Raw genomic sequence first — 70077 nt, 5'->3', positions numbered from 1 at the left:
AAAGTCCAATGGTTTTTATTTACACAAGGGAGGGGAAACGAGGATATACTGTATAGGTGGTGTTGGCTGGCAGGAGCGGACATGGCAAGCTGGCTGTCAAAGCAACCTAGCGACAAGTGGGCAAAGCAGGTGGCACACAGGTGGGCAGAGCAGGTGGTAACACACAGGTGGGCAGAGCAGGTGGTAACACACAGGTGGGCAGAGCAGGTGGTAACACACAGGTGGGCAGAGCAGGTGTAACACAGGTGGCAGAGCAGGTGGTAACACACAGGTGGGCAGAGCAGGTGGTAACACACAGGTGGGCATAGCAGGTGGTAACACATATGTGGGCAGGGCAGGTGGTAACACATAGGTGGGCAGGGCAGGTGGTAAGACATAGGTGGGCAGAGCAGGTGGTAACACATAGATGGACAGGGCAGGTGGTAACACGTCCTACTTTGGCGGAGACCACATGTTGGGGCAAACTAAGCAAACTAAGGAGGGGGGGGGGGGGGGGCGGGGGGACTTTTACTAGTAAAAGTCCGGAATTCAAAATGTACCTGAGTAAAAGTACAAAAGTATTGGCATCAAAATGTAGGCTACTTGAAGTACCCAAAAGTAAAAGTATACTCATTATGCAGAATGTTTTAAATGTATAAGAATCTTAAAAAATATCAGATCTAAAAAGCTCACAAGTCTTGCTATTTTCAAATGGCCGAAATGTATATAAATGCCACTGAAGTGCTTAATGTATATTTTTTTAATATTAATCTACAAAGTAACTAGAAAATAAAGTTTTCAAATAATTGTAGTGGAGTAAAATTTGAATATTTGGGGATTTAGGCCCTATTCAATGTCCTCACCTCACATGACTTGCATGCGTTAAGTCAGTGAGGGCTCTGGCAGAGACCTTATTTTGGCAAATAGCATTACCAGGGGCATTAGGGGAATTCTCCAAACATCAATCACCAAATAGTGATTGGCCAGAATGAGATGACGTATGTATGATGAAAATTGTTTGTTTTGCCACTTCCAATTTCACTTGTTTGTCCAGTATATCCTGCATGTGTGAGTTTTCTCTCCTTATTGGATAACATTTATATCCCCACCTTAAAAGTGTAGCCTATTTTCCAGAGAGAGACGGGGAGAGCCCTGTTTCTGAACCAGGGAGGGACATGCCGAGGATGTTAGAGAGGCATGCAGGGGCTCACTTTTGGCCAAACATTGTGAAAATAGCTGATCTACAGCTGCGACGCGTTGAGAGCTTGTATGGATGCAACATGGATTTCTACACAGAGGACCAATTCATTCAAAGCAAAGTGCTGTGTTCAACCTCGGGAGAGATGGAAAAAGGCATGGAAAGGGGGGGGGGGGGGGCATTTGGATTTCCTTCACCATAGTAAATGCTACATTCATGGACTGGAGAGGGCATTTTTTTAAAGGTAAAAGGGCAGGGGCTCATGCCCCCTTTGATGTCTGTGTGCACGTGCCTGTTTCTGAACAAACATGCACATAGCAGTGGTTCCCAAACTTTGAACAGTCATGTACCCCATGCAGCACCAAGGGCATCTGATTAAGGTTACACGTGTGTGTGTGTGTGTGTGTGTGTGTGTGTGTGTGTGTGTGTGTGTGTGTGTGTGTGTGTGTGTGTGTGTGTGTGTGTGTGTGTGTGTGTGTGTGTGTGTGTGTGTGTGTGTCGTGCATTCTTGTGCGTGCGTGCTTGTGCGTGTGTGGAAAACAATACAAGCTTGAAAAGGAAACATCTAAAAATACTAAGGAATGCACATAATCAATAACAAACTTAAATGGAATGCAAATCAAATGGAATGCCTAAACACATTTTACATGGTTTTAAAATGGAACATATACATATTGCTGTTAGATTAATATTATTCACATTCTATAGAATATGTTAATATAAGTAAATAAAATAATGAAAATATCAATTTGTATTGTAATGTGCATATTGGATATAACTGCAAGGCAGACAAACCAAAGCAAAAACACAAACTACCACATGATGCAAACACAGCCAGCTATAGCACCAGCTAACTGGTACATTGTAGCTATAGGGGTGGGAGTCGTGGGACGATATGGGTACCTCACGATACGATATCTGTGGCGACATTAGGTCCTCGATAATGATAATATCACCATATTCCATATATTGAGATATTCAATATATTGGCTGCAAGAGATTTCACCTGACTGCAACTTTGCAACTTGTCCACAACTTGTCTGTCCACAACAATGGGTAGCCTACTACTAGTACTAACTATCCCACATCTAATTGTATAGCAACACAGCAGTTAACTGATACATTGTACCAACACACCAGCTAACTGAAAATGATATGATTTCAACAAATAACTCTTTCACAGATCCAAGTGTTAAATGCTTCACACATTCTGTCATTCCATCCTCTTTTAGGAGTGGAAGTCCCGTTAAAAATATGATACTCAACACAGTCTTGTTCTTCGTGAGTTCTGGGCTCTCTGTTGTTAGGCTGACCAGGAAGCCAGTACCTGGAGAAGTAGGGACATTTAGTTCAACATTTATGGAGTTACAACAGATGTTCAAGAGGAGGAGAAACGCACATTGGCCCTGCCCTTCATGCCACTCTCCGCCCTCCATGTCAATCTACCTGTCCCCATTTATACCTGCCCAGTACCACCCAGAATCCTTCATGTTTTCGCCCGCCTCGCCACGTCGCACACTAGCTGCCTTCCCACAGGCTTCTCGCAACCCCTTCACCCCCATAGCAGCTCCTCTCCCCGTTCCCCCCAAAGGAGCTTTTTCGGCACTAGAACTACTAAATTCACCTTGCCAAAAGTGGATCAAACGATCAAAACAAAACTCTCTCCTCTCCTCTCAGGTTCCTGCTGGGGGATATCGTCCATGCGCACCATGAGACGAACGCCTCACGACGAACGCCATACGACGAGTGCCATACGACCTCCTCCCCAAAGACTCCAGGGTCGGCGACCCCCCCCCCCCCCCCCCGGAACCTACACATCTGCATTAATTTCATCCTTCCTTCATCCCTCCATTTCCTCACTGTCAATAAATCCCTTAAACCTCCCCAATGGTGTGTTTATTCCGACTAGTGAGTTATGCTCTTCAATCCAGCTCTGTGGTTTCCTTTTCCGTGATGCAATATGGCCCGAGAATATACACGGACAGCGGACACACGGCCCAACAACAAATGAAGTTGGAACAACGCAAGTACAGGAGGGAAGACCACACCAAAAACAATCTCCTCCCGTCACGCCATCACCACCAATCAACTCCTCCTAATCTCACCTGCTATGATTCTCTGATAACAACTCCTCCCTTATCTCCACCTTCCAAGGTAACCAAGGACGGTATTTAAACCCAGCCGTGCCCACCAGCACTCATGCACAGTTTTCTCACAGAAACGCTGCATACGTTTTCGCTCAGTATAAAGCAATCTAACGCCTAGCTCAGCCTAAACAACCTACCTTCGTTATGAACGACATCTTTGTTTTGATGGCTCAGCTCCCCCCCTGCCTCATGTCTCCACCCAGCCGCCCCACTGCACAACCAACAGCCATTTTCACTTATACAGTCCCCAACACGTCGAGCCCAACAATTCTCCAACGACCCAGCCAGCCCAACAAACCCCGTAACAGCCCCACCGTTCTCCAGCCCCAACAACTAACCATTTTCCTCCCTTCTTTAGCACACCATTACATGTATTTACCTGTCCATTCCTTCAAAACATACAACTAAATATGATTCTTGTTTGATGGTGTGGTCTTTACTAGTGAACAACACAACCGGCCCAGCACGGAAAACAGCTTCTAGTAAAGTTACAATACCTTTACATGGATGGTTTTTCACTCTAACCATCTTTTGTTCTTGAATTATGACCTCAATTGATATTTTAGAAACAAATTATCTAGATGGTGTTCGGCTGTGCCTGGGGGCCCTGATAAGAATGAGCCGACAGAAGAAGAATGTAGGTGAAATGAAGATAGGTCTCACGTCGGTGTGGTCAGTGGCGTTCCATCTACCCACTTGTACGTCCTTTCATCCTCTCTGTCGGTCAAACCCAGCCACACTCTCTTGTTTACACGTTCCACAAATTCCTGGACAGAAAAGCTAATGGTTACTGTTGTACAAACTATATATAATAGACTTGTGTCTCCACTCTGCACACGAAGCAATGCTTTTATTCTGTTGCTATTTATTTTTTACCAGACACATATGTGTATTTGAGATTGTATTTATGATATATATTTTATATTGTAACTGCTTGTTATATGACTTTGTTTCCCTTGTTTGTTTGTCTCTCTATTCATATGAAAATTGATGTGACATTTCAAATCGTTCCCCTCTTTACACCTGTGTAAAGAGTGTGAACTGCAAACTTGTGAGCACACACACACACACACACACACACACACACACACACACACACACGCACACACACATGCGCACACACCATACCTGTTTCTCTTGGCTGTTTATGACGATGAGATCAGATTGTCTGTTTCTACACCACTGTCTGCTCTCCTCCCAGGGTTTTGTCTCAGTAGAGATGTAATAACAACCTCTGTCAAATTTCTGCCATTCAGGTGCTTCTAACAACAAAACGATAAACTTAGTCACTGTTCCTCCATTTGATCAAAGCCATTACAAATGAATGAAGAACATGATTTAACAATGAATAAAACCAGTGACGTCTCACTGACCACAGTGTTGCCTCTTCATATCGTCTCTCTCTACAGTCACATTGTTATACATGGTCTTCAACTGGTCAAAACTGGTTTGTAACAGTTCTTTCTGCTCAGTCAGCTGGTTGTGTCTGGTCTGTAACTGGTCAGAACTGGTCTGTAACTGGTCCTTCTGTTTAGTCAGTTGGTTCTGTCTGTTCTGTAACTGGTCAAAACTGGTTTGTAGCTGTTTTTTATGTTCAGTCAGTTGGTCATGTCTTGCCTGTAACTGTCCGAAACTGGTCTGTAGTTGGTCTTTCTGTTCAGTAATTTGGTTATTTCTGGTCTGTAGTTGGGCTTTCTGTTCAGTCAGTTGTTTATGGCTGGTCTGCAACTGCTCAAAACTCGTCTGCAACTGATCGAAACCAGTTTGTAACAGTTTTTCCTGTTCAGTCAGTTGGTCATAATGTGTCCGTAACTGGCCTTTCTGTTCAATCAGTTGACCATGTCTGTTCTGTAACTGGTCCAAACTGGTCTGTAACTGGTCTCTGTCTCCAGTCAGGTTGTTGTTCTTGGCGTGTAGCTGGTTGTAACGGGTCATCAGTTGGTCTCTCTCCGCCATGTAGGACTGATCTGTGTGGACATTAAAATATTTAAGAAATTGGAGATCCATTTAAAACAACGTACACCTCCTGTTCAAGTCATATAATACGCAACTAACATCTATCTTCATATCATGTATAATTTACAAAACACGTATAGGGTTGGGAACGGTGGCTCAACAGTTAACACTGTCTGAAGGTCATGGGGTCTAATATGTGGGGAGTTTGAGTTCTCCCAGTGTTCGCCACGAGGCATGTGTAAAGATGTAACGATCACAGCATAATCTGTGGCGTTGTCACTTTGTAAAATCGTTGATGTCATCAAGTGTGTGTCCGTAGTGATGTGTGTCAGAGGCGCGGCGGCCGGTGGGGGGAATTGAAGAAGATGGTGTACCAGCATACAATAAGGTCAGACTAAAGAGGTCCTTTGTCCACCAGTCGACTTTGAGGCTTAATCAGGAGTTTCCTTCTTTCCATTTATTGGTCAGCAATCAGTTACAGGTTACAAGCATTCGTTCCATGGTTACAGCATATTGAGGCCTTCGTCTTCGTGTGTGTGTGTGTGTGTGTGTGTGTGTGTGTGTGTGTGTGTGTGTGTGTGTGTGTGTGTGTGTGTGTGTGTGTGTGTGTGTGTGTGTGTGTGTGTGTGTGTGTGTGTGTGTGTGTGTGTGTGTGTGTCAGTTGACCCTTAAGGCTCTATTGCCTCTGTCAACAAGTTACCACAGGTGGTCTATTTTGAAAGCATTCTTAAGTGATAAAACATCACAATGTCCACTATATAGCAGGATGAACTCACAGCTGTTGCAAACTGACTATCTTAAAGTGTCCCTATAGGCTTATTTAGTGACTTGCTATCCTAGATGACCTCTTCACTCAGGCTTCCCTGCATGTGACCTCCTATAGGCCGAAGTGTTATGTGATGTGAAAACCCCCTAGTTTGACATGTCACATGCTACATAAAGCATGATGAAAATGTGAAAATCTTGCCTGTTAATGGTATGGTCACATGAATTCATGAATGTATGTATTAGACAATATTTTAGGCCAATGAAAAAGACTATATACCAAATTTCCCACATTAAATAAAAGAAGCCTGTCGGCTGCCGGACTATATTGAGTGTCTGTGTAATAATTTAATCATCAACATTAGTCCCTCAACCGGTTCCGTTATTTTTTCAGCCAATCAAATCATTGCTAGGGTGATCAGCCAATCAAACATTTGACTTACAAAGAGAGAGTGGGACAGCAACGTTGAGGAGAGCTAGAACAGCACAGAGCAATCCAACACCGACTCCTAACCGCTTGTACCGTCTTATGTCTGGAGGACACAGACAATGCACACACACACACACACACACACACACACACACACACACAGGAGTGAGATCAGTTAGAATCATTGCATGCATGGACCTTTAGGACTGAGACCAGATTCTACAAAATGTCTTCTAAATCATGGCATGCAGTTTTCTGAAAAACCTATGGTTCTATGTCAAAGGTCCTCAATCTATTTCATGAGCTGGTAGATCTGCTATTTTTCAATAGCTAAAGTATAACATAATTCCCGTCCTGAATGGGTAAAAGAGTATTTTGTTGTTGTTTGGTGATGTTTCGTTGCAGTAACATCTCTCACCAGACTGCAGTGTCTTCCGTAGATCTTTCTCCAGAGTAGTCGTGGTCTCCCTATCATCGTAGATCAGACTGTCTTTCTCCTGTAGCTCGAGGCTGTCATAATATCCATCCACGGCCATTTCTACTGAGTTCTTGATATCTTCTTGCAGGTATTTGATGAGGTCCTCCCCCTCACATATCACACATATCCTCACTGTCTCACAAGTATAGACAGCACTGCATTACATCACATATGATAGTTCACACTAAGTGCACAAAATAGCAAACATCTCAATCATCTCACTCACACACACATACAGTACACACAGAAAGTGAGTTTCTTGTTTTGAACTTGCCTTTTATATATGGCTTGGGTTTTCATGCTGTTGCTGGTCATCCTTGATCGGAAGGTCAACTGCTGTTTTTTGTTTCTAATGTGCTATATAAATAAAGATGACTTGACTTGACTCAAACATGCACGCACACGCATTCAGGCACACGCGCGCGCGCACACACTCACGCACACGTACACGTACGCAGGGACAAAAACAGACACGAGACAAAAAAAACAAAGTCCAAGGGTATTTATTTGCACAAGGAAGGAAAAGGGGGAAAGGTGCTGTCTGGAGTGGACATGCCCAGAGGTCTGCCCAGCAGGCTCCCCCAGTGGGATGCCAACGGGGGGGGGGGAACCCTGCAGAAATGACTAACCAATCAGGAAGTAGGAATGTAGGAATGTGCCCCATTCCTAGAAGTCTACTTCCTGATTGGATAGCGTTTCCAGGAATCTGGCCTAAAAACCCGGAAATGACACTGATAGTCTGATAGACAGCTTCTTCTGTCCGCGCATGGAATCAGGTGTGCCCACCCTGGGCTCGTTCCTGTGGGTCTGGAAGTTTCGGGGACCCCCTGGGGACCCCCACACGGAGTTGCACCACTCACTTCACACAGGTGTGATTTTTACTCTTTGGATGCTCTTTCTTGCACTCATTATTCTATCCCTTTGCTGTGCTTGTGTTTTGTTGTTTGAATGTTATGCTATCTATATGCTGCTGCATTGACTGTAAGGAAGCCAAACAAAAAAATATTTTACTCTAATGTACCTGTACACAAGATGTAACAAAGTACAACCTTGAACCTTATCCACATCTGCAGGAGCTTCCAAGTTTACAGTGTGTCAGGTGTGACATCTGCTGGTTGTGAGGAGTACTGCAGTGCTGGCAGCTCATATGGGCTTTGTCCATTTTGGTCTCCCTGGAGAGGATACAAAGTTAAAACAAAGTTTATATGAAAATATACAAACATGTTCAAGCATGCTTTTACATTTTCATTTATGTTTCATCCCGCTTGTCAGTATTTCAATAAAGAAAGTCTTGCTTATACCTGTGGTGTGCGGGCTCCATCCAATCTACTCATCCCACTTGGCACCCATGAAATTGATTGAAATTTGTATTCACAGTTTGTGGAATTGGTAGCCTACATTTCAAACAGTATGTTGTGAGCTTAAGATCAGCTATTTTCACTACTTCTTAAATATTTGTAATTCATGGAATTTCTTACGATTTTAATTTGTTTTTAATTAATTATATTTGCCAATTCGGCTCATGACAAATCATGACAATATAAACACAATGTTTTGGACCGATCAAATAATTAGTAGGAAGAAAAACAAAACAAAAAGTGTTGTACCCTGCCTTTTTTAAGTGGTGCAACCACTTAAAGTAGCTTTGTGTGTGCCTGGCTGCCTGCCTGGCTGGCTGGCTGTGTCTGAGCACATTCTGACTCGCAGATTGATTGATTGATTGAAATATTTATTAACAGTTTGTAGAATTACAGTACATTTCAAGCACAAACTCAATACAAAGACTGTTAACTGTGAGTGGACGACCCAATTAAGCATTACACTTGTTTACAAATACGGATGGCTGCAATTCGAAACTGGCCTCTGTAAAATCTGAATCCCCCCCACCGCCCCCCCCTTTCCCCTCACTGTATATGTATCTTTTCCCTTTTTGCTTCCTATATGATGAATTCCTGTTCTGTTTTTTAACTACATAGAAGTGTCTATTTGTATGTCTCTAAATGTTTTGATGAATTGAACAATGTGGACCCTGCATAGGTGCCCTTTGAGAGTGGTTTTGAATGAGTCAAGGGATTCACATGTCTTAATGACTGTTGGTAGGGCGTTCCACATTTTGGTGGCATAGGAGCGAAAATAATTTAGACCCTTGTTTGTGCCGAATCTGGGTTGTACATGGTTGGTTGCACTCCCTCTGGTGTTGTGGGTGTGGACTTCGTTGACATTAAGGAAGTATTTAGACAGGTACATGGGTATCTTGGTGGTGTATCGAATCTTGTAGACCAGACCCATTGCAAGATGCTGTACTCTGTCGTCGACCCTAAGCCATCCCAGCCTGTCAAAGTGGGCAGGGGTGAGGTGGGTTCGGGGGGTGAGGCCAAGAAGGAGCCTGACCAGTTTGTTTTGGGAGGTCTGGAGCCTTGTTTTAAGGGCATTTGAGGTGCTGTCATGGTACCAAGAGGTGGATGCATAGTCAAAGAAACCATATATGGTGGCGTGACGTGCCACAACCACAAGGTTATGATGTCACGAGGCGTGACCATATATGGAGTTGTGACACAGGGTGTGACACGACTGACGAGAAAAGCAGGTTTTCATAGTAAACTGTGAAAACCCACCCACCTGTATGTGTTATTGTTTGTTTTGTTTTGTCTTGGGATGGTGTTGATGTTTTTGTTTTGTTCTGTTTTGTTTTTGTGTACTATGTTCCTTGTATGAAAAATGGAAAAAACCCAATAAAACATTATACAAAATAAATAAACTGTGAGTGACCTATACCTACTGTCGCAATACACGAGATGTCACGATTATTATTATTATTATTATTTGGACAAAAAAGCAAATTTTACATCGAGGTGCCCAGCCCAGATATCCGTTTTCATAGACTCGGTTGCTTGTTTCTTTCTCAAAAAACACTGGTTGCGGTCCCAGGTTATGATGATGAGTGTAAAAAAAGGAGGAAAGAGGGAGGAGGGGGAAAAAAAGGAAAAAACGTAGCAACGCAACGGATTCGGAACGGATCCCTCTGCTCTGTCCGGCGGCACAGCGCCGTCTCTTATCACACAATATTACCCCTCCAAAAAAAACAACCCTCCTGTCTGGAATTAAACCCAAACCACACGACCCGACGGACATATGAGATGATTATTAGTCAACTTTAATTGATCTTATTATCCTAGACTCTGAGACCGGAAGAGACCGGAAACTAGAGATAAAAGAGAGAGAGGTTACACCTGACTCTCCATTCAATGAGCGGTTAGCATTAGCACCGTTAGCATCCGAACAACAATAAACAACTAACCGCCTTTCTGCCTGGCCTCGTTGGACACTCATTCGTACAAAACTGCAGGTTAACGGTGAGTCCGGGGCGGTTTTGTTTTTGTTGTCCTGCGTTTTCGCTTGCGTTAGCTGTGTTTGTTAGCCTAGCCCCCCCCAGTCCGTATTAAAGCTAGTTAGCCTGAAAAACTAAGCTAACTAGGCTAGCACACAAGCTAGTAGCCACACACAAGCAAGCACTGGCTGCTATCTATAATTTGTGGCGTGGATTTTTTTTCTTTTTTGTATGAATAAACGCGTTAATCTATTACTTATTGGCATTGTTTACGCGTAGATGAAGTCTTGATAACAGTAATTATGTGCACGCTGTTGAATTGAAGGGGTGCTTTTAGCCTCTAGCCTCTCAGGAAAGGAGGCACCACCATCTCTGTCTGCATGCACACATCATTCCTCTCATCATCTCCATCATGGATGGACTATTGGGTTGGGAGGGTCAATGCGATCGGATCAATACATCGATCTGATCAATACATCGATCAGGCATTAATTAAGCAGAGCGCCATGCCTTAATTGAGCTCAGTTTAGGTGTATTTGCTGCAAAATCATTCAAGTTTTTAGTTCCTGCTGGGATTCTCTGCAAGATGTAGACAGTCCCCTCCCAGTAAAATTCACCAAAACCATACCTAGCTAGCATGTTGCTAAAGCAAAAAATAAATAACAAAGACAGTGCAGCATCTTAAATTTAGTTCAGTTTAGGTATTAGTTTCTGTATTTGCTGCAGAATTATCCTGATCTTAGTTCCTGGGAATCTCTGCAAGATGATGTACTCTCCCCTCCCAGTAAATACACTAAACCTCCTATACCCACCTATAGCTAGCATGATGCCAAAGCAAAAAGAATAAAATAAAAATAAATCAGAAAGGCAGTGCGGCTGCATTCATTGAGTTCAGTTAATTTGCTGCAGAATCACCCTAGTTGTAATTATCTGCAAGATACATTGCTCTCCCTCCCCAGTGGATACACCAAGCCTTGTTACCTAGCTAGCATGATGCTAAAGCAAAAGAAATGCCAGAAAAACAGTGCAGCTGCACATGGCAACAGGATGGAAGGTGGAAAATCTCTATATATATTTGGTTTTTGGAACCTTTTAGTGGTTCAGAACTTCTAATCCGTTCATCGGGCCCCTGTTGCTTTTGTAGTGCACTGCCTTTTAATGGCTATCGTTTGCTTTATAGTAGTAATAATATAGTAATAACCACAGTTATTTTATTGTTGTAAAAATAGTTGTATATACGTGTTCTGTCTCTTGGTTATTTGACAATTTCACCCCTATTTGATAGTGTCAAAGTCAGTTGATGATTTATTATTAAACTGGTATTTGGTGGTTATGACACTGGCTGTGCAGTGTCTGTCTAATGAGCCTGCATATGCCTCAGGTAATACAAGTGTAGTTCTGGAGACGGTGTCTTTCACTGCTTTCCGTTTATTATATTAACAATGCTGATGTGGAAAGTCAAACCTTGACTGACTTCATGACCCAGGGCAGGGATCACTGTATCACATTTATGTAGATTCATGCAAAAATGCTGCAGTTCATGCTCTTTATTTTCTATATATAATAACCTCACACTCTGGGTAAGAGAGTCTGCAAAATAAAATGACCAAGTTGCAATAGAGGTGCAACAGTCAAGTCAATTGAACTAATCGATTTAACAGGTTATAAAATAATATCTGGCAATTTTAATCAAATAAAATGTCCCCATTTTTGGGTCATTATACCGGCAGGTGAAAAGCTTTGAAAAATGTCACAAATGGTTAAAATCTATTTGTCTTATCTAAAAAGCAGATCAAAATTGTAATGTAAATAATCGTATAGTTACAATCCTGCTACTGTCGGATATCGCATTACATCATGGGGAGCGAAGCTGTTTGTTTAACTCAGAATGTGTACAAATGGGGCCTCGTAGGCTTTCAGGACAGGTCCATTTGGTTGTATTTTTGTATACACTAGGTCCTGTCACAACCGTCTAAATAATCACATTCACAATTATTTGCGATATGTATATGTATTTCAATTATTTTGTCATATCTGATCATTTATTTTGTGAAGAAAAAAAAATCATACTTAAAAAAGAGAATGCAGAAATAACTCATGATGCGCATTGTAGACCATAATTGTATACCAGCTATTTCTGTTATTTTCTTTAAGTGTATATATATATATTTAAATGACAGTAATTTATTTTTATATTTAAGGTTTCTTTTGTCTGCCCGGTGTAATTTGTCATTATGAAGCCTAAAAACCAAACACCATTCATATGTTCCAAATGCCCAAAACACAATTAAACTGTTAATCGCAACTATTTGTATGACAATTAACCGTCAAGTAACAGCCCTACTTTGCGTGAAATGTACACTCGGAGACCTGGTGACATGATTCTACAATGTCTTCTAAATCCTAACAGTTTTCTGAAAAACAGGTTTCTGTATCAGTGGTGCTCAAACTTTCATGTCAAGGACCCCAGGATGATATGTATTTGGCCCTGGACCCCTTTTGTTCCAGGGACCCACAGAAGCAAAGATTTGAGTTAGAAAATGTTTGCTGTGAAGGAATATATATTTGAAGATTTGCACACATTTTCACGATTTATTTTCTCCAAAAATAGCAGATCTACAAGCTCATAGTGCGGCACTCAGAGCCACGCTATGAGCTTGTATATCTGATATTTTTCAATAGCTAAAGTTTAAAATGATTGTTAAAGTGGTTAAAAGCTAAGGTGACCCAGGTGCATTCCAGGCCTTAATGGTTTCTTGTTGTTTGTCAGGCGACGAGCTGGCGCAGGTCGTGGGGTGCCCGTGGACCATGAGAGATGGCGGTGGCAGCCTGGCCCAGACCCGCTGGCAGGGCGACCTGGGCCTCACCGCAGTGGGCCAGGAGGACACCGGAGGAGGAGGTGGGATGTCCCATGAGCACACAATCCATCCAGTGGTTCTCAAACTGTTGCGCGCACACACACAAACACACACACACACACACACACACACACACACACACACACACATGCAAACAGAAACACACACACACATGCCCCAGATGGGCCCCATCCCTACTTCCTTCACAGATGCTACCGCTGATGCTAATGAAGGCTCTGTTCCATTCTGGTCAAACAGAGTCAGAGTGCTGCTATTGTGCATGTTGGCTTACTGGAAATACTCTCAAAGTGTCCTTGAGTAGCTGTGTACGGGTGTGTAACTATGATTGGAACCATTCTTGCAGTGGATCCTTGAAATTAAAATGTTTGAAAACCACTGTATCATCGGTAACACTCATGAAGGATGTAGGGAAGTAGGAAGAGTTTTTATGTGTGCATAAGAGCCTGGCATTACATGTAGTTTGACTTTGCATAAAGTGTGTGGCAAATCGAATGGCAAAGTTAGTTTTATCGCTTAACGTCGTTCGCTTAATGCCGTTTAATGAAATCAGAGTGGACTTTTCTGTTTGGATGGGCTGTCAAGGCCAGAAAGTAGTTTTTGCCACTCTGTAGGCGTTCCCACTTCCCGCATAACTTACGGGTATGATGATTATGTCCCACGCATACCCTCTATTAGACAATTTGGACATTGTTTGACCATTTTATTATAGTATAGTTTGTTGATTACTTTTGACGCAGTAATGGACTTATTTATGGTTTTTCCTTTTCACTGTGTTTAAAAGTCATACAATTGGCACTTTAAAAATGTGAGAATGCCCTGTATACTGGTAAACACCTTTTACTGTTGAGTGAGAAAACACATTAATTAAGAAAATCATCTGGGGACCCTCCGGAAAACATCTGGGGGTCCCGACCGTCACCCACAGTTTGAGAACCACTGCACTAATCCATGACTCAATACAATTCAGACTGTTCATTTAACTCTTGAACGTGTAAAAAGCTTGATTTTTCTTTGTAGAGAACTAGATATTACGTGGGTAAAATCTTTACCCACTTGTAGATCTGCTACAGGTATTTATAACATAAATGAGGTTTCCTTCCACCCGACAGAGATGATATCATTGATATGTAGAATGGAGATTGTACCACACCGTCTCCACTACTTCCATGAAGAAAGGCTTGATGCAATCAAATTGTAGAGAGTTTCGGTCAAATGTTGTCATTGCTTGCCTTGTCTGATACAATGTTGTGTTTTTTGGCTGATTGCATGTTCTGCTATGGAGCTGTTAACATTCTGACCCGGTCGAAGGAGCCAACAGTTTACAGTATAGGGAGCATCAAAGGTCTGACACACTTGAGTGAAACTCTTTGTGACAGACAGGTGCGTTGGTGGAGTAGACGCACATAATTTAATCACTTAAACCCTATATTTAAACAGGGGTAGACACTAAGGTTTAAGAGGCACTTGCCTGTCAGGCAAGTACAGGTTACTTGCCCACAGGACAGGCCATGCCCGCTTGCCCAAAAAGAAAACCGTCCAATACAAAATGATAGGTCGAATTTGAATTAACGTTCATTTTAACACTTACTTGCATGTGATTTGATGTGAATACTAGTATTTTAATTTAACCTCTCCCAATAAGTAGTTTGTGAATACAGTGCCTCATTGATGGCATTATTTATGCTGAATACTAAGGTGTTCAGAGTCTTCAGACATGCATCACATTATTAAGCGTTTTTTGTGGGCCTTTACTTGATAGTTTATAGGTTGAATGGAAATGGAGGGGGTAGATACTAGGGAGTGACACGCAGCAAAGGTCGTTGGGATCTGGAGTCGAACCCACGACACACCGTCAGGCTGGATTAATTTATTTTTATTTTTATTTAACCTTTATTCAACCAGTAAAATCACATTGAGACTGCGTCTCTTTTACAAGTGGGAACTGGCCAAGAGGCAGAAATAAAAATTACACTTCAATACCACATCATCAATGTTACATTTTGAACCAGCAAATACAACATCCATAATACACCTTAAAGTACCTATGCAAATTAACAGCTTAGGTGCCTGGACCGCTAGGCCGGCCCGGTCCATAAGCATTATTTATACTTCATCATACAACGGTCGACGTCAGTGTTACAGATCTACAAGCTCACAATGCACTGTTGATCGACACGTGAGGTTGAGAGCAAATTATTTTTTGGCAACCCGAAGGCAAACTCCACCTCCTTGAAAGTTGTATGTAGTTGCCACGGTCAGTCGGGCAACCATTGGTGTGTTATTTAGTTGACCAGAGTCGCCCAGGGGCCTATCCTAGGCCAGTGATGCAAATAGGTTTTCAATGTAATGAGTCCTGGGATGGTCTTTTTAGATGAGTCCCAGGGACATTTTATGAGTCCCACTTCAACGACATTAGGAGTCATATTTTGCTTTTTTTTTTTTTTTTATACAAATTGCAGCATTTAACTGCCATTTCATTTTATATGGTTATAATGTGGTTATATTCATGTAGAAAAAACAGAAGAAGACATGATTATTATAACTAAAGCTAGCAAATTAAACTAGAATAAAAAACAGTACAGTAGTGCATCCTGTGGATGCAGAGGTCATTGTTGTATTGCGTCCCTTAACTATAAACTGTGTTTTGGGATGCAAAATGCACCCTATTTTAATCTCTGCTAGGCCCCCTCCTTTTTCTCTTTCTCCTACTTCTCAATAAGGAAGGGCGCTAGGGTTCATGGTTAATCCAGGACAACCCCCCCCCTGCACACTGTCTGATGCACTGGCTCGGCATTTATAAGCAATGTTTCAGTCAAGGACTTTCTTCTCTTCAGGCTCTGTAGTAGAGGACTTACAATCATGCCAAGAAGAGAATAGCTGCCTGTATGTGACTGTGTATTCTTTAGAAATGGATTGGAAGTCTGAAGTCTTGTGAAAATTTTGGTACAAAAGACTACTTATTGTAACGTGCAGGTATAATATGTAGTGCAGTTCCTCAGGCAACATATTTCTTTGCAACAGAAATGATGTACTGATTTTGTTTACTGACAAATCTTTTGTCTGTCAGGTGGAAACTGTCACAAAAAAGCTTCAAATTCAAAAATAGATCTACAACTCAAGCTCAAAATGTGCCGATTCACAACGCGTTTCGAGCTTGTATATTTGCTGCTTTTGTTTGACGCTGTAATGTGATCAAGCACTGCGTTAATTTATGAAACGTTAAGCCAAAAGTAAAATATATGGAGATGGTGTAGAGGTGGTTTTTGCCCGACAGCAACGATATGCAAGACGGATGCAGACAGATCTCGTTTTAGCTAATCTCAGTAGACCGTAACATTTCTCACATTGGAAAAAAAAGTATTATCCTTTATAATTGTATAACGGAAGTCAAAAGGGCTGTGATCAGGCTGAAACCTTTCCCAGATATTTGAAGTCAAGGACTACAAATCTATGAATTCAATCTAAAATCATGCAACAATATCCATGGATATTGGACAACTGACATCATAGAGCACTGATGGAACAGGCTGGTCACATGAACCGGTCTGAGATCCACATATTGGCGTTGTTCCAAGGCGTGGATCCTGAGATCCACATGATTCAATTATTTGAATACATTTAAGTGCCCGTGTTGGATTTGAACCAGGGTTAGCTGAGGCAAATGCTGTAGCCTAATTGATGTGCTATGTGCTACTCTGTGATTTCCCCCGGAGCGTCAGTGGCTCAGGGCTAGAGTGGCCAGTAGAACGCCAGGATGGGGAAACCGTGAGGTTCCCGGTTCGATCCCAGGCTCCCCAGAGTTTGTGTTGGAAGTGTCCTTGAGCAAGACTCATGGTTTCCTCTGTGCATTTCACCCATTCATACACCGATGGCAATCTATGAAACGTGCTTTGGATAAAATGGCTATATAATTGCACCATTTACCACCGGGGCACCCCAGGCCAGTGGACAGATCGGCCCCCCCCCGGGGCACCCCAGGCCAGTGGACAGATCGCCCCCCCCTGGCGTGTGACAATGTCCTCTCCTCGATGTCCTGTGAGATAAACTCACTGTCATGTTGTGACGGTCTGTGTGTTCTGCTCTGAAGGGCTGAGTGTAAGTACTAAATTACACAGAGTAGACCGACTCCAGTCGTCATTGTGAGTTCAGCCAGGACAAGACGAGGGACATATTATCCCACTTTATCCAAACGAAACTCGACTCTGCTTATGAGATGACACTTTAATTAATTTAAACTCTGATCAACATGGGGTGTGCAATGCATCAAAGATACATTTGTGAGACAGTTCGGCTGTCTGTTGTCAGTCCAACAATACAGCTCACCATCTTCATCACAAGCATTAGGTCAGTTGTTCCTACTGCTAGCTTTTATTCCGGCTCTTTATTCTGCGTCTAACGTTGACTTGTCCTGAAACTGAAAGTGGTGGTGACTACGGGTCAGAATATGGTCCCTTACGGGTCCATTTGGTACCATTTGTACAGTCACAGACGTGAAGTCCACATACCAGCTCTGACCAAGCTCTGTTAATGTGATGAAACCCATTCCCGGTTGGGCAATGTTGGATTTATTTATTTATTTGACAGGGACAATGCTTAATTAATCAACACATCTGTTGTCCCTGAGCAGCCTCTTAAAATGATGATAAAACTATCCATACAAAAAAGAGGTACAGGCTTCAGTTCCGACATACTATTGGTCTGACTGTCATTAGAATTTAAGATTTAAAAAATGAGATGAGCATCTGCTAAATGTTTAAAGCTGTACTTTTGAACTATGTGGCAATGGTGGTAACGGTTGGGCTTTTGGTCAAGTGTTTTTAATGTCTGTAAAGTGGTAAAGGGTTTCAAAGTTGTCTTATTTGTCCGTGACCAGGTTGTGAAACAGTATGTTATGTGCGAAGAAAATCATAGCATGCATGAAGAGTTTAGCTGCATCTGTAGGGATTTGGATCCGGTTCCCGATCCCAACCCTACACATGGACTGGCCGTGAGGACCTTCTGTTTTTCCAGTCGGCCGCACAAAATTATTTTTGATTTGAAATCAAGGTCAAACGGCACAAAGCCAGAGTATAGCATGTTTATGCTGCGTCACAGGGCTCAAACTCACAACCTTGGACAGCAGGATCGAGTCATTACTTGTGCAGCTCAATTTGACCTACTTGCCAACTTTGCCAAGTGAAATGAATAAAGGTCAGTGTGTCATTAAATAAGATGACAAATGAATAAACAAAGTGGAGTGAAAAACAAAGTTTTGGGGACTGGAAGGCAGCTTGTGTGTATGTTTGTTGCGCAACTAATGTGTGTGTGGCATTAATAAAGATTCTCTAGAGAGGGTTTGCTGCAACAAAATTATCCTTGCCATGCCATGTTGTTGTTACGCTGGGAAAAGCTAGCGGAGCGATCCCAGAAGACCGGCGATGTCTGGAGGGGTCATGGAAGCAAGTCGGTTGTGTATTGGCTCCGTATTTTGGCTCTAAATCGTTGAGTGAGTGATAAGAGCCGCAAACCATTAGATGACTCAGTGCAGAGAGACCTGAGAATGAGTGTGATGTGTTGATCAGCTTTGTTAGTTGTTACAAATCTCGCTGTCAGATGTATTTTGAGGTGAGATCTGAGAGGCAACCATAACATCTATAGTCTAACCTGCTGCGGATAAAAACATTGGACATGGTTTTTCTACGTCTTGTTTGAACATGAATCGTGTAATTCTCACTCTATTTCTAAGACGGTAATAGGCTTGTTGTTTTGTTATTGCCTTGATGTGGCTATGCATAAAAGGTTAAGATCTGAATCCATAATTACACCAAGATGTTTGGCTCGACTTATTTTTCCCTAACCACCAATGATTTATCTGGGGTTTTGTCTTAGTCGAGCTGAGGGAAATCTTGGCACACGTGCGTTGTTCAATGAATGCATGGACACGGCAATTCTATAGACCGTAGCTTTGAGACCACACTCGCTCAGCGAAAGAGATGCACAACACTCATCACCTTGTTTGTTTCTGATTCCTGCCGTAATCAACGTCTTGCAGAAATACCCCTAGCCATTCAGAGTAGTTCAGCTTATACCTGCAAGACTAATGTGCAATCAAGTATTCGTCCACTAGATGGCAGCTATGACAGATTAGATTGTATAACAAACTAGAGGGCCACTTTATTTACCGGTATGTTAAGTTGAGATGTAGGTACTTATAACTAACTGTAGGTAGTTATAACTTTATATAGTGAGTTTTATCCATAGGATTTTTATTTTAATGGCTTTCATGTACTCTAGGTTACATATACTGTAAATATTTAGCGTTCACACGGGGCAGATGAAACTATGCAGTCTACCATTCATTGTCAAAGGAAGCCATTACTAGTGGATGATGATCTGCAACGGAAAACATGGTTTGTTAGTCGCTTCTGTAAATGGCAAAATTGTCACCAATTGGAAGCATAGGATTAGGAGACGATAAATTATACATAACTGTCGGCGCTTGTACACAAGCTCCGCTGAGTTCTCGTCAAAAAAAATCATCCCTGACATATTTGGACCAAAAACGTATATTAACGCAATTGGGGCAGCCCATTCATTGGGCCCACTGGACATAACGTGGCCAGTCCAGGCCTGATAATCACCGAGTTTGCAAAGTAGTGCTTCGAACGATGATGTCATGTTGTCCTGTTTTGTGATATATCCATGCCGATGTTTACGGTTACAACTCTGTGCCGGTGATAGTGTCATCCTCTTTCAAGAGGGGTCGAGCAGTGGAGGAAAAGCCTTCTTGCTCTCTGCTGCCCAGGGGTCTTTTGCTGTCCTCGACGTGACGCAAGGAATTGCTTGCGTGGGGTTGAGATCCGATCCCAACCGGACGGATCGAGATGGATCACGTAATTGACGTGACGCAAGGGGAGAAATTTCTCTCACCCTCCGTTGCGTGTGTCTTCTTGCATCGATTACGTTCGACTCTGCAAGGCGCTTTAGTTGCACGCTCGTGTCGAGCGCCAAAATTAGCTTATCTACAAGCCCACAACGCCTTCCACATAATAGTCTTATTTTCATGGCGTCTAACACTTGTGCAGAACTCAAGTTTATTTAGGCTTAAATCTCCAGTCCTATTATAAGTAGCAGTTATGGTGTTTCTATCCAGGCAAATGTTTCACACATCTGTCACATTATGGTGTGAGGCTGTTCTAATCAAATAATTAACAACAGCTGGATCTTCTGGGTCCTCCAAAAGGCAGAAGGAACACACAAGACGACACACTAACCAAACGCTTAACTGAATGATTTAGAAATGATAATTGCTGCAGGATTATTATGGTTACTTACTGTAGAAGCACGAGTTCAGTCAAGGTCGACATGAAATGAAATTGTGGCGTGTGTGGTTAAAAGAAATCTAGAGCTAAATGTCAATTAGGTCCTGGTATTTTTGACGTGCGAACACCATCCTGCAACAGAGCATAAATTAGACAATAGGATAGCTAGAACAATGGGATTTAAACAAAGGGTTAAAACCGTATACATTATGTATATTTGGGTTATGATAGGGGCTGTCATGATTACAAATTTAAGTTGAAGATTAATTGTCACACAAATAATTTGTGATTAATGATTTCATTGTTTTGTTTTTGCATTGACCATTATTTGGAACGTTACAATTTGTTTTTCTGTTTCTGCCTTCCACACGAGAACGGATCGGGCTGTTAACCGCACACGTTTTGTAGCCGGCATTAAAGTTTCGAGCGTCCACATTGCGGTTATGATAATTATGCATGCAGTCCAGACGAGAGCGGTAGTGCTCCAGATATCGGAGGAAGCTGTAGTGTAGGCTATATTAGAATAGACATGTATGTTGATTGGGGCAGCTCGCCAGAACCGGGCTGGCACTTCATGTGGAAGTTCTGGGGACCCCCCAGGGACCCCCACACGGAGTTGCATCACTCGGTTCAGTAGATTTTTGTGAAATATTTTTTAGATTGGATGGAATCATGGAAACATAACTGTTGATAAAAAAGTAAAGGGCTAAAATAATTGTCCGACTAAAACTAGACTAAATTGTCAGACTAAAACTAGACTAAAATGCCAATAGTTTTTGTTGACTAAAACTAAACAAATAAATTCACGGTTTCTTGGACTAAGATAAAGACTAAAATTCTTGACTTTTAGTCGACTAAAACTAGACTAAATAAAAAAAGCATGAGTTTGACTAAATATGATAAAAACTAACAACGGTGATTGAAACTGGACTAAGACTGAGACTAAATTAAAAAATAGCCGACAAAAACAACACTGATGTTGAATGATGTAGCCTATATTGTAAAATGATGCATTTCACAAAACATGACATGAAAGACAATGGAGATGACGTGACAGTGGAGATCGACGGTATAGTTGACGGTGAATCAATGGCTTTGTTGAGTCATAGAAAGTATTATACATGTAACGCTTCCATAGTGAAATTCTGCAGACATATCTCATGGCGCACGTTTATCATTATTACGTTTATTATACATCTGTGTGGGTGCAAAGTGCAAACCGACTATTATTAAACCGACTCATTTATTATCCGTCTCATCTACAAGCCCACAGGCTGCAGATCAGAGATTTATAGACATTTTGTGCAAATATAAAATAGCTGTGATACTTATGTAAGTGGTTATGGTGAAATAAACCATTAGCACTTTCAGCATTAGAACAAATGCACAAACAATATTCAAGGCTTCCCTTTACAGGTCAAACAACACCATTCATTCACATGCAATATACACATTAATAAATAATGAAGAAATGTATACCAGTGAGCTGGCGGCTATAAAAGGCTCGTCATAAACCTGCATCAATTGTTTTGGAGGTGGAAAGCCTGGTGACGTGATGTTAGTTTGGAGGGGGCGAGGGGACTTTGGCGTCATCGTTTAAGCAAATTGACAGATTGGCATTCACGGACTGTACACATGGAGACGACAAAGTTTGCCAGTCCCCTAAAACGCTGTCTCCGTGTGGCAGAAAGGGCAGATCGGTTAAATACTTGTGCGGGTAACGCAGAATACGCCCTCGTCTAGACGGCACTTTAGACTTCATATTCACAAATTGCACAGTGCAGATATGACAAATAATTTAAATATACAAAGAAATCAGTGACGCAATTGATCGTACAATTATTTTCTTTCCAAAAACATTACAATATAAATGGTTGATCTACAGTACACGCTTATAGCACGTGCTGTAAGCTTGTAGATCTGCTATTTTAGGAAATGAAAATGTATGGACATTTTTCAACATGGAAATGATTGATGATTATGCAAAAGTAATTGAGACTATGTCAAATAATTGCGATTAGACGCTTAAGTTGTAATTGTGACGGGCCTAGTTATGATCTATCTTTGTTAACAACTTTCAACCTGTTTTGGGCAAGTAACTATATAGGCGTCAGCATTCTACTTTTATATATAATAAAAGTTCTGCAAATGGCGGATCTACAAGCTTACAATGCATCACCACGCGTCAGATCGACTATTCTGGCCATTTGTCATGTGACAAAGTATACAGGGCAATCTACAACTTATTTTGTGTTTGTGAATTAAATATTGGCGAATACTCCCTATAGAATCCTGTGGTCAGGAAGGACACCTGCTGCTTGACGAGAGGCATTGCATGAAGCTCAAAGCATTGGTTTGATTGAATAGTTGATTGTCGTGACTCGTAATGCCTGATTGCATGCTGAAAATAGCCGATCTACACGCTTGTAGATCTGCTGTTTTCAGAGTGCGAACGCCCTAGCCTAGTGTAACCAAATTATTATTATATTATATTTTTTGTCAATATATGTCGTTGTTTCAGTCATCTGTCATCACAGATTTTTTATTTATTTAATTTTTTCGTCAGTGATCATTAACAAGTTAACAAAATTAACACGTGTGTGTTTATGTGGTGTGTGTGTGTTTGTGTGTGTGTGTGTGTGTGTGTGTGTGTTCTTGCAGGAGGGCTGCCTGAGGACCACCTGATAGACCCGGCGTCGGGCCACAGCGTGCCCAGCCCCATGCACCTCAAACTGGGCCAGAAGGACAAGGTGTGGATGGGAGAGTACATCGAGGAGGAGGACGAGGAGGAGGTGGAAGAGGGGGGCATCGTGGGCCACGAGGGGATGGAGGAGATCGCAGATGATGATGAGGAGGAGGAGGAGGAGGCCATTATGGAAGACCTGGAGGCGGAGGAGGAGGAGGAGGTAGGGCTGTAGTAACTGCAGCGGAAAATCATAATTTCAAGAATGGAAGTACAGGCTCCACTGCAGCAGTCGCCGTCGGCATCAGGAAATATTATATTTTTTATTTTATTTTTAAGACTTTTTGGGGCGTTTTGCCTTGATTGATTGGGGGGGGGGGGACACGCCGCAAAGGTCGTCGAGATCGGGACTCGAACCCACGACACGCTGTCAGGCTGGATTGCCAGCCTAGGTGCCAGGCCGGAATGTTCCCTTTTTAATCAATGAAGGGTTTGCTCCACTGCCGACGTTGCAGGGGTCACCAAGATGTCCATACACGGACAAACGTGTCCGTGGCAAGACTTGTCCTTATTAATTCATAAACATTCAATATTAGATTGTGAATAGCCTGGCTTATAAGTATCGGGATGACCTATTCCATTCTAGTAATTACCCTGCACCAACATCAAAGCATTGTTTGAAAACCCCTGCTCTGGAAAAGTTGATTTCCCCCTCTTGTCATTTCTTCGTATTTCTAGTTTATTTAAATAATGTCATGCAAATGTGTCCAGTGCATAGCCTACTGCAGGCCTGGTTGACCAGATTTATAACACATTTTTATGCTCTAGCTACTGAAATGATCCATTGCCCCGTCTCCTCACTGCTAACGTGCCTATTGGACAGGGACGGGTTGGGGAGGGACTTAACGAAGGGCTAATAGAGGGTATGCGTGTGACATCATCATACCTGGAAGTTATGCAGAGTTTTATGGCCTTGATAGCCCTTACATCCAAACAGAAAAGTCCTATCTGATTGCATTAAACGACATTAAACTCACTTTGCCAAGTCACATTGCCACTCGATTTCCCATTCACTTTATTTATGCTTGTAGCATACCCTCTATTGTCTGACCCCAAGTTAATTATTGGGTGAGTACAAGCAAGCGCTACAACGTTTAATGCAGTCATAAAGTCCCAATGACGCCCCTCCAAAGGAGAGCATGAGCGTTGCCTAGCGACCGGAGACGATTGTGAATTAGTACAAAGCTCCAAAAACACGTAAAAGTCTTCTCTAATTTATTTTTTGGCGCAATGGGATTTACATTAATAAACACGTTAAAGGTCATTGAGTTAAAATGTACGGTTACGCCCCTAGGAGGAGGAAGAGGAGGGTGAGTTTGAAGGCTGGGTGGAGGGTGAGGAGGAAGCAGAGGAGGAGGAAGGCGAGGAGGAGGACGTGGAGCTGCAGTGGGAGGTGCCCGAGTTCCCCGCGGCAGCGCCGCAGTCCAGCCAGGCGGCCATCTTGCTGCCCCCGCCTCAGCATGGTCAGCCTCACCCCCAGCCGTACCACCCCCACCACCACCACGCCAATGTCCAGAAGACCGAAAGCATCGGTAGGTTAAAATGTTGAACAGTTTTTAAAGTTTTTAACCTTTTTAAGTAGTTTATTTTTCGAATGAATTTGTTTTATTTTTCTGTTCTATAAAGCGACTTTGAGTAACTTTAAAAAAGAAAGTGCTATATGAATTGAATGTATTTATCGGTAGGTCGCCTGTCACTTATTACATAATTGCATGATCGAAATTAGTTTAAAAAAATTGGGAGGGGGGGGGGACAAAATCACGGCATTCCATCTTATAAGCCTGCCTAAATTGTTAAATAACTGCCGCGATTTATTTGTGTGCCGATACTAATCGTTAATCAATGTCCCAATTGTGACTCACAGCGCTAAGCGACGGCCACATCGACATCGACGAGGTGGAAGAGGACTGCGAGCCGCAGTCCTCCTCCCCGGCGGGGGCGGCCGGGTCGTCGCCGCTGATGTCCCAGGTGTCTTTCAGCTTCCCCCCCCAGGGGCCCAGGAGGCTGCTCAACGGCTTCCGGATCCTGCGCCAGCGGCGCTTCCGCTCCCAGCTGGGCCTGCGCTTCCGGCTGTCGCAGAACTGGAAGAGCTGGCGCCAGCGTGCCCAGTGGTTGGGCACCCGAGGTACGAGTGCTGCATCATTCTTCTTGCTCGAGGTGGCGGCGGCGGTGGCTCAGGGGGTAGAGTGGCTAGATGAGAACCACAAGGTTGCCAGTTAGATCCCAGGCTCCCTCAGAGTTGGTGTCGAAGTGTCCTTGAGCAAGACACTGAACCCCTAATTGCTCCCGATGTGCAGGTTGGTGCCTTGCATGGTTTCCTCTGGCATCGGTGTTTCTGTGAATGGGTGAATGTGTATAAATGTATATAAATGCACCATTTACCATTTGCTCAAATGTCATTTACATTTTCCTCCACAAGAAATGAGATTCTCACACGATTTCTCATATATTTTCCATGAAAATATTAATAAAAAGAAAAAGTCTCAAGTCATTATCAGCTTGCATTCCATTCTCTTGCATAATGTACCTTAGTGGGGCATTGGTGGCTGAATCTTTTTGTATTGAATATTTGTATAAATTGTGCAGCACTAGCCCGAGGCCACCGGAGGAGGGAGGACCCCCCCTGGACCCCCCGCAGGCCCAAGCAGCACAAGAGGCCCAAGAAGCAACGGCACTGGGACGAGAGTCTCAGCGGCTCCGAGAGAGGTAGGACTACTATGCATTTGTATCGATTTATTTATTATAGATAATCTTTTGGAATCGATTCAAATAATAATAACAAGCTCAATAAGAAGCTCATAGCGCGCCACCGAGTGGCGCGCTACGAGCTTGTAGATCTGCTATTTTTGTAAAATCTAAGAACGACTCACAGAAACATAGCTTTTTCAGAAAACTGTCAGGATGTAGAAGACATTTTTAGAAGCTGACCCCAGGTCAAAATGGGTTGAATGAACGTCGAGGGTTTGACTGCGTGTCTCTACAGAGGAACTGCTGAACGGCTGTGAGGAGCCGAGCCGAGGAGCACAGAGAGGAGGACGCAGGGAGGCCGTGGAGAGCACCCCCTCCTACGCCGCTGTCCGGGAGAAACCCGCCGAGGTCGCCCTGACCGAGGAGCACATGAGCTGTGTGACCGGTGTGTAGGGACGGACACACACACACACACAGACCCTTAACTCATTAATGAATTAATTTGATGTGAATATTTGACACAATTGTCCTCGTAAAAGTCTTCACCTTCATGGATTTGACCGAACTGTGCAGTGCTGTTATTTGTCCAGTATAACATCCTAGTTTTAGAGATTGCATGTGTTTATTTGTTCTACAACGTGTTTGTTGCAATGTGAAATGTGTGTGTTTGTATGTAGGTGTTCTGTCTATTAATTCCTGTACATTGTGTGTGTGCAGGTATTCTGGAGGAGTCCTTACAGCAGTATGGCAGTCTGATCCCCGTCCATGTCGACGACGTGGTGGTCAAACTGCAAGACCTCTTCAACGAGAACTTCTCACAGCCGCACAGGTAGGGTGTGTGTGTGTGTGTGTGTGTGTCGGTTTAGTAGTAGACAGGCCCGGATTATAGGGTAGCTCTTGATTGTGTTAACACGCGTGCGAATCTCACCTTTTTGGATTTGGTGTAGCGCCAGCAGGGCCTTAGGAGGGCTTGATCCCGTCACTGCACAGAGCTCTCTCTCTGAGCTGTGATGTCAACCATCTTAAAGAGTGGTTAAAGGAGAATTTCAGACTAGAAGGATTTCTTGCCGTAGTTCGTAGTATTCCTTTTGAGCACCATGGAGCAAAAAAGTCTCTGTGTTGTCTCTACTGGTGTGGTGGAAGTCGCTCGAGATAAGGGTAGTGCTGCACGATTCTTGCTCAAATGTGAATCTCGATCTTCCTCCACAAGAATTGAGATCACAATTCTTATTTCTATATAAATATTTGTCTTTAGTCTGTAGTTGCTGAACATTACGACATTCAAAATGTGGCACCTGGTGCCAACTACTGTGGCTTTAAGCGCGGTTTAAGTCAAGCACTTGTGGCTGTTTAAAGTCTCTCTTGTAGCAAAAACATAAGAGTAACTACAATGAATTGGACAGCCAACTAGTGCTGCACGATTCTTGCGCAAATTTATTGCAATCTTTTTTCGATGAATCGTGTGTGTATATATTGGAGTGTCTACAAAAAAATTACTAAATTGGGAATTGTGTGCAATGGCCTCCAGGTAGAACCTTTCTAGTCTTTCCTGTTCACCTTCCAGAAGTTGGCCCATGAACGCATGCATCTGGTTATGTCACGACTGCAGCCTGCGTTTCTGCTTTTCTATAATCTGAAATGTGTCAATTTCCCTTCGGGGATAATAAAGTACATCTCATCTCTCTCTCTCATCTAACTGAAACGCCTCGGGAAGTGTTCACACTTTTCACCTGTGGTTTCATCATGTGTTAACCTCATTAAGACCTGGCTTCTCTGTTTTCTGGGAGTGTCGTATGTACTAGAAAGGTTACTGTATGTATGACACGATCATGCAACAAAGCATTAAAATAAATCATAACCCGAAATCCAGAGAGCTGAGGAAGATATGATCTGTAACATTACGCAACGGGTCGTTTCGAAGAAATCTGAATGGTTGAAGCAGCCATCTAGCCGAGCATAATGAACACCTAATCAAAACATCAAAATCAGCTGTGCTGATCTCTCAGAGCGGAGCTGACTGGGTTGCTATGCTGGCGTTTTTCTTTGAACATTTCGGGGCGCCTATCTGCTTGTTCCTGCAGCAACACAGGCATGCCATTCATTGACGCCGGTGAAGCACGCCTTCTCGTGTAATATTGCTTCATTATATGTTGCGCTTTTAGAGATGAAACATGAGTATTTATTCATTCTGCGCAAAAGTGGGTTTGATTTGGACCCAGCGAGCACCATGGAAGTTATTTGAATGAGCACATTGTCTACTTAATATTAACACAATGTGGTCGTTCCATTTAAGCATTGCTTTATTGCGCTTTGCTCCATGTTTTGCCGCACAAGCAATATTACTACAGGTGATTATCCCATTATTAAGACCTGGAACGCATCTGTGTCACCTCACCTTGGCTTTTAACCATTATTTTATACTTTAGCTGTTGAAAAATAGCAGACATAAAAGCTCATGGCTTGTAGATCTGCTATTTTTGAAATATGCAAATCCTTGACGATATGTTCTTTCACAGCGAACGTTTTTAACCCATATCTTTGCTTTTGGGGGGTCCCTGGAACAACATATTTTCAGATGGGGGGTCGGCCGTCAAATGCATATACATTTTGGGGTCCTAGTTTGAGAATGACAGAAACATTTCTACTGACATAGAAACATAGATTTTTCAGAAAACTGTCATGATTTAGACGTTTGTAGAATCAGGTGCTCAGGTCTTAATCGCTAATACAGGCGTTATTGATACACAAACCCTTTATCATAAACGGGCTGGACGAGACTCTGACTCCAAGCCTGGGCTCCGTCCGTCATAATGTCTCCATGTAGGGCTGTCGTTCAATGAGTTAGTCCGACGGTGGAAGTGCTCCCGCGTTTTAGCCTCTGTGTGGAATGTAAACTCTTCCATTCTGCATCGGAAGACTTTATAAACATTCGTCCATATGAGGTGGTGGTTCTAATTTTAGACCGGTAGGGCCTTAATGGCAGCATCTTAACACGTCCCTTCTCCCTCGCCATATTATTGCGACTGTAGGTCGCAGTTTATTATGAAAACCTGGACGCCTCGTGACACGCTCCATATATGGCCAATACAGAATTCATTCCATATGTTGATCTGACCTCATCAAACCCCTTAGATCTCCATTAACCTCGCGTCTTTCCACCCCGGAGGAAAGCCTGGTGTCTGTGTTACTAAATTGCCGTGGATGATATCGTTACGTCATGTTGTAGTCATTGTTTTGTAGTTATCAGGCCGGAACCTTCTAAACCAGAACATCATTTCCCTCAAAGCGGAAGAATAATACCTTCCCAATAATAGCCTTGACACGGCATAGTGCGGAAGGGAAGGTATTATTTTTCCAGTTTGAGGGAAAGGATGTTCTGGTTTAGAAGGTTCCGGCCTGATGACTACAAAACAATGACTACAACATGACGTAACTATATCATACGCTCCCGCCTCCCTGATCATAAACCTGAAAGGGAATGCTGCCCAGGCTAGATCTCCATATATGGAGCTGAGCTGTTCTGACTTTCCATATCTTGATCTGACATCATCAAACCCCGTACACTCAAGACACGCTCCATATATGGCCAGTACAGAATTCATTCCATATGTTTATCAGACCTCATCAAACCCCTAGATCTCCATATATGGGGCTGGCCTGTTCTGACATCACAATCTCTATCTCTCTCCCTCTCTCTCTCTCCCCCTCTCTCTCCAGGAAAGCGGTGGTGCAACATCTAATCCAGTCGTTCCAGCGCTCATCGGGCACGGCTCTCGTGCGGACGTTCCGCGTCAACTACAAACGCCACGTGCTGACCATGGACGACCTGAGCACGCTGTACGGCCAGAACTGGCTCAACGACCAGGTACACATGGATCAGAGTTCTCAGTCGCCACGGCTGAAAATAGCAGTAGATCTGCTAGTTTCCGTTATTAGTTATTTTTAAGATGAAAGAGTATTTATTTTGAAGTGATCAAACTAGCAATGGTATACAAGTTTAGAAGCATCTTCCAGAAACTGAATGAATGGTCAGAGGAGAGACTGGTCTGCATTTTATGCAAGGGTATGAAGCAAAGAGTGGCAGAGCCTTAATGCAACGGCAGCAAAGTGCTTTAGGGCTATGGATCAGAGCTGTTTACCTATAATGTGCTGTTTTCGCTGTTGCTGCACGTAAAAATATACAATAACAAGAAAATGAGTTGTTAAATTGTACCTATTTTACTTTTGGGACAAGTGGGCATATCCTTTTAGCAAGTTAGAACATGACCTGTACTTTCCTCTGAGACCTTAGTATCAAGTGTCAACCCCTGCCTTTGAGTCTGTCTAGGCCAGGGGCAATGGTAGCACACACGTTTAAGAAGATTGTTGCACAGTATGATCGCTAGGCCTGGGAATATGGTGAAACACTTTGGAAAAGTTTTAGAATATTGTTCAAAATGTGTGGGAACACCGTTTTGTATTTATTTTTATTATGAGACCAGTCATTCCTTTATCGCTACATTGTTGGAAACATGAGTGCATTTATTTCTAGGCCATTCCTTTATTATCGCTATGTTTGCTGACAGTCTGCTTGTGGTGGGTTTCTTTTCCTCCAAGGTCATGAACATGTACGGTGACCTGGTTATGGACTCTGTTCCAGAGAAGGTACGTGAATGAGAAAGTGGACCAATCCGAGCTCATGCCGTTACGACAGTGTTTTTCAACCAGTGGTCTTTGAGGGGGTTCCAGGTGGTCCCCAAGAGCAAAGTGCTCTTGAATTTTATTCCACATATCTACAGCTACAATTTCTTACAAAAAATAACGCTTAACCATGAGTAAGACATTTATTTTAGATTCACACAGACTAGTCAAAACTAGTCATGCTGGTAGTTGTTTAATCAATGCTAAAGTATTTGGAACAAATAAAGTTACGTAATGCTTTTTTGGTTAGATTTGGACTTTTTAATGAAACAAAGACACATGGACATGAGATACATTTCAATTACAGATATCTTCTCTGCAATGCACGATATTTTGTCTCACAGGTCAATCACAATATTCCGTTTCACAGTTCAATGTAATGACTTACAGATATTCTGTTCAAGATTGAATGATTTTTATTTACAAAATAAATGTGAAAAGGATACTTTATGTGACCGACATGATGAGGGATACAATACGGTCAGCCCACCTTTTAAGGAGACTGCTGCGAGTGCTCGTTGCCCGCAAGCCTTTTGAAATCTGGTTGATATTTAGTGATCGCCAGTCTGAGGCAGTCGTTCAGATGCGAGTCGGTCATGCGAGTTCCGGACTTGGATTTTATGCTTTTCATTTGTGAAACGGCCATTTCACATAAGTGAGTGGAGCCAAAGAAGGCCTGCAGCCTCAGTGCACACGACACAAGGAGGGGATACTTCTCTCTGCTCACGAGTGGCCACAAGTCCTCGTGTCTCTCAGCTCTGGCCTTCAGTTCGGTGTCGCGTTGCATTTCAACAATCTCCCTGTCGACGCAACCACCCGTAGGCAACGTGAACAGCTCCTGCATCTGAACGGACAGCTGTTTGGTGTCGACACCGAACGGGTTAAATGCTAAAACGACCACTTGACGCATGTCTCGCACCTCCACGAATCTACGGTCAAATTCGGACGTCAGTTTGTCCAGCCGAGCGCAGAATCGTTCGGGATGAAAAGCGGTCTTGTCCGTGAGGTTCTGCGACATCTTTTCGAGATTGGGGAAGCGTGACAGCCGCCCGCGTCGTATCTGAGACGTCCACAGACCGAGCTTTGTTTTGAACGTCAACACTGCGCTGAGCATGTGACCGACGCCTCGGTCTTTCCCTCGCATTTGCCGGTTGAGATCGTCGAGCTTTGCTGTCAGGTCCGTGAGAAAAGCCAGGTCCAGCAACCAGGCATCGTCGGACAACTCCTCGTACTCGCCGTTCCTCGACCCGAGAAAAGCGATGATCTCTGGCAGTAGATCCAGAACGCGCTGCAGAACCGCGCCTCGACTGAGCCACCTAACGTCTGCGTGAACACTCGCGTTTCCATCATGTTCAGAGTCCAGTTCGTCCAATAAAGACCTAAATAACCGGTGCTGCAGCGTTTCTGCGCCGGCAATCGAGTCGACAATTTTAACGACTACATTCACTACATGCGACATGTCTGTTACTTTAGCCGCCAGCGCCTGCTGATGCAACACGCCGTGATAGCTCACGAACGGCGGGAAATCCTCGTCCTTTCGGCACAGCGAGACGAATCCCGAACGCACGGCGAGCATCGCCGGCGACCCGTCCGTCGTCATCGATGCGATTTTATGAATGGGGATCTTGTGCTCGCGCACGTAGTCCTTGAATGCGTTGTACACGTCCTCGCCCCTGGTCCGTTCTTTCAGCGGAATGAACGCAAGCAAGTCCTCTTTGACGGTAAAATCGGCGAAGACCATTCGGACAAACACACTCAGCTGGTCTGTCTCCGTGGCACCAGTGGACTTGTCGAACTGGAGTGAAAAGTACTCGCAGTTTGACAGGTCTTTTAATACTTGCTGGGATACGTCTTTGGACAGAGACTCCACTCTCCTGGCTACGGTAGGCGCGTCGAGCTGCACGCTTTGCATCCTCGCTTTGATCTCCTCTTTGATTTCAAAGTCGGAAAACAAGCTGTCGGCGGCGGCGTTGAGTGCTTCTCTAACCACGTCGCCGTCGTCCGCAAACGCTCTCTGGCGCCGAGCCAACATGTGGCTAATTCGGAAGGACGTTTCCGTCACGGCGAAAAGCAGCCGCTGTGCCCGGAGGGCTCCCTTCAGCTCGTCGATCCTTCGCCACCTCGAAGTGCTGTGGAGCGGATGGGCGTGTTTGAATTCGGCGTGCGCGGTGGAATGATGGCGGTCCAGGTCCCCGCGTTTTGGCGAAGCCGCCGCCTCCTGTTGGCATATGAGGCATATGGTCTTTCCGTGTGCCGACGTGAAGAAAAAATCGTGCTCCCATTCCAGGTGGAAATGATGTGTTTTGGACTTCTTTTGCACCGGGCCCCCAGCCATGGTCTGTTCACTGCTTGCCTGTGTAGGTACAGTGTACGTGTGTGGGCCTTTAGCTCTCTGTGGGGTTTTTATACTGATGGACGGTAGTTGTTCTGATAGGACTTTATGCAAAACGGGGAGGGGGGTGAGATAGCTGTACCACCCCCAAGGCGAACAAAAGAATGAAAAGGCTGCCAGCCGATGGCCATCAGTGTTGCCATGTCCGTGTATTATAAGCGACTTCTTTTTCTGTAAAGTTGCTTGTAAATATTATTTGGTAGTTGCGTTTTGTTTATTTTTTGGGCTTGTTTCCTAATGTCGTTTAAACCAGTGGTTCTCACACATTTTCCAGATTGATGTATTTGTCACAACTATGGACCCTACATTGTGCCAGGAACCCCCATATACAAGATTTGTTTTTTCAAACAATGTTCTACATTTTGTCAAAAACAATTCCATGATTGATTTGAAAATAACATAACAAAATAATATTTTCAAATAGCCTTAGTCTGGCTTCTTTTGGGCTTGTTTTCATGGACGATTGGACGTGGTTGCTTATTTCTCTCACACAATCTGGCAACCCTCATGGCCATGTGCATGTCAGTGGCATTTTGGTGAACAGAAAGACTTGTGTATTAGCCTGTCTGCCAGTGGGGGGGGGGGGGGGGGGGAGTACTCAAATTGAAATGCAATTTTGTGATGTCCACAAAGTACTGCGAGTCTAGGTTACATTCTTTTTAGTTGGTCCGAAAATGTACATGCTTTGTTATGGAGCAAGTCTAGGTTGCATTATTTTAGGTGGTGCTCAGATTTACATGCTCTGTTGAATTCAATGACCCAAACCTATCAACACCTCCCCCTTGTCATTGGTGAAGGAGGGGGAAAAAACATTTTTTAAATCAATCAACTTTTTTAAATCAATCAACTTTTTTTAAATCAATCAATCAACAACACAATTATTGGTAACGGTGAGGTGAAACTGTTGATTATGCAGGTTTTCACGTTTGCAAAGAATGGAAAACAAGCGGTCCAGGCACCTTGGCCGGTAGCCCAAGTTTGGCAGTGTGCCGCGGGTTCGACTCCCGATCCCGACTGCCTTTACTACATGTCACTACCCCACACTCTTCCCCCATTTCTTGTCAGCTCCTATAAAAATAAAGCACAGGGCTGGGCTGATTTTCGTTAGTTATGTTTTGTTAACGATTGTGTAAACACTGATTAAATGACGTTTTCTGCTCGCTTCTTGGGTTCTCTAAAGCCTGATTTTATAAATGCATAAAATGAGCCCTTTTAGTCAGATGAATAGATTGTTCCTTTTTATGTGTTCCAGGTTCACTTCTTTAACAGCTTCTTCTATGACAAGTTGAGGACAAAAGGTTATGATGGAGTCAAACGGTGGACGAAAAATGTAAGTGAGCTTCAGCGACATTCGTTTTTTCAGGGCGGATTCACAGCTGATGTAGTAGTGTGTATCAGTGTTGATTTTGACAGCAGATTTTGATTTTAGTTTTAGTCATAGTCCTTTGAATAGTTTTCATTTAGTTTTAGTCACCTGAAATGTTTCAGTGTTCGTTTAGTTTTAGTAGACTAAATATCCTAAGATCTTAGTAGACTAAATCTGCAGTTGATTTAGTTGACAAAAATGTATTTTGGCAGGCCTTGATGGTGTCGTAATGGCAAATTTTACACTTGCTGAAAATAGCCGATACAAGCTCTGAAAAATCGGGGTCCTTCACATGAAATAGTGTGAGCACCACTGATAAAGAAACCGATTTTTCAGGAAACTGTTGGGATTCAGAAGACATTTGTAGAATCGGGTCTTAAGAGGTTTCTGCCCACCACCAACGGCATTCCAAATGTCCCTCTGTCTGTCCCTCCCAGGTGGACATCTTCCAGAAGGACCTGCTGCTGATCCCCATCCACCTGGAGGTCCACTGGTCTCTCGTCAGCGTGGACATCCCTCGGCAGGCCATCACGTACTTCGACTCCCAGCGCACGCTGAACCGACGCTGTCCACAGGTGAGTAGGGATGGAATGATAACGGTTACCGTTTATCGTGAACACACGGTAATCTCATCGTGGAGATTTTAATTTATTGTGAATTTTTTTACAAGCTCACAACGTGTTGCGAGCTATGGGCTATTTTGGTGAACGTTCCCACCCAGAATAGGGAGCTGGGTGTTCAAGTGGTAAGCAAAAGTGCCATTTCAATTATCGCGATTGTATCATTTACAATACCCATCCCCACAGATGATCCGCCTGTGATCCCGGTCTACAGCCTTTTTGGGGACATTTCATGAAAGTAAAACACATAACTTTTTGATTAGATTATTTTATTAAATTATACATTGTATAATAAGTCACTGTGCAAAACTTTAAATTAACTTCGGTTACATTTCTGTGACCACAAATATCCTTTTCTTTTTCTTGAAATCTCTCAAAAGAATGTCAATGTAAATGACACTCGAGGATAAACAAACACAGTTTGACACGCTTTTCATGAGCTAATGAGATGGTTTACCATGACAGAAAGGTTGCTTTTGGTTCAGTGGGAACCTCCCCCCCTCTAATCTTAACAACCAACGACCCATCAACACCTCCCCAACGAGCCCTCCCTGCCTTCACCTGGGCAGTGAGTTGCCAAGTCCGCTTATTTACCGCAACAATGACGAGCCGCGGTTGCATTTTTTTCTAATCGCAACTAAAATCACAACTAATCGCAAAACGAATCACATTTGAACTGAAATGTGAGCACTTGGGATTGTAGGAATTTCATTTAGTTTGACTCTGTTCCGCAGACAGAGGCAAACGTTGTGAAAATAGCCGAAACTACAAGCTCACAAGAGGCATTGTGAGCTTGTAGATCGGCTATTTTCACAACGTTTGCCTCTGTCTTACGTAATATTTGACAAATCGGTATAAAAAAATATCTCAAAAGTCATTAAATTGTAACTGCACAACTGCACATACCCTGTGTGTATACACTATACAGTTATATTTTATGTTGGATGTTTGTTTACTGTTGAGTGAGAAAACAATGTTGCACATTAAGCTAACCCCCCTCCAAGTTGCCCACTGCCCTAGGCCTAGACCACGGATGTTTTGTAAATGTGTACAATATTTAACTTATAAGAAAACGACACATTTTAATTAATTTCTTGTCTCCTTTTCAGCACATACGCAAGTATCTGCAAGCAGAGGCCATCAAGAAAGACCAGAGAGACTTTCTGACCGGATGGAAAGGCTTTTTTAAAATGGTATCACATTCACACACACAAAAACTTTTACCTTTTAAACTCACCACCAGTGTTAATTTTGTTAAAAATGTAATTTGATTTTAGTCATAGTCTTTTGGATACAATTCCATTTAGTTTTAATCACATATTAGTGAACTGACTTTAGTTTTTAGTTTTAGTTGTCATTTTAGTCAGCTAAATGTACAGTTGATTTAATGGTCTAAAATGCGGGCTGTGATGGCATCGTAATGCCTGATTTATAGACGGGCTACTGAGAATAGCTAATCTACAAGCTCACAGCATGTCTGCGATGCGTTGTTAGTCGAGTAGTCTCACGTCGCCAGACTGTTGCCTCTCGCAATTTTCAAATGCTTTTGTCATACAGTCTCGAGCAACGGAAGCTCTGATCATGAGTAAGCGATAAAGCGGAAGTGAAGCCTCACTTCCGTTTCGTCTTTATATTCGCCCAAATGTATCCTAATATAAATTAAATGCTCTAAGCATATAGGCTATAGCTTGCTAGCTATATATATTTGCCATTTAAACATTTATTACCACGGTTGCATTTCTTTTCAGAATGTGGGGCGTCAGAACAATGACAGTGACTGCGGGGCCTTTGTCCTACAGGTGAGTCTAATTTAGTGTTTGATTGAACATTTTACCAACAGTTTGTAGAGTATGCACAGTCACAATCAATACATGGTCTGCTAAGAGGATTAAAATACCCAGAAAAGGCGCTAAGACTTTCAATTCATCAGAACATTTAATGACATACTGTTGGTATGGTGTTGATTTAAATTAATTTAACCCCTTGCTTGAGCCGAATCTGGGAATTTCTGGAACTCCCTCTAAAGATCAAAATGTATGTTTTTATTATGACCAACTTTAAGACGACCTTTACCACACTCCCCAAAAACTGTGAAGCGCTCCTTTAGGCTGTTTTATGAAAAAGTGTATAAATGTAGTCTCAAGACTACTTTTTGAGGGATGGGCGGTAATGGCGTCTGTCTCCCCTTCCCTTCCAGTATTGCAAGTGTCTGGCGCTGGGGCAGCCGTTCGGCTTCGGCCAGCAGGACATGCCCAAGCTGAGGAGAAACATGTACAAAGAACTGTGTCACTGCAAGCTCATCCTGTGACCTCACGCTAACGGCAGCGCCACGCGCTCCTGCTCGCGGAGAGGAACCGCTACGGGGGGAATGGAGGGGAGGAGGGGAGGTTTGGGTTGGAGGAGGAGGAGGGGCGCAAGGTGGAGTTGCCCCCATCAGACACTGGCTGACCAGAGGGGGGGTGGGGGAGAGAGAGAGTGGGGTGTTTATTTGTGTAGCCCCCCCCACCCACCAACCAAGGATTTTTGTGTGGGGGGCTGGCTGGCTGGCAGGGCGCATAGGAAAAGGGTGTGGGGGAGATGGCTGGCTGAGTCAGCGCTTATAAGAGCAACTTCACCCCCCCACCCCGCAAACCCCCAAAGCCCCCTCCTGCCCCTCCCCAGGGGGGAAAAGCCGCCTTCATCATCTTCGTCAGCCTTTTTGGAAGGACGTAAGGTAGGGAGGGAGGAATGAACCAAGGACACACGGATATAACAGTTGAAGGATGCAAGGGAGCAAATCAAAATCGTCTGAAAAGGAAAGAGGAACTTTAAAAACAAACAAATTAACAAAAAAAAAGGAACTGTCCCCCAAACCCAACCCTCCCTTCCCCTTCCCCCTGACGACGTCAACAACCAGAGACATTTTGTTCTTAGTACTACTTATCGTCCCTTGGCCAGGGGATTAAATACATAACGATCATCTTCTTGTTCTTCGCCTTTTGGTTTGTTTTTTGCCTCCCTCTTTCGCTGTTTCTCTCTCTCTCTCTCTCTCTCTCTTTTTTGTGACAGTTTCTCCTTCCGTTCTGTTTTGTTGACCTGTTTATTCTCTTTTTCTTGTTTCCTTTTTAAAGTAAAGGGGTCTTGGAGTTTCAATTCAAACCCTTTAATAAGGGCCATTCAGTCACTCTGAGCACTGTGTCTGTAAGTGTTGAGTTCACGCCGACTATCAAACCAATACAATGGTGAACATTGTAGTTGTAGTGCTCTGTGTCGACCACCCTTTTATGGAGCATTTGGTTATGTAGAATATATATTGAGCCGACGGTGAATTGAACTCACTGCAGTTGAAGGAGTACAAAAAAGTTATTTCCTAAGTATACACCCCATGAAGCCATGAATTCCTGGAGTTATTTTAGTTTTCTTTTCTTTTTTTGTCTCATTTCTCTCTCAAACTTGCAGAGTTTGGCCTGTGACAGATGACAACCATCAAATGATTGGCTCGTTTCGACAAAAACAACAAAAAAAGAACACCCCATGAATTCAAGGCTTCATGGGGTATGTAATTGATAGAAAATAAGTCGTTTTATTTGGGATGTTAACTACTCAAGTTCGTATTAATGAGGATCTTGTTGAATGAGGTGTGTTTTTTTTTTTTGGTTACAAGGCAACAAGTGGTTGTGGTTGCGTTTGGTGAGGTGTGATTCCCTCTGGTCGCCTGTAGATGGAGACAAACTCTCGCAGACATCTCCTTCATAAAGCCTGTGGTGTGTGTTTTCCTTCACAGTGGAAGTGATTTTCAGTCAATCAAAACTTAAAAAAAACAAACGGAGATGGCATACAGAAAACTGCACGTCCCAATTATTCACGTTGAGATTTTCTGTCGCAGTCAAACGAGTCGTTGCATTTTTTTCTTCTCTCTATTCTAATGCCCTCTTTATGTAACATATTTGTTTTGTTCTTTGCTATGTCTGTCGATCAATCGCCTCTTTTCTTTTGTCTCTCGTTTCTTTTCATTCCACACGCCCTCTTTCTAAACCCGCCACCCTTTTCTCCTACATGTCTCTCTCCCTCTCTCTCTCTCTCTGCCAGTGACAGTCACGTGGTCAGCCGAACCCCAGTAGTGCCTCCTCAAAACAAAAACAAACAAAAAAATGCGTGTAGGTTGTTTTGTCCAACTTTAAAAGAAAAGATGGACACCTTTCCATTGTAAATTCTCCCTGGGTGTTAATTTTAACTGCGAGAGAGTACAAATGGACCCATTAAGGTCCATTTGGTTACCGTCTTACTCATTCTGAGATTAATTAACGTTGAGAATTTTTTTTTTTTACCGTGCAGGAAAACTGTATACTACTGTTTTGGTAGACGGGTGGTGGCTGTGTTTTTGCCAGCCTTTTAGGTTAAAGTTGAATGGAAACGAATATGGGCGTTGAGATGCAATGAGATTGATCCATCCTGTAAAAAATGAAGAGGTCTGAAAGCCGGAGTATTGAATCCCCTGCAAGTGCAGGCCTGTTGGGGTTTTTTTGAATAGCAGCTGCATAAGTTATATCTGTAGGTTTCCACCTTTACATTTGTTTTTTTGCTGCGTTTTTTTGGGTGGCACTATTGAGTCACATTCAGGCACTGTTTGGGCTGTCAAGCTTCTGTTTAAGCTTGGCTTAATGAGTGTGGCTTGGCTTGTATGTCACAGAAGAGACTAGATGATAAAAGTGACCACTACTACTTTTTTGGTTTTGTTTTTGGAAGTACATGCAAAGACTAAACGACAAACACTTTGTTTTTATTCCTGTATACGACGTAGAACTTGGGCTTTAAAAACTCTTCGGTTTGTGTAGGTATCATTTCTGTAGCTAATAATTCCCTGTTTTACTGTAATTTTATGGATACTGTAGTGCTGCTGACGGAACACAACTCCTACATCTCCTTGTTGTAATATAAAGTTATACAAAACACTTTCAATGGGGAACATATAAGACACGGAAAGGAAAGAACATTCCTCAGTGGAAATGCCGGCCAGCGCTTATGATTTGATAAGCATTAGTGACGGTGTATATTATTGCAACCAGAGATTAGGTAAATAACGAGACCACTCACTTGGGTTTGAAAGATTCACCAGGAATTATGGATGCTTTGTCACTCGCCGAATAAATGGCAAACTTTCAACTTGATGCCTCAGTTTTTTCCCCCCCTGTTCTCTTTGGCACGGTCGACCTTTAAAAAAATGATGCTTCTTCTCAGACACACAGAGGAATTTCCGGGATATTTTAACACATCTTACCAAGGTTTTGTAGTCTGTAAAACAAAACTATGGTCCATAATAAGTATATGGCATTTAGTGCACGCCATTAATTAACGACAAACGCAAAGAGCAACTGGTCTACTTTGTCTTTGTCATTAACGTTCATCCTTCTCACACTTTATTTTATTTTATTTGTTTTCTCCTCTGTTAGTAAATGTGTTGCTATGCTTATCGTTGGAAGAAAAAAAAATGTTAAAAGGATGGCAAATTTCCTTTAATATTTTTGAAAGAAAAAAAAAAAAGTTTCCTCCAGTTGCTATTTCTTATGAAGTCACATTTTGGTCAGGATCATGACAACTAGTACAGTTACAGTATATGTTCACAGTGGTGTTTTAATCTACGTTTTTTTTTCCCTTTTTTGTAACTAAGCGCATCTTTGTTGATAGCTGTTTCTTTGTTTTTGTTTTGTTTTCCAAGCAGGAGTTGATGGAACATAATTGACTGTTTTATATCTTCTAAAAAAATGCATTATGGTTGCTAAGAATAAACATGTACATGACAAAGAGACAGTTGATTTGATTGAATACTGTATTAACAGTTTGGTTTGCAGAGGGGGGAAGCATTGGAAAGTAGTTCAATACAAGGTGTGCTAAGAGGATTTAAACCCCAAGAAAGCACTATGCTTGTTTCCATTGGGATCCTTCATACTCAATTCATCAGAGCTTTAGCTGTTCATAATGCATTTGAACAGCTAAAGCTCTTCAGCGCCTATACTTTGGCAATTTTCAAAGTCTTTATCCTCTTGGAAACTTGTGAAATGGATGAATTAGAGCTATGGACCAGAGCTAGGCCTACCCTAACCTTTGACACTATTGGCAAACTTGTGGATATTTTTGAGCATTAGAGAAATTGGAATTGGTGTTGTTTACTGGACCCTCATTATTGAGGGTGCCTTATTGGTAGCTCAGTCAGTATAGAGTCTTTTAACCACAAGATCATGGCTTCGATTCAGCTCTGATAATAAGCCACTATGACCTACTTACTAGTACTACTTATCCCATATGTACTGAAATCAGGAATATGACAACCATGCAGACACGATAGCAGGAGGATGAGATGAGACTAGCCAGTTACTGCAACCACATGGATGTGCTAAAGAAAGATGCTGATGTGGGAAGTGCAAACTAGCTGGCTAGATGTATAGGGTATCGAGATGACCAAAGACGCAGATAAAGGACTCGTCTGAGAGTTGCTGCATATGGACAACATCAGAGTTGATCTGCTCAGGCTCCAAAGTGAGGGAAACTAGGGTGCCTGTGTCCAGTGATCCAGTGTTTCCTCCAAAGCTGCCTACAATGCACATTTCCCCATGGCCAAGGAAGGCTGATGTAGTATCACATCCTGTTAGAAGAGAGGCAAAGCCAGTGACTTCATGGGGACCAGGAGCATTGCAGATCTCATGAGCAGGAATGTTCCAGTAGTTCTTTCTGCAGCCAAAGCCAATCCAGAGCTCTGTGATGCTTAATGTCTCAAATACGTGGATTGCAAGAACCACAACATTGATGTCGACCGTACAGACAAATGCCTTTATGGCCATTGGCCCCAGCATAGGCCAGGTGCCAAATCATTCTTGTCTTTTTCTGAAAGGTTTCAAGGCTGAAGTGCAGATAAACCCATGCAATCTAGGTTAGTTTTCTTTCTTGGTGGAGAGCAGCAGTTTTTAAGAGTAGGGTTTTAGATGATTAGGTTTTTCAGGGGCGCTAGCACCTCCTATATTCAGCTATTAGTGTAGATTTTCGTACACAAACATTAAATTCCCATTGACAATGAATGGAGAATGCATGTCATAATTATGTGGACAAGCAAATCGACATGATATGTCATGATGATGTACGATAAGAGCTCCCCCCACTTTTCTAAGATTAGGTTTACGTGTGTGTGTGTGTGTGTGTGTGTATGTGTGTGTGCGCGCGTGCGTGCGACGTGCAGATACATACAGCCACGTACCATTAAGGGTACACATTTTACCTATGGTTTGCTGTCAGGCAGAAACCTCCTATATCCATGTTTCAACTATGTGTGTATTTTTCATAAATCAATATCCTGTTACTTCTTGGCCATACAACAGCGTCGTGCACAAAAGTATCAAAAGTAGCAGATCCACAAGATTAATAGATTTGGCTGCTTTTGAATTTGAATCCAGCTGAAAAGTAACAGTTTTGGATATATCAGTTTTGGTTATATCATATAACTCTGTTCAATGTGTCATCCAATGAATGACAAGTTGACAACACAACTCTATGCAACGTCATACAGTAACTTAATAGGCCATAATGATGCATTTTGATTGTCAAGGTCAAGAAGAAAGACAGTTAAACTGGCACAGCTAAAAACAAAAACCTTGTAAGATAGATGTATTATCCCAAAATATTATTATTATTCGTAACTTGTTTCATATTTTTCAGATGACATAATCTGTTACTTACTTACTTACTTCACCCAAAAAATGACTTTAATATTTTCCTTTTTTGTATTGTTGATTTGAAAAGTTGTGAAATTGGACTTTTACTTTTGGAACCTTAAATATATAACGGTAATATATTTTTCTTCCAATACTTTTGCACTTTTAGTCAAGTAAATTCTGAGTACCTAACTTTTACTTGTGTACCAGGGTATTTCTATATTGGTCCCGATACTCAAACCTGTTTGGTGGTAATGGTTGTGTTTGTATAGTGTCCTAGAATGCATTTGGTTGATGGGGCATCATCTCGCTCTGTGGCTGACTGTGGCTTTGTTATGGAGCGTGTCTTTGTCACATTCATTTAGCTGGTGCTAAAATGTAAATGCTCTTTTGAATTGAAATCAGTCCTCCTCCCATCCCATCATCATATCTTTGTCTTTGACCTCAGCCCAGGTGAACATGAGAGACTTCACAGAGAATATTCATGCTGCATCTAGCAGAGCGGGAACATGGGGGTGGCATACACCAGAGACAATATCCAAAGAGAGGATGAAAACATTACGCTCCGATGAGGATAAAAGATAAACTTGCATATCTGCTGAGATACATGCAAGTACAACAATGTGAAAATACACACACCGCAGCAGCAAGATGTGTGCACTGTTGTGAGAGAGGAGAAGGATTTACAACGGTATATGGGACTTGGGGAAGATATCCGAGCACTCAAGAATGTGGCGGAGAGGAAATTAAATTTAAAACAACGTTTATTGCATGAAAGCCAACATGTTTTGACCTCTCACAGTCTTCATCAGGTCAATATGGGGAATATAGGACTACTAATCATTGTGTATTCCTGCACTATCTGTACAGAGGCTAGTTGACCCGGAACATAGAGCTATACCTTTAAACACATTTGAAAAGGTTTTGCTATGTGTGCACCATTTAAAATACCTTTTATACCAAGTAACTGCAAAATGCTGAAGATGCTGCTATTTGTGTACCATTTAAAATACCTTTTATTCCAAGTGATTTTAAATTATGTCTATGTCTATATGTGCATGTCTGTGAGTGACTGCAAAATCCAGAAAGAAATGCTGCTATTTGTTTCACATATGTTCACATTTCTGGCAATCAAACAGGAGAACACCGCACACCAGTATTACTTGGTGCACCTCTAAAGGTGAAGAAGAAAAGGCTACACACTCACAGCTACAATATGAAACAAACAGAAAATTAACATCTTTGTGGTTTGGTATAAGCTAGTTTTTCCTAATTGCAACAGCTCTGTTTACACATTCCTTTAAATTAATTCGTAATAATACATAGTAAGCCTTGCGGCCCATAGGACAGGAGCCGATCTCCTGTTTCTGTAGCGTGAGGCAGCTTGATGTACAAGTACACCCGTGAGTCTTTGGTATGACTCAGCCGGGGATTGAACACCAACCTCCCACACTCTAACCACTGAGCTGGTGATTGTGAGACTTGCAATTCAATTCAAAGCTCCTTTGAATTGAATTGCATGGCTACCGGTATATCATGCAGACAGCTGCAGACCTTCCTATTCCACTCTCTGCATCCAATCTCAGCAGGCATGTGTCAGTCTGCAAGTCACACACATAACTATGAGCAAATGTATTGTGCTGTATATGTATAACAGTATAGGACGGTTCAGTGTTGTCAAAACTTGCCATGTTGGCAGCTTTTTTTTCTTTCCAAAATTGTGCATGGGGATAAAAATACTGGTTGCCGTTTTTTGGGGGCTTGTTTTAAAAACACTGTCTATAAACTCCTATAAATCTATACATTCCTACTGACCAAGGAGATCCTGCCCAAAAAATATTTTCTAGATTTTCTTGATTAACACTTTATCACCTGGAAAGAGTAGGCTATCTGTTATCTAAAATACATACAACCCAGAAAGGTCATCTCTTCGTTCCCTGTGATAACTTTGTCACCAACTCTGATTGTGCAATAAGTAGCCTTTTCACAGTTAATACTGTAGCCTATTACTGGCACAGCTAAAACAAAAGATCTCTTATCCCAAAATAATGTCAAACAATGCCACATTCAGTTTCATAATGATTATTAGGACACGACAAACGTGTCCACACAAGTGTGGGTCGAAAAACACTTTCCTCAGGCAATGTGATGATGTTATTCAGTAAATGTGTCATAAAACATATTTCAAAACTTGTGTTTCCTGTTTTTCAGTTCAGACAAATCAGTTATAGGGCCTACGCTTAAGCCTTATAGCCCACTTACAAAAATAGGCACTTTGCATTACGATGGGTTGTGATAACTAAATTGTGCATGCAAAAACATAATGTATCATTGTTATTATTGTCACGACATTGCCAAAAACTAGTGGTGGAAAGTAACTAATGTACTTGAGGTAGGCCTATTTTACTTCATACTGGGGTATTTCTGGGCCTACATCAGAGGCAAATATTGTACTTTTGCTGCACTACATTTATTTGAAAACTTTAGTTACTAGTTACTTTGTCCATCTTTATTATTATTACAAAACATACATCAACCACTTCAGCCATATATAGCCTAAGCCTACATTTAATCCATTTGAAAATAGCCGATCTACACACTCACAAATAATGTGTTGCATTGTGTAGGGTAGATCTGCTATTTTCAAATGTTGAGAACTTTTTTCCACCACTGATTGTGTTATCATTATTTCCATGACATTCCCCAAAACAGGGACTCAGGGAGGGTTCATGTGGTTAAGACGATGTGAGTCGTGACTCATCCTGTTATTTCTCAATCCATCTGACATAATGACTTCTCGTCAATAACGTCACGATGTGATAACGTCACCGCCATCATCATCAGTGACGAAACAACCGCCCGGCAGACAAAAGCACCGAGCACCAATACAGCCAATCAAACGCTCCCTTTTGTCCGCTTCGACCAATAGACGTCAAGAAGGGAAAAACGAACGTCCCTTCCAATCTGCCTTAGTGGGAGTTCGTTTTACGTACGGCCGCGGCGTCTCGGGTGAGCGGGGCTATATATCTGTGGCCACATACATTGAACGTATTCTGAGTTTTTATTAAGATTTCTCACGTTTATTTACATTTTTTATTACATATATTTTACATTTGTATCAAGTTGATCTGTATTAAATCGAACAGAACCGGAGGACCCCGCCCACTCAGCGGGCAGTACGGAGCGTCACAAACCAACGCACGCGACGCGGTGACCTACAGTGTTGCCGGAGTTTGTGAGAGAAATAAGCAACCAGGTATAGGAAAACAAGCACAAAAAGACAAAATCAATCGGTACAATATACTACTGTACTGTATCTATACTGTACTACTACGGCACTTACTGTATAGTATATAGGTTTAAAGTGCCTAGTATAATTCAAATATATTGGCTATTTGAAAATAGCAGATATAAAAAATATTGAGGGGGTAAAATAATAGTGGAATATCTGGAAGATTCCCTGCCCTGGCCCCCTGGGGTAAGGGACAAAATAATTAAGTTGGGGGTCCTTCACATGAAAATATTTGAGAACCACTGGTTTATATAATGTATATATAATGTGGAAACAAGCCCAAATAAGCATCTTGCAATGGGTCTGGTCTACAAGATTTGCTCGGCTACACCACCAAGATACCTGTTTAAATACTTCCAGGTCCACACCCACAACACCAGAGGGAGTTCAACAAACCATGTGGAACCCAGATTCGTCTCAAACAAGAGACTAAATTCATGTCCCTCCTATGCCACCAAAATGTGAAACGCCCTACCAACAGCCATTAAGACATGCGAATCCCTTGACTCCTTCAAAACTGCTCTCAAAGTACATCTACGGATGGCTGCAATTAGAAACTGGCCCCCATAAATAAACCATTTTCCTATACGGTTCTTGTTTTTCCCTTTTTTACTTTCTTTATATGATGATTTCCTTGTACGTTTCTAAATGTTCTCATGAATTGAAAATGGTGGACCCTGTTGTAAACAAGTATAAATGCTTAATTATTTTATGATCCACAAGTAACAGTTTTTGTATTGACTTGTGCTTTCGTTTAAAATGTACCCATTCTAAATACTGTGAAATAGGGTTAGGAATAGATGATCAATCAATCATAAACAAGCCCAACTTTACAGGAAAAACAAGCCAAAGGTCGATTATAATAAGCGGACATGGCAACCCTACTAGGTTAGCTTGCTGCGCGCCTCGGGCCAATCGCGCGGCTCCGTGGGCGGTGCTCATGACTGGATTGATGGCGTGGCGGCCCAACTGGAAGCGTCCGCGGCGCTCCACGTCGTCATATATAATAAAACCCTGCCAGAGTTTCTTCCTTTGTAATAATGTCGGCCGACTATGAAGAGAGGTGAGAGACGAAAAAATGTTTTTGTTTTATGTGATTTTTATTTAGTTTTACCTGCCCTGGGAGTGGGAGCCCGCCGCGTTTTGTTTTATACTTTTACTAACCAAAAACGGAGGTGGTTGTGAATGTTTTGGACGCGGAAATTGTCTATTTTTGTGGTATTTTTGTTGTAATACGAATATAATGACGGCCCCGGCTCGCATCGCACGGAATGGCTGTCATGTCGTCCCCGCCTTGCTCAATATTGCAAACCATCCCGACTTGATATTAATACTCTGGACTTGTCGCTCATTGTTTTCTTGTTTGGCGTTGTCGTGGATCGATCACTCATCCCATATTTTTATATTAAACACAATGTGTGTATACAAACGCGGTTTCCCCCGGAAACGTTTTCACTTTAAAATGTTAATTAATCTGTGGATTAATCGCCTTTTTGTCAATGCCGATATGTAGAATGACACGATCTTGATGACGCAACGTTGGGAGTGTTATTATAATACAAATAATAAAATACATTAATTAATAATGAAACCGGCACCCGGCGAGGAAGAACACGTGAATGCTCTGCTGTTGAGGTCTGAGGCCTTTCCTTCCTGGTCCTCCGCTCGCGCTGCTTTCCACGTTATTTTTCTCTCCATTGTATCATTAACATTCATAACGTCCGGTTTTAATTCAGTAATTCGACATATTTCGACCATATCGGACAGTGTAAAGCGACTGCTGCGCGTTTAAAGCCCGCGTTTCCCTAATTATTACCGTCGCACATGGTCGCTCGAGCGAAGTTAGCCAAGCCGAGCTAAGCTAATGGACGGAGGACATAGGACAATGCCGGGGGGGCACGCTGAGAGCGGTGAGCTATCGAATCGTGTGACCGCCAGGTGTCACTGTTGTTGCTTGTTAGGCTGGCTGGATGATGGTTCATTGTTGTTGGCGCGAGTCGGTGTGAATTAACAAATGTCCATATAATATACTGTTTGCGTGGCCTGTGGTGTATTTGCGACTTGTGTTTAAATATAACGCACTCGTGTATGGATAGCATCAGCGGTTTTTATTCTCGACGGAATATTATACACCCGTACCCTAATGTAAAGAGAACGATGTCGCCCCATAAATACCAGTCACTGAATTCATTAGGTCACACATTCAAGCGTAGAACTTTTAACTAGGCCGCAAATATGTTGCTAGAAAGAAACGGGAGCGTTGTCTTTTTGAGGCATGGTGAATGGCTGACTGTGAAGAATGAATGGATTATGTATGTTGTGAATGAACGGTAGATTTTTGGTGTCAAGTTGAATGGTTTTCGCTGACTGGACGTTTCCTTTTTTTTTAAAGAGACTGGATGGTTTTAGGCCCGACCGACGCTGCTCGGTGACCTGTGACTTCATTTTAATTTTTTACAAAATGACGAACTAAAGTCCTCCGTACCAAAAATAATACATAGTATAAATATTCCTTGCGGTCAAATATGCACGAGTTTGTTTGTCTTGTACATCGTTTTGCGTAATAAAACACCGCGCCCTGTTTGCCTCCCATCGGCATTTTTCCAGTCCTTGTGAAAACGACCATCTTGAATACTGTGAATAAAAAATGGCGGACTGGTTGGTTGTGTGGTGGGGGTGGGGGGGACAGGCCGTGGTCCTAGCTGGTCCGTGGCGTTAACTGAATTTCTTCTCCCCCACCGCAACCGATGTTAGATTATTAACCCCCACTTTTGTCCCCTCTCTTCATTCACTTTTGCTGCTTAAAAAGGAGTTTCAACTCTGACCAAACTGAGTGAGTCACGGTGCATATTGCCTAATCTAACCCCAGTATCTTATGTATGCATGCACTTAAGGAAATTGTAATATGATGATGCCAAATTGCATGCGTGTGGCGCAAAGGAACTAGACTAGAGATCCTGTAGCTATTGTATACCCCCAGCAGTTAATCATGGCTCCCCTCTTGTGTTTTCAGAGACAGAGACAATGGCCCCGAGGGCATGGAGCCAGATGGAATCATTGAGGTATGTCCTGCCATATTTCTCTTTAAATAATTTTAACTTAAGAGAACAGTATTTTTTTTAAATCCTGACTGCAATACTTGGGTACCCATTAATACCTGAGGTTCATTCTGCAAATGCCTTAGTTTGCACACTTCCCAGACTTTTTAAAAATGTTTAAAAATGGCAAATGTACAAGCTTGCAGGTGAGTTGGCTCAGCAGGTGAGTGCTGCTGGCTATCAATGCTGCGGGCACAAACACTTGACTCACAACAAGTAGTTTATCTATCCAAGGTTCCCTCTCCTCCCAGCTGCTTGTGTTGGTATAGGACTGAATGTTCTTTGGTAGAGCGTCCCGTCTGCTCTCCACAGTGACAGGGCCTCACCGTCCCTACTCACGACTTAACAGCAGACGACATGTTGAAAAAAAATGCAACCCTTAAGTCGGCGTCAAAATCGCCACCATTTCTCTTGTGTTCCCTTGGCTTCACATGAACAAACTTTGAAGCACAAGGGCCTACAAGTGGTTGATGTTTGAGTGTGGGTGACTGTCCCTTTGGTCAGTCGCCCCTGCAGAGGATTATGTTCAGGCAAATGTACAAGCTTGCAGCGCATTGTGCCACCATGCAAGATTGTACAGCTAATCGCTTCCCTTGACACTTGTTCTGATGTGTTCTTTCTCGGTTTGTGTTCTCTCTCTCACAGAGCAACTGGAACCAGATCGTGGACAGTTTTGATGAGATGGCCCTGCGTGAGGATCTGCTCAGGGGAATCTACGCCTATGGTTTTGAGAAGCCCTCTGCTATCCAGCAGAGAGCCATTATCCCTTGTATCAAGGGTAAGTGGGGATAATTTCTTGCTAATAGAACAAGTTAGGGCTTGGATACTAGTTATGTTTGGCAACCAAAAGAGGCTCTGGACAGATTGCCATAAAGGGATGAACTGCTTTGTATTAGTACGAAGCATTGCATATAGAGATGAAATGTGACCCCTGCCACTGGGCAAGGCAGTGTCGTGTCACTAAGTCTTATATCTGGCAAGGGGAAGAAAGAAAGAAGTCCATTTTAATCCCAGTCAGCTCTGCGTGGTGAGACATGGCTGGTTCATGCAGTGGACACATAACGATGACTATTTTAACCTACTCATGGTCCGAAAATACCCTAAAAGGTGTGACATCTGCAGTGCGTTTATCTTATAGATCAGCAAGTGACACACTCGTACCGATATAAAGTATATAGTATAAATCAGCCTTGAAACGTCAAGACTGTTATAGTGTCCTCTGTCCCCATACAGGTTATGATGTGATTGCTCAGGCCCAGTCTGGGACAGGGAAGACCGCTACCTTCGCCATCTCCATCCTGCAGCAGATTGATGTGGAGCTCAAGGGCACACAGGCCCTGGTCCTGGCCCCTACCAGGGAGCTGGCTCAGCAGGTGAGTGCTGCTAGCACAAACACTTGACTCCCAACAAGTAGTTTATCTATCCAAGGTTCCCTCTCCTCCCAGCTGCGTTTTTTGCGCTTGTGTTGGTGTGGGTATAGGACTGAATGTTCTTTGGTAGAGCGTCCCGTCTGCTCTCCACAGTGACAGGGCCTCACCGTCCCTACTCACGACTTAACAGCAGACGACATGTTGAAAAATGCAACCCTTAAGTCGGTGTCAAAATCGCCACCATTTCTCTTGTAGTGTTCCCTTGGCTTCACATGAACAAACTTTGAAGCACAAGGGCCTACAAGTGGTTGATGTTTGAGTGTGGGTGACTGTCCCTTTGGTCAGTCGCCCCTGCAGAGGATTATGTTCAGGCTTGTGGCCTCCAGTTAAATAAAGGTGCGAGAACATGGCGGTAACATTGAGTCTGTCTTCCTTATAACTCTCACAGATCCAGAAGGTGATCCTGGCCCTGGGGGACTACATGGGTGCTGGCTGCCACGCCTGTATCGGAGGGACTAACGTCCGCAACGAGGTGACGAAGCTTCAGGCCGAGGCCCCACACATTGTGGTGGGAACCCCCGGACGCGTCTTCGACATGCTCAACCGCAAGTTCCTCTGTAAGTCTACTTGATTTGCTTTTACCTCATTAAGAGTAGGTTGTAAATTTGGGTCATATTGTACAACCATTACACATACTTTGTCTCATAGATATGTGTCTGTCTGCCCCTGAAAAAGATCTATAGGGGCAACAATTAAGAATTATCTGAATTTTCCCATTTTTGTTCTAGTAGAAGAGAAATGGTTAGTCTTTAGTTTAGACATACTATTGGTCCGACTCATTAGACCGACAACCTACCGCAAGCACGGAGCAGCGCATGTTCGACCATTGTTGTTTCCGCATGTTTGTGTGTCTAATTTGTGTGCATCCCGATTATTGGCTGTATAGTGATGATATCCATGCGTGTCAACTGACTCTCTATGTCACTGGTCTCCTGTGGGCGCCAGGTCAGCGTTCTGTTGACCTGAACCGTCCCAGAGCACCGGTGCTTCAGAGCAATGATCAGAAACCTCACTTTCTGAATACAGCATCAATAGATTCTAAAGATTGGTTGAACAGCACGTAACAGTGATAGACTTATTTGTTCTATCAAGGATTTCATGAGGGTTGGCTGAAATATGTAGTAGGCTCAAGTAGATTGTTGTGGTGCGTGATTATCATTTTGCGTTCCTACCGTTTCTCCCCAGCCTCGAAATACATCAAGATGTTCGTGCTGGATGAGGCTGATGAGATGTTGAGCAGAGGCTTCAAAGACCAGATCTACGAGATTTTCCAGAAATTAGGAAGCAACACGCAGGTATGTGGTACAGAATGATCTGGTGAGAATAATTACTTTTGACAAGAATCCACAATGCTAAGAAAAGCAGTTTATCCAAGGTTCCCTCTCCTCCCAGCTGTTGTGTTGGTGAAAGGACTGAATGTTCTTTGGTAGATGATACTGTCTGCTCTCCACAGTGACAGGGCCTCACCATCCCTACTCACGACTTAACAGCAGACGACATGATAAAACTAAATGCAACACTTTCCAGCGCCACTACCCTTTCTCTTGTAGTGTTCCCTTGACTTCACATTTGAAGACCAAGGGCCTACAACAAATGGTTGACGGTGACTTACTACTTCAAGACACGCAATTTGAGTGCAATTGGCAAGTCTAATATTTCACTGATTTGTCACTTATTTGTTCAAAATCTTGTGTTTACTTTAGGTCTGATCCATCTATACATGATTATGCTTTGCGTCATGCCCCCAAAAATAGCTAATCTACAAGTGCTCAATGTTTAGCGCTGCAACACGTGAGCTTGTGGATCGGCTATTTTAGATGCACAATACTGGCATACGACAAAATACAAATCGGTCCAATCCGACTCTGGGCGTTAAAGGCATCATCTCCTTGATGATGAGCGTGTCAGTTTTGCGCCGGAAGCAGCCAGCCACGGTAACCTCTCATTGCGTCTCCTCTCCCAGGTTGTGCTGCTGTCTGCCACCATGCCCGCTGACGTGCTGGAGGTCACCAAGAAGTTCATGCGTGAGCCTGTCCGCATCCTGGTGAAGAAAGAGGAGCTGACCCTGGAGGGTATCCGTCAGTTCTACATAAACGTGGAGAAGGAGGTGGGCACCATCTTACTGGCACTCTCAACACTGCTGTTTGCACTACTGCACATCAGACACGAAGTTGCTACATTAGGCCTAGTTTTTGCCTAAATGTTGAGCAAAATTCCCAAAAACACACAGCTGAAGTCTCACGAGACACAACTGCCAGTCAAAGTGACTGCTCTCACTGATTAGACGGGAACGAGAAAACCAATGACTGGGAATTCTGCCTTCAGAAGGCATTCTAACATAACGAGATCAATTTAAGGGCTATAAATCAAGAAAATGATTAGTCTTAGTCGATCAAAAACTTTAGTTTTAGTCTTGGTCAACAAAATTAACCCTGCTTATAGATCAGTTTTTCCCCCCCCATTTGTTGCATGATGGAAGATGTGTTGAATATTGGCTGTATAGTGATGATATCCATGCGTGTCAACTGACTTTGGATGTCACTGGTCTCCTGTGGGCGCCAGGTCAGCGTTCTGTTGGCCTGAACCGTCCCAGAGCACCGGTGCTTCAGAGCAATGATCAGAAACCTCACGTTCTGAATACAGCATCAACAAAGAGTAGAAAACAAGACCGTTGGCGTTAATGGCATGCTTCGTAGTTGGAACAGAAAACGAACAATTGCGTACTTATTTGGCATCTAATCAAGGCTTTCTTTCGTCACAGGAGTGGAAGCTGGACACACTGTGTGATCTATACGAGACCCTGACCATCACCCAGGCTGTCATCTTCATCAACACCAGGAGGAAGGTGGACTGGCTCACTGAGAAGATGCACGCCAGGGACTTCACCGTCTCCGCCCTGGTAAGACTACCCGCCATGGAGGGTTTATTTAGATCACTGGTTCCCAAACTTTCATGTCAAGGACCCCCAAATTGACACTACTTGGTCCATTTGAAAAGATATTCGATTCTAAACCCGTTTAATTTCAAGGACACCCAGTTTGACATGCATTTGTCTACGGACCCCCAATTTAATATTGGAAAATCAATGTTAATTTAACTCTGTGTACAAATGGACACTAACGGTTCCATTTGGTTCTGTTTGTTAGATGTGGGGACAATCACTTGGATGATTTTAGCTGATCAAATTAGCAAATGTTTTTGTTGGTAAACTCTTAGATGTCTTTGTGCCCCCTGCCACTGGGCAAGGCAGTGGCCTACAGTGTCACAGAGTCTTATATCTGGCAGGGGAAGAGACAAAGCAGTCCATTTTAATCCCAGTCAGCTCTGCTCAGTGAGACAAGGCTGGTTCATGCAATGGACACAACAATTTGTTTTTCATGACCCCATGTCATTAGCAGAAGGATGCAATCGTCACCTTAAAAAAAATGTTGCTCTGTGGCGTTTCTGTTTTAAAGGCTCTTGGTGCCAGCTTGATCTGAATGGTGCTTCTCTTCCTCTTGTCTTATAGCACGGAGACATGGACCAGAAGGAGAGGGATGTTATCATGAGGGAGTTCCGCTCTGGGTCCAGTCGAGTCCTCATCACCACTGACCTTCTGGTACGTAAACTATCCCCTGTGGGCACAGTGTTTGTGGAGTTGTAAATGCATATTTCTTGTAATGAATGGGCTATTTAGGAAACTCTGAAGTTGGCATAGTTGGATGTTTTTGTTCAAATCGATAAATGACAACCAGAAGTTCTCAGTAACTGTCTTTGGTGGAAGGTTGGCACCAAGTCAGGAACGTTGATGCAGACACACCCAGCTTATCTTTCCTGTTATGCAGAGCATTGACTTTATAACCGAGTTTCCTTGTCTATGAAGGCGGTTAGTAGGACTAAGGGTCATCTGATTCCTTAAGTTTGAGACGGTGTTGCTCACTCATTGGCTCATAAAGTTCTAGCTGGAGAACTTTGACCATGAACCCTAGTATCCTTATTCTGGCCATGTCATAATCCATGGACATTTATTGAAAATGGCCGATCTACAAGTGAGTATTTATTGTGCGGGGCAAAAGTAGAGGACAAAGTATAGATCTTTGGGGTACTGCAATCCGTAAAGTATGTAGGGTTTTATTTGTTAAACTTGACTGTACTTTTTGACAAATGCTGAGGTTGATTTGTGCTTGGACAAAGTGTCATGCAGTACTAGTTGCCTGACAAAAAAAATGATGCATTTCCAAATGGAAAAATGTCTCATTTTCCAGTCCCATCATGCCAACACTTTGTCACCCAAGCATAAATTCCATTTGGCTCCAAGGTTCCCTCTCCTCCCAGCTGCTGTGTTGGTGCAGGACTGAATGTTCTTTGGTAGATAGTCGTGTCTGCTCTCCACAGTGACAGGGCCTCACCGTCCCTACTCACGACTTAACAGCAGACTACAAGAATGCTATTTAAATAAACTCACAATGTCTTAGTTTTTACACTGCCATTCTAGAGGGCGAGGTTACTGAGGCTAACCGCACAAAGTAATGGCTATATTGCAGCGAGGAAAAAGCATTTTGATTTTAGTGCTTGTCGGGTACAGGCTTTAGTTTAGACAAACTATTGGTCTGACTGTCATTAGACCGACGACTAACCGCAAGCACGGAGCAGAGCATGTCCGACCGTTGTTTCCGCATGTTGTTTCTGCATGGTGTCTAATCTGTGTGCATTCTTTTCTGGCAGTGAACTGTGCAGGTTGAGGTGTTTTTTTTCTAGTTGCAGCATGTCATTTTTATAGCTTTGTTTATTGCATTTTATTAACGGAATCGTTCATTGCATATGTACATATCTCAAACCTAGTCATTGAATTGATTCATAAATATATCCCTTTTATCCCAAACACGGAACCAAAAATGGAAACTTGAATATGCACCACACCTGACCTCATGCGACGCTATGAAAGGAGAGTTTATCCTCGGTTCATATGGGAAGAAAAGTCTCCATACACCTCCCAGAATGTGTTGGTGGAGCCACTCAAGGACTGTCAAAATACATGATCTAGTGTCGGCATGTTTGTCGGTGACTAATGAACATTCTTGTGTCCACAGGCCAGAGGTATCGATGTCCAGCAGGTTTCCCTGGTCATCAACTACGACCTGCCCACCAACAGAGAGAACTACATCCACAGGTGAGCACTTAAAAACCTAGTCTAACCGAGGCAGACCATCACATCTCTGCCTACAGGTGATGTCTTTTTTTTTCTGGCAGTTTTGGTGTTTTGCACATTTCTGCTTGACTAGCTATGTGAGACTACTTAACCTAATTCTGGCACATCGCGCAGGCAAACGAATATAGCTTATGGTTAGGACGAGACCCAATGATTTGCTGATCAAATCAGCAGAAATGTTAACATTCATGCGTTGGTCATTTACCAATTAAGATATATCTTTCGGCCCCCTGCCACTGGGCAAGGCAGTGGCCCACAGTGTCACAGAGTCTTATATCTGGCAGGGGAAGAACAAAGCAGTCCATTTTAATCCCAGTCATCTCTGCTCAGTGAGACAAGGCTGGTTCATGCAATGGACACAACCATTCTAGTGTTGATGAAAAGGCTTTTAGGTGTAGTTCACCCCAACATGTCTTATTTTCCTGAGCCCACCATAATGTAAACTGTACCCTTATCAAATGCTAATCCTGCTGCATCCTTCTCTCCACTCAGGATCGGTCGTGGCGGTCGTTTCGGCAGAAAAGGAGTTGCCATCAACATGGTCACAGAGGACGATAAGCGCACCCTGCGAGACATTGAGACCTTCTACAACACCACGGTGGAGGAGATGCCCATGAATGTCGCCGATCTCATCTAAAAGAAGAGAAAAAAAACGAAGATTCCGCCCGGCGTTTGGTTCTACCCCTCCCCATCTTTCTCCAATTTGACCCTTTAGTTCACACTGATCCCAGATCTGCCACCACGAGAGCAGACTCTTGGCCCGACAAAAATTGTCCCCGCACTCCTGTCGTCTCCCCCCACACACACACACACTTTCTCCCCCCCCATCAGCATCCCCCTCACGAACTGGTAATGGAAGGCTGTAGTTCTAGTTTCCTTGTTGTTGCATTTCACAAGTTTTCTGGCCATCTTAATCTGGGCAAGGATGGGCTGTTCTGTAACCTGCTTTGTCTGCCTGCCTGCCTTAGTACATTTATGCCGCTGCCCGCCCCAGGTCGAGGCTGCCTTGATGACTTCATTTTTGCGCTTCATCCCCCAAATCCCCCCCAACGTAGTAAAGTCCCCCCAAAACAAACAAATGCGAGATCTCGTTTGTCGCCATGCCAATGTTTGACCCGCCCCCTTCGATGGCACTCGACAAACGCAAAAGACTTTGAGACCAAATTAGTTGCTAAACTTGTTGTTTATAAAAGAAAGGACTGATACTGAGTTGAAACGGTATGGTGCTTAATAAAATTGTCGACCAATTGTTGAAGTAATATTTACTGAAGGAATTGAAGACTGCATCTCATTCGAACTTAAGAGCAGAAAAAAATAATCTGTGGACACTTTTTGGGGGGTGTTGTAGAAAAGTGTTAACCACTTTGAAACTGTTTTGGGCATGCCAGTCATTGGCAAGTGTTTTCAAAGATGGCCGACTTACACGCCAGCGGGTCCCAAAAGCGACACTTGTTTTGTGTGGTGAAGCTTGTAGGTTGGCTAATTTTGAAAACATTTGCATAGGGCTTTTAACAATCAGAATAGTATTTGTCATAGCAAGCATTATGTACTTGACAGAAATCACGTTCCTTCATGTCTCCAACAAAAGAAAGCTCTATAATTCTCATGTTTGGAGGGGTGCTTGGGGTGCTTACACATACAGGGGCATCATCTTCAATAAACTGTATAGAAAAATTGATCAAGAAGTGAGTTGTTTTCCCCCCTTTTCTGATCTTTCCTGTCTGCTGTGCGATTTCTTGTTAATACTGCTTAATTTGCATATAGAGTATAAGTCGACGGTAGCGTTTTTTTTGTTTTTCCGATGCAGACTTCAAGGTTCAGTGGCAAAAACGCACATGCTATTTTTTTTTCTTTTTGGCGAAGAATTTTGCCTTTACTGGACTGTCTGAACTTGGATTTTTCATCTCTAGCTCGTGATATATTTTTGTTTTCTCTGAAGATTTCGCTTTTTCTTTTTTTTTCTTTGGCGTCAGTGTAACCTACCTCATGGAAATGTGGGGTGAGGTCTTTTGACGTGAAAAAAGGACCAAACTGCAGACTATTTGAGTATATTGAGATTATTATTGCGTTTGTTTTCCGTGTTTTCTTTGTTTAAAAAAATGCCTGTCATTAGGGGTGGTCACGGGGAGAGCGGGAGATATTCCTGGGGGTATTATGATCAGTGCTATTTTTTAAATGAGTTTATTATTAAAGAAAATGTGATGGAATTGTTAACCTTTTTCAGACAGAAGCCATGTGATTAACTTTTCTACATTGGATTCTGTATAGTATTTATTTTAATGGTTTTAAAAATAAATAAATAAAGGTATTTCTCCTTTTAACATGTGAAAACTATTGGACTCTGCATTGTTTAACTTGGAACGGTTTCCCTGTGGACCTGGAGGACTGTTCATGAGTTGACCTTTCGGGACTGATTCCACACACTGCTACCCCAACTGGAACTTCACCCAAGCCAGATTTTTATCAACAGAGTTCACGCCTCAAGTTTTTGTTGGAACCAATGGCAATTTTCTCTGTTACCCTGTCAGAATCTTCAAGCAGAGACAGACCACCTTTGGGGCTTCCTTTCTTCCAACCACACCGGTTGAGATGCTGCACACGAGCCTGTTTTATTGCCAAAGAACTGTAATGGCAACTTCAAGGAATGAAAACGTTAGGCCACTGTATTTGCCCACTAGATGGCAGCAGATGACAACAGGTAAATGGAATTGACAATTTGATTTCACACTAGAATGGGTACATTTCAAACGAAAGCATGAGTCAATACAAAAATTGCTACTTTGAGGACCAGGACGTCGTCTTTTTGAATAGAAATGAAACGTAAGTGTCTTTGAGCAAGGCACTGGAAGGATTTCATTCTCGAGCACCAATGGGTAGGCCTATTGTAGCGTCAGCCTATATCGCATAATTGGATCTGAGAACATATGTTTGATCAATCCACGACTTTCATTGGAAAAGCAAGTTCGTTTGGTATTGTGTATGAGGCACACATCAAACTAACATTCTTGTTCCGTCTGTGTTTCATGGCCGCCTCAATACTTTTCCAATGGATGTCGTGGTTTGACCAAACACTTTTGATGGCGAAGGGGGGCAATCAAACAAGTGTTTGGTGAAGCGTATATCTATTCGCGGCGTGAAACAGAACACAGAATGTCCGTTTGAAATGTGTGTATGAAGCCCAAACTGCCCAAGTCGTCGTATTCAACAAAGTTGCTGGGTGTAGTTCTGCTTTATCTCCACCAGAGGGGGGGGGGCTTGCGCTGGGCGCACGGGTGACTGTTACATGTAATCAATTCCCAATGTTGTTTTGGGGAGCGCTGGTTTCAATTCATTCAACCTCTAGTGTGTTGCAGCCAGGTGAGGAGACATTTATACTTCAAAGCGCAACAGTGTTGCGCACAGAGAACAGCTGATATACAAGCTGCTCACATCGCATCGCGGATGCGACTGTTGTGAGCATCTGAGCATAGATGTCTGCGTGCGCGACACCATCGCGGGACGAAGCATAAATTATACTCGATGGGCTGCAGGTGCGCTTGCAGCCGTGGACAAACAGGCTCTATCATGAGCGCACGCACCTCCCGTTCTTATGACAGCGACTGGAGGTGTGGTTGAGGACATTATTGTTCAAACACAACAGAAACCAAGGATTATATACAAGGGCGAGATATCGCAATAAAAATACTAATCATTCTTCCTCCACACTGGGAGAACCAGCATCAAGTTTGATGGTGCATTTCTTTTACACGTGAGTGCAGTTAGAACATTTCCATTGCATCTTATTATTATGAGACTATAGTCAGGGTTTTTATGCATGCTGTTGCTTATCAGTGTGACGTAGTCTGTTAATTACATTACATCACTTCTCCTCTGCAGTGGTGGAAGAAAGTATCATTTGAATTCAGTGGAATGATCACAGGCCTACTTGCTTCCTTGATGTAAACAATATTCTATAGAGGGTATGCGCATGCATGAAGTGAGTGGCAAAGTGAGTTTAACGTTGTTTAATTAATGTAATCAGATAAGACTTTTCTGTTTAAAATGTATGTGTGATGTATGTGCTGTCATTAAGGCAAGAAAGTTGTTTTTTGCTCAGTAGGTGTTCCCACATAACTTGTGTGTGTGTGTGTGTGTGTGTGTGTGTGTGTGTGTGTGTGTGCACCATAGACTGTGCACTCATGTCTTACTGTACCACTTGCTGTTTAATTTCTGTCTTGTGTCAGTGTTTTTCAACTTTCATGTCAAGGTCCATTATCAAGGACCACGATTTGATTTGATCACAATTCCATGCGGCATATGTAGTACCATTAGGAGAGATCCCAAGTGAGTTTCTTCTGTGTATCTGCATCCTGAGTCACCACTAGAGGGACCTATATGAACCCTCCTATATCCAAATGGACCCTTACTAGTTATTCTGTACTTATGGTGTTTATGCTCAATTGTTCTAAGTCCACACTCATGAGATAATGTGGTACTGGAGTCTCTGCTAGAGTGAAAAAAAGATTTTAAGTAATGCTTTTAATATTATGATGTATTCTATGTAAATGTATATATTATTATAATATATTATATAATATTTTGTATACTCTGTCACAGTTCTGGCTCCTCAGAAGTAATGGGACTCACCTGTGTTTTGTGGGGGTGGTTCATAACGGGGGAGGGACTGAGGTAACTGGATAAAAGTGATGAAATGTGTGCATCTGTATACTGACCTGACCATGTCTATTTATTCAATAAAGTAATTCTTTACCAAAAGAATGGTGTGCGGGCCCTACCTCCTTCCACCATTAGGAGAGATAACAGCTAAACGATCAAAATAACTATTCCACATTCTCTAATTGGGTAGACTTCTTGTAAATTAAGTATTGCAGATGTTTTACAAAGAGGCTATGCACGATTGCACGTGACATCATCATCATACGTGGAAGTTACAGTATGTGGGAACTCCTACTGAGGGGCAAAAAAACCCTACTTTCTGGTCAACTACTTGACAAACAGAAAAGTCCTATCATTGCTTTAAACAATGTCAAACTCACTTTGCTACTCACTTTACCACTCGATTTGCCACTCACTTTATGCATGCGCATACCCTCTATAATTTAACTCTTGGGCCCTACATGGAACCCAAACGGTTAAATTGTACGCTCTCAGGAGTTAAAGATCTAATAAGGGTCCCATTTTGGTTAGCAGTAAGACGCCTGAGGGCACACATGTGCACGCATCCGGCCTGGGTGACAGCAGACTATTGGGCGAGCGCTGGCGCTTTGGCATGGTGGGGGGGGGGTCAGATCAACATATGGAATGAATTCTGTACTGGCCATATATGGAGCGTGTCTTGAGTGTACAAGGTTTGATGAGGTCGGAACAACATATGGAAGGTCAGCTCCATATGGAGATCTAAGGCTACTGTCTTACAGTCTGAGTATGAAGTATTCAATCAATCAATAAAGCAATCAATATATCAATATATATATCAATCAATATATCGAAATAGGTTTTAGGCCACGTAAAATCCATGTTAATGTATACATTTCTAACTCCGAGAACCACAGGTACAAATAGGACCACAGGATTTGGTCCTATTTGTACAATCAAAATTACTTTTTCATTTCGTTTTTAGACCATCAGACTTTTTTTTAATTACTCAAAGTGACTCACACCTTCATATGTGGCAAGAAAGTTGATGTCAAGAGTTTATTTGCCAATACAGGTGCCTCCTATAAACCAGTAAAGGTAAAGTAAATAAAGTAATGGAACCTTAGTCACAAAGTGAGTACATAAGGGAGACTGGACTTTCTGTTTGCTCCATATCGACTGTGATCCACTTACTGATAAATATAGTTGAGGTCGGCCCTCCTGTTTTCACTACACTATCGCTGTACAATATCTTCACAGAAAGCGATACACATATTGTGGGCTTGTAGATCGGCTATTTTCCGCTGAATAGGGGCGCTTGAGTTCATGTCGTTCAAAATAAGTTTCATTGGGTCACGTGGGTTGACAAAAAAAACAGAGTTTCACCCACTGCTTTACACACCTGTAAAACTGTGATGATCACTGCTTTACACATCCGTAAAACTGTGATGATGTGACAAATAAAATGGATTCTTCTGATTCTGCTTGACGTTTCCTCCAGCTAAGGGGGAGTTTTTTGTTACCACTGTCATAAAATGTCTCACTCGACACTCGGGGTGGGATCTCTGTTGGTTCTTTAGTCTACATGTAAAGTATATGCACATAAAGTTAGAAACCTTGTATCTGTATCTCCACATTTCAACTTATTGTGTTTTTTTCTTCATCTTGAGTACTTCATCTTGCACAAAAGTAGTGAAAATAGCAATACAATAATGTTAGAAAAGGAACGGTTTCCATTTAACAGCAACAGCAACAATGACAATGTTTTTTGTAGTGAACTAATGTATGGATTTAACCTAAAATGAACTTTTATATTTGTCTTATCTTATCAAATACGTTCAAAGGAGTATGTCTGGCCCTCGCATTGATTGTTTAATGACGTCATATCTGTTTTTATTTTGTATACTTCAAGCAGGCCCTGGGAGTCATTCAGTAATGGATGTCATAATCCCTGAGAAGGCTTTGTTGGACATTCCTCAGCCTGTACACAACACACACATGAACGCACACATGTGCGCACGCACACACACACACACACACACACACACACACACACACACACACACACACACATGTGTACACAACATGCACATGCGCGCATTCACACATGCGTATACAGTGAAGCCAATATTAAACACGAGCATGTGCAAATACATACTGTATAAGTACACATTTACTCTCATCCACAAAGAAGGATACGCACGCACGCACGCATGCACACACGCACGCACGCACGCACGCACGCACGCACGCACGCACGCACGCACACACACACACACACACACACACACACACACACACACACACACACACACACACACACACACACACATACACACATACACACACACACACACACACACACAAAACAACACATTCCCCTCCATCTGTCCTGGCCCTAAACCCACCTACCCCCAACTTTACTATTACCAAGTACCCCCCCCCCCCCCAAATCAGCACGCACGAACGAACACACACACGCGCGCGCATGCATACATGCACAGTTGCACACACTTGCAATGCTATACTTATACAAAATTATGTATAAAATAGGGAAAACTCCAAATGCTTAAAGCTCAAATCTAAATGTCCAATCCTGACCCTATAACTCCACAACCTGAACCTTTTTCTAATATATTAACCTATACCTCTAAAAAATCAACTTTTAAAACCATAAAACAACCATTTATCTGCAGGTGAGAACGTGGGAAATGATGGTGTCTGTAGCCTATATACATGTCACACACATCCAATAACCGCCGATACAGGTGATGTAAACTTTACACCATTATGAGGCCTTTACACTGTAAAGTAACTCGTGCTGTGCTTAAGTAACATTTTGAGGTACTTTTACTTGTCATACTGGAGTACGGTATTTCCAATAGCACCTTTACTTGGATCGAAATATTGTACTTTTTCTCCACTGCATTTATTTGAAAACTTTAGTCACTATACCTTGTATATTTTGATTATTATTATTATTACAAAACTCTAAGTCTACATTAACCACTTCATGCGATGGACTGTCAGCTTGTAGATTATTTTCAAAATATTTTTTTATACATTTGAAAACGGGACATTATGTATAATGAGTTTTACTACTTTTACTTTTGGTACTTTAGAGTAGCCTACGTTCGGAGGCCAATACTTTTTGTACTTTTACTTGGGATTTCTTTATGGCAGTGTTGATAGTTTGACTTATAAGTAAAACATGCGAGTATACTTTTTCCACCACTGCTCATAACATGTTATGTCTCTGCTATCATTATCACCCCCCCACACACACACACACACACACACACACACACACACACACACACCACCACCACAGCCTAGGTGGCCCCCCTCACACACACACACACACCTCCCCCACGTCCCATGGAAGGGACCCATACTTTCTCTCCCTATGGGTCCCGTAACAACCCCCCCCCCCCCCCCCCCCCCCCCCCGACCCCCGCTGGGTGCTCGATTGTGGGCCGAGGGGATTATGCGAGTGGGGGGGGCTCGTAAAGGGCCCTGCCAAGGTCTTTCTGGCCCTGTGACGGATGGCTGGGGACACTGGAAAGGGGTGGGGTGGGGTGGTGGTGGGGGGGGGGCACTGTTTTGCATGAGAAGAGAGACCGGGAGGAGGGGGAAGGGGGGGTCGGTGAGGGGGGGATAGAGGGTCCATTCAATGGAGGGCTGTCACCCCCCCCCCCTCCCCCCCGCCCCTCGAAACTAGCAACCTCCGTCCCCCTTTTCCTTCCATCAACCATTCCTCCATACACCACCACTCTCTCTGGCTCTCTCTGTCTCTGTGTTGCCATGTCTGCTTATTATGAGCGAGACTTTGGGCTTGCTTTTCTGTGAAGTTGCTTGTAAATAATATATTATTGGTAGGCTATAGTTGCGGCCAGGATGCAGTTTTTTGGGGGAGCTTGTTTCTAAAGTGTAGTTGTTTTTTCTTTTTACCATTTTTATTCAAACATTTTCATATCAAGCATGAAGGACCCACAAATTACGTATTTAGTATATTTTGAACCGCACGAGGCCTACCGCATTTGTGTTTTTGAAATGTTTCACAAAATATTTATATTCATTGGATATTTTTCAAGATTCCTTTGAAAATAGCCGATGCATAGCTTTAATGTGCCTGTGTGACCTATACACTGACACCACGGCGCGTATTCAGAGCATCAAGCTGTGACTCCGCCCACTGCCGGGGGAAGTTATTATTATTATAATATTGCGCAGAGTAGCGATTATCAAACGTATTTGCAATGCCATACGTTGAAAGATCTGTTGCCCGTGGACAAGGCACGCTACCTCCGCAAGTTAGATATTATCGGCATAGACGTTTGTCCGTATGTGATTAAGGATTGGACCAAGTTGCATTGGCAGCCATAGAAAATTCTTACCCCGGGCTAAAACCGGATGTGACGTTTATGGGCGTTCCTGTCTAGCGTGGTGTCAGTCTATAGTCGCCTCTTTTGAGCTTGTTTTCATAGAGCTGGTTGCTCGTTTCTCTCTCAAAATCTGGCAACACTGATACACCTCTCTCTCTCTCACCTCCCTCAATCATCTCTCTCTTCTCTATCCCTCGGCTCTATCTCTCCCCTCTCTTTCCACAATTCTATTTTCTCTTTCTTTATATCCACTCTCTCTTTCCCCCCTGCATCTCTCTCCCCTCTCTCTTCCTCTCCCCCTCTCTCTCTCCTCTTGATCGGCCCCCTTCACTCACTGGCGTTCATTTACCCCATATCACCCCCCCTTCTCTCCATCCCATTCCATGCTCTCTCTCTCTCTCTCTCTCTCTCTCTCTCTCTCTCTCTCTCTCTCTCTCTCTCTCTCTCTCTCTCTCTCTACCCGGTCACCCTCTTCTAATCTATCTCCTCTTTTCCTCTCTCTCTCTCTCCTCTCGGGGTCTCCTTTTACTTCTTGATTTCATCCCACTTAATTTCTGTTCATTCACATTTCCCTTGCTTTCCATCAAGTTGATGGGTTTTTTTCTCTCCCCTTCTCCTCTTCTTCCTCTCTCTTTCAATTGCGCTGTGATTTCCATAACATTTAAAAGCCTCTCTCATTATTGGCCCGTTGTGGTTGTTGTGAATGAGACACTATAATATGAACCACATGGCGTATACAGACAGACTCTCTTAATAGTGAGATAAGTCTCGGTGTGGGTGAAATGTGAATGCCCCCCTCGACGTTCTTACTCAAACTGTCAGTGTCACGGAGGACAAGACCAAAGCCTCTCTGCCATGTCACCGGGCCGTCGTTGAATACATGGTGCTATGGAAGAGGTCACAGTGACAATGTTATATCTCTGAATACAGTGTGGTGCTATGGAAGAGGTCACAGTGACAATGTTATATCCCTGAATACAGTGTGGTGCTATGAAAGAGGTCACAATGACAATACTATATTGCTGACTATACAGTGCAGTGTTGTTTCTTTGAATAAAGTTTCATTTAGGTTTTGTCATATTTTAGTCACCTGCAATGCTTTAGTGTGGGGCTGCGACGCCGATATACAAGCACATGATGTGAACAAGGCTTGTAGATTGGCTACTTTTTGGGGCACGTGACACGGTCGAGCAGAAATTAAGCATAAATATTGCCAGTGGTAGAAAAAGTAAGTAAGTAAGTAAGTAAGTAGAAGTATCAATACTGCAATATAGAAATACTCTGTTACATGTAAACTTAAGTATAGTACAAAAGTATTGACATCAGAATGTACTTAAAGTACCAAAAGTTAAAGTACTTCTAGTATGGGGGTATCCAGCAGAATGAGCACTCATTTAATGTCACTATAATTAAATGAATACAATACAGAAACATGTACGAGTGGCTACTTTTATTGCTCCTATAGTGTTGATGAACACTAACGCTTGTATGTTATAGTGTCTTTGTCAGTGTCTTTGTGTCTTGATGAATTGAATACACAGGACCACAATGGAAACAAGCCCTCAGGGCTTTTCGTGTTACCCTTTAGCGTCGTAGCTGTACCTCTGCACTTTGTGTGTGCAAACTGTTAATAACGTGTTCAATCAATCAAACTGTCAGTGACCTCACCATTGTGAATGTGACCCTATACTGTATCTCTCACGTAGCCTACGGTTATCACGTTCAGATCGAAATCAAAGCAAAACCATATTTCATATCAGAGCCCAGGAGAGAATCACTTGTATTGGGGCCCCATATGGCTTCATAAAAGTCCATTTAGGGTCCATGAGATGAAAATATAGGATAACATATTTTAGTTATATTTTGTATAGTTAGGTCTAATTTCGTCACACATATCCACCATGCAGCTATAGCTTAACTGCAGCAGACTTTCCAGTTATGCCAGTGTCCAGTTGCATAATCAGCCTATACCTGTATACATGTGGGGTGGCAGTGCAGTGGCTGCCTTGCATGGTTTCCTCCGGCATCGGTGTGTGTGTGAATGGGTGAATGTAATGCACAATCTCTGTAAAGTGCCTTTATCCAAGGCGATATATGCACCATTTACCATTTATATGTAGCCACATTTCAGTCATAATACCTGTATGCATGTGCCTATAGCCACATTTCAATCACATTGAGTTGTTCAAAAATCCACTGCCCATATCCCTTTACAGTTGATCAGATGGCTAAATATAGGCCTGTAACTCATTTATTCAAGTAGCCTACTGTACTTAAGTCGACCTACAATATTTGTTTTTATTTCCACCTGATATAGCCTTCTATTGCATTAGGCAACATCTCAGCGCCAAGTACTTTTTTATTCCACTGATTGTTTGACAGCTTTAGCTGCTTTACAGATTTAGACAAACACAAAACATGTATTAATTGACAGATTATGATGTAATGTTAACAGGTTAAGCTACCCCCCCCCCCCCCCCCATGAGCACATAGGCTAATTTAATCAGCCTGCACGTTTACCAGCAATATTAAAGTGATGAACACATGAATGCTTTATCAATTCCAATGAACCCAATAAATATAGGCAATGAGTCAAATGTGTCATTCTGCATAAAGGATATAGTCTACTTTTACAATTGGTAAGTGGGCATATATTTTGATGCCAACAACTATAGCACTTAATGTAATAAAATGTTGAATGCAATACATTTACTTTATTCATGTGGCTACTGCTAGGACTACTTTTAATAAACTTAAATAGGATTTTGACCTGCCTGGGCCTATATTGCCACTTAATTCCTGGATGTTTTATTGTATATAGGCCTACCTCTTTAATTCCAGCACACTAGGCTATTAGCCTAAATTCTGCATTTCATGCCCTATTAGAAACAGCCCGTACGATTTGATTCATTCAGCCCTGGCGAATAAAATAACACAATTAGACCACTTAATACATATTGATGCGAGAGAGAAAGAGAGTGCTTAGCCTACTCTTCATTTGACTGTTTAATTCGCCCATGTGGGACCACCCACCCAGCGCCAGGAGAGAGAGGTGTCAAAACTTCTCACTTTCTTTCAACATATTTTTGTTTTTGACATATTAGTCGTGAGATTTCGGGGCTGCTATGCTGGCCCGAGCAGCTCTTTATCCCAGCACCCACCCACAAGCCGTTAGCCTCCCGCCGGGGCGGCCATTGTGATGGAGAAACTAGCGCTTCTAATTTGTCACCAATGCAAATGTATAACCCTAAACCCCCCAGCCCATGCTAAACGAGGGGGCTCCCTTCCCCTCCCCTCCACCCCCAACGCACAGAAGCCCGCTAGCTACTGTCTGCTTGTTGCATGGTGGTTCCCCCCTCCCCTCCCCTCCGGGGGGCGCCAGGCAGCAGCCGTGGAGGCAGCCAGGTATCGGCCATTAACACCTGCATTCAGCCTGGTGTGTGCCCCCGGGGAGAGGACAAGACTGGAGGTGTGTAAAAATACATGTAATGACCTCGAAAAGCTGTCAAACAAAACAAGCACTCTCAGCTAGGCTTCCAATGGTGGAAAGTAACTGTAAGTACATTTACTTAAGTGGGCTATAGGCTTAACTGTTGTTACACCACAACAATTATTAGAAAACTTTAGTTACTAGTTACTTTGTTTGATTATTATTATTATTATTATTATTATTATTATTATTATTATTTCTATTCACTTGACTCCAAATGGAAACCAAAATCATGGTGTTAATTTAACTCGTACAGATGAGAGAAGTACATTTACTTAAGTGTACTTACACGTTGGAAGAATGTGTAGGCTACTTAGTATTTCCAATTTACAATACTAGCTCCATTACATTTATTTGAAAACTTTGTAGATTTTGATTATTATTACAAAACATACACCAACCACTTCAGCCCTATTCCGACCATTTGAAATAGATGCGACCATTGTGCAAGATCGGCTATATATTTTCAAAATATTATATAATTTGAGAAATGGGACATTCTGCACAGTGAGTAGCCTAATTGTGGGCTCGCTACAGCGAGCACACACTAGTTATTGCCAGCCTATATTTATTTATTCCAATTTCCGCCACTTTTTTCGGTCACCTACTACTTCCACATACTTTATGCTAGAATTTTAGTTCAAACTTCAAACTGTTCAGCTCTTTGCAGTTATGCTTGCTTGCATACAACTTTTTACAAAGTTTTATACTTTTTATACTTTTTAACTTTTTAACTTTTTTTTACATCCTTTATAATGAGAGTCTATGGAAGAAAGGTCCCATTTTTCACAGTTAACTATTTTGAGCTCTTATTACTCCGTCATACTTTCACTTTGAAACTTCATTCAAACTTTATAATGTTCATCTATCTTTGAACTTTCATTGGTGAAAAAGTTGTTTTGAAAAAGTTTATACTTTTTAAAATATTTAACTTTATTTATAGTTTTTTCCTGCCATTGACTTTGTATGGGATTTATCTCTAAATCAACCTCACTTTTGCAGCCTCATTACTCTGGCATACTTTGTCGTAGAAACGTGATTTAAAGTTTAGAACGCTCACACGACTCTGGACTTTTTCGTGGTTCAAACCGTATTCGAATACGTTAAACGGTTTTTCCGAAATCGCAGTTCAATCGCAGGCCGTTTCGCGTAATTAGTGCCATTTTAGAGTGCGGCTCTTCTTTGACTAGAGTGTGGAAACTGAAATTCTTTCCTTGAAAATTTACCAAACAAATTGTCGTCCCGGCCAAAGTATTCATTTTACACGCATGTTCTTTGGTCATTTTGTAGCCACACATGTCCTCTTTCACACAATGTGACCACCAAAGCACAGAGACATACAGAATGTGAACTACGGCCTTTTAAGTGACACAAAAACAGCAAATCTGCTCATTGACCTCCATTGTATAATTCTTACGAGGATATTATCGCGCAGACAATTCTTAACTCGCTCTTATAACCACATTTTCAATCGTACCAACACCACAATCGCACATGGTGTACGTCAATATCTCAGGCCACTCACAGCGAAAAAAATATTTGCATTCGACTTTTACTTTTTGCGATAGAGCAATTTGTTCGGGCATAGTTTTCCCCCATTCAGAACCATTCTAATCTCCCAGTCATAGTACTGGCATAGAACTTGGAAGTCTTTTACTTCCACAGCTGAGACATATAAGGGCTTAATTACAGGGCTGACATTAAAGTTACAAGATCTCAATGAGTTGCTCTGCGATACCTTGTGAGCTTGTAGGTCTGCTATTTGTGCAATTGGCTGGCCTTTACACAGCTCTCGCAAGAGCACGCACGCACGTACACACGCACACACACACCCTGTCTTCCTATTGGCTGGCCTTTACACAGCTCTCGCAAGTGCACGCACGCACGCACGCACGCAAAAAAATGAAAAAAAGTATTTTTTCCAAAAAAA

The 70077-nt window shown here is 42.7% G+C and overlaps 2 protein-coding genes across 3 annotated transcripts; both read left to right on the top strand.

The window, feature by feature from the left end:
* Positions 1-9988: 9988 nt before the first annotated feature.
* Positions 9989-37311, top strand: LOC308335180 (uncharacterized protein). Its single transcript, XM_080792191.1, has 15 exons — positions 9989-10306; positions 13052-13180; positions 23123-23367; positions 24499-24736; positions 25069-25329; positions 25791-25910; positions 26188-26337; positions 26610-26721; positions 29610-29757; positions 30489-30536; positions 34217-34294; positions 34768-34905; positions 36060-36143; positions 36699-36749; positions 37148-37311. The coding sequence occupies exons 2-15, from the start codon at positions 13090-13092 to the stop codon at positions 37256-37258; spliced, it is 1875 nt and encodes a 624-aa protein (XP_080648317.1). The 5' UTR covers positions 9989-10306; positions 13052-13089; the 3' UTR covers positions 37259-37311.
* Positions 37312-46919: 9608 nt separating this feature from the next.
* On the top strand, positions 46920-57322 carry LOC308335011 (eukaryotic initiation factor 4A-I). Of its 2 annotated transcripts, XM_080791957.1 has the most exons (12): positions 46959-46984; positions 48731-48754; positions 48935-48983; positions 49665-49797; positions 50253-50392; positions 50838-51006; positions 51635-51744; positions 52413-52556; positions 53211-53348; positions 53958-54047; positions 55519-55598; positions 56130-57322. In XM_080791957.1, the coding sequence occupies exons 1-12, from the start codon at positions 46962-46964 to the stop codon at positions 56272-56274; spliced, it is 1245 nt and encodes a 414-aa protein (XP_080648083.1). In that variant the 5' UTR covers positions 46959-46961; the 3' UTR covers positions 56275-57322. The 2 variants fall into 2 exon arrangements, with proteins under 2 accessions (XP_080648084.1, XP_080648083.1); XM_080791958.1 differs by lacking the exon at positions 48731-48754 and having other exon boundaries at positions 46920-46984.
* Positions 57323-70077: the final 12755 nt, after the last annotated feature.

The sequence above is a fragment of the Protomyctophum bolini genome, assembly GCF_963924005.1.
Source record: "Protomyctophum bolini genome assembly, chromosome: 20".
NCBI classification, from domain to species: domain Eukaryota; kingdom Metazoa; phylum Chordata; class Actinopteri; order Myctophiformes; family Myctophidae; genus Protomyctophum; species Protomyctophum bolini.
The sequence above is the reverse complement of the archived record's forward strand: the minus strand, read 5'-3'. Positions and strand labels throughout refer to the sequence as shown.

Coding starts and splice junctions, on each gene's coding strand:
- LOC308335180 (XM_080792191.1), top strand. CDS start 13,090: ATGAGAGATGGCGGTGGCAGCCTGGCCCAGACCCGCTGGCAGGGCGAC. Junction 30,537..34,216: donor TGGACTCTGTTCCAGAGAAG/GTACGTGAATGA, acceptor TATGTGTTCCAG/GTTCACTTCTTTAACAGCTT. Junction 36,144..36,698: donor GGAAAGGCTTTTTTAAAATG/GTATCACATTCA, acceptor ATTTCTTTTCAG/AATGTGGGGCGTCAGAACAA.
- LOC308335011 (XM_080791957.1), top strand. CDS start 46,962: ATGTCGGCCGACTATGAAGAGAG. Junction 51,745..52,412: donor AATTAGGAAGCAACACGCAG/GTATGTGGTACA, acceptor CTCCTCTCCCAG/GTTGTGCTGCTGTCTGCCAC. Junction 54,048..55,518: donor TCATCACCACTGACCTTCTG/GTACGTAAACTA, acceptor TTGTGTCCACAG/GCCAGAGGTATCGATGTCCA.